This window comes from Monodelphis domestica, chromosome 5 (genome assembly GCF_027887165.1).
Source record: "Monodelphis domestica isolate mMonDom1 chromosome 5, mMonDom1.pri, whole genome shotgun sequence".
Lineage (NCBI taxonomy): Eukaryota > Metazoa > Chordata > Mammalia > Didelphimorphia > Didelphidae > Monodelphis > Monodelphis domestica.
The window spans coordinates 20,775,234-20,847,322 of record NC_077231.1 but is presented as its reverse complement, the minus strand read 5'-3'; the positions used below and the strand labels follow the sequence as shown (position 1 = coordinate 20,847,322).

The window sequence follows — 72,089 nt, the reverse complement described above, 5'->3', positions numbered from 1 at the left end:
TGGAATTTCTTTGGGAAGAATTTTTGACATTGATGATCATTATTAGGTTTTTTTAATACAGTTTCTTTTTTTTTTTTTAAAAGAGATTCAGTACCTATCAATATAATTTAGAGTTAGATAAAATGTAGTTATAATGATTCCTGGAGAATATGATTTCTAAAGAATATTTCAGTCATTCAAAATGTAGCCTTAACTTTCTAAATGTCTTCTTTTCATTTTATGGAAGAATTTTTGACATTATGTATCATTAACAGGTAGACTTGGAACACCCCGGGTTTTTTTGAAGGGAGAAGAGTGTTACTAGCAATATAATTACAACCCTCAAAGCCAGATTTACTGTCTCCTCATTCATACATTCGCCACAGTGCCTTGATATGGCTCCTGGTTGTCCAGGATAATCCTGAAGAATCATATAATTAAAAATTCCTAAGCCACTGATTAAAGATTATGTATTATATCTAAAGGAAAAATGAAATTTAAAGTGTATGCTTAGAGGCATGAAAGATGACAAGCAATCATTTACTCTCGTTTTTCTGTTTCCCTTCCTTATGATTTTGTTCTTTTAAAAGATCTTTTTTTTTTACTTTAGTTTGGTTTTTGGCTGCTTCATCCCCATTTCAAATGTTTCTTTCTATGATCTCTCACCTTTTCTAATATAAAATGATGTGCTTAAAGTGGGCAGTAATTTTTTGAGGACACTATTATTAGATTGAAATAGCAAAAACTGATTGAAAATAAACTGAGAAGGAAAAATTTTTAAGAGTTTTATTAATCAACTAATTTAATTTTCAAATGGAAACTAATTTCTTTTATTTAAAATTCTTGTGTACCTTATTCTACTGGTATTTGTTTTTCCAGCTCATTAAATTTCTGAATGATTAATCTTTGCTCTCCAAGGAAAGAGAATGAGATTATTTGGTGAAGTGTGGGAGAGCTGAACCCCTCAGGACACAGCTTAATCCAATAAAAGTAAACTCAGAGCTAAGGTTGTCATGACATTCTTAATAACAAAAACAATTATATCATTTCCCATTTATTTTAGTGTACTTCATGCATGTAGAGAGGCAATCCATTTGTCTGGTGAGCTTGGATTTGGATCATTATACTCTAATACTTCAATAACTTCAGTATTTTACAGAGATGAATAATTTCTTCCAATGGTGCTCAAAGCTCTCCAAGTCTTTTCGTGCTATGTCTTCCACTCCTAAGCAACTCTTGTCCATCTCTTCCCATGAATTCTCCTTAGAGATCCCAGCCCCAAGTGGTGTAAGGCTGGCTTCCTGTAAGCCTAAATTTGAATTTCATTCAAACAAGACTGTCCAATCATCACTCTTCTCTTCTGGTCAAAACTTCTCAGTAAAGATAATCATCCAGGTCTTATCACTGCACATTTCTTCTCTGAGATAAATATGGCATTTCTTGGATTTTAAATATGTACTTTAGAAGCCAAAGTAAGAGCTGGATTTATTTTAGCCTGACTTCCCTAACCATATAGGCTAATTAAGAAAGTCCCCTTATCTAGGGGGAAGTATGTTTGTAAAAGACAGAAATGATTAGTTGGACTGACAACTCTTCAAACCCCTGTATATACCATATTTGTCCCGTTCATAATTGATATACTCAAGGAGATGGGGTTCTGCTTGCCATAGACTGATAAGGTAAGTAAAGGGAGTGGACCTATGATTTCTAGGGGTGGCCAAATACCAGGTAATTAAATGTTCTCAAGCAATACAAGTTGTTGCCTTAAAGAACTGCTTACAGCACTGGGAGATTATGACCTTCCTATAATTATACAGCCAATGTCTGTCAGATTTAAACTATATCTTTTGGGTTCTGAGATGACTCCATGAAATTGGATGCAGAGAGAGACAGAGAGACAGACAGAGACAGACAGAGAGAGAGACTCCAGTGGCTTCTTTTATTTATTTCCTTATGAGACTCCACAAATCTAACTCTTCTGGACCATTATGAAGCTGACTTTATTCTGCCTAGAGTTAATTTAATGGATTGTGGTTATGTTTGGCTTCATTTCCTAGAACAAAACTAAGAGTGGGACACAAAGGTAGTGTTAGATTATTTCATTGTGGTTTCCATGTTCTTAATAAAGCTTGTAGTTAGATTAGAGGTTAACTTGATTGTGGTTCTGTTCCTTAATTCCTGTCACAATGCCTACTTTAATTGACATAGTATTTTAGAAAGAAAGAATATATCACATAAGTGAAATTCCAACATCATTGAAACTTCTCATATAAAACAAACAAAAATTTGTCAAGCATCTCCCTCTAATGTATCTATCTTTTTTAGTAGATGAAATAATCTCATTCTTGATGATTTGTAGTTCTAATCATATACATAAAAGTGTTTAGTGACTTGCTTAGAAGCTGTTGAGGCTTATCCCTACACTAAATGGTCCCACAAAGGTATATTGTTTTGGTTTTTTTTTTTTCCGTGTGCCTTTCCTCTCCTCATTCTTTCAATAGTTTGTACTCTCATTTATTAATTTCTCCCTGCAACTGGTATATTTTTGCAGCTTTTAAGCAGTTGCTTATTTTACATAGAGTTGTTTGACAGAAGACCTACTACGATGATACCCCTGTCCCATCAACTATATTGATTTGAGAAAACCTGGTTAAGAAGCTCATGGCAGTGTTTCACTTCTGTGTTCATTTTGTGATGTAAATTGTTGAAATTAATAGAATTATTGACAGCTAAAGAATTATTTTGTTAAAAAATTTTAATTTGATCTGGAAATTAAAAAAAATACTATGTTGTCTTGGATATTTAAATATTTTTTATTCACACAATCACATATTTTTATTATGAGCAGAAAAGTAAAAATTAGCAGTTGCTCTATCACCATTGCTTTGCTTCAATAATTTCTAATGATAAATGTATCCCAGTTTAGTCTCATAAAGGATCTGATTTTAGTAGAATTACAACAAAATACTATAGTGAATTAGCATAATGGTACTTCTAGCCACTGTAATATGAGAAGACCATTGCACCAAAGAATGTTTTGCAGATGAGTACAGATAATTTTTGGTGCTTATTTCAGTGTAAGGCACATAGTAGATGCTTAATAAATGATTGTTGATTTGATTAAATGGAATTTGATCTCAAAATGTTGGAGACCTCAGAAAAATATGGGCAGAAGTTGTAGGGAAGTCAAATTCTAGAATTCTAGTTAGAAGAAGAATGAGCTTTTGAAATGAGGTATCTAAAATGTATACTCTGTTTTATGCAACAAAAAGTCTTCAGTTAGAGACTGCAGAAGCTGGATGTCCCACTGTTTGGGATGCTATTGGCAAATTGCACTACATGGGATCAAACCTTCTGTCAAGTCTATGATTCTGTGATTCCAGGGATGTCCTGAATCCTTGCCGTGAAGGTTAGGTTATTTTAATCTTTTCTTTCTTTAAAAGCAATGACTCTATCCCAGATCCATGATTGCTCTAATGCACCAGGAGCACATTTTATGTGGAGTAGACTTTATTATGTGGAATAGAATGTAAGCAGGTGATTTTACCAATGAAGTTACCAGAGGGTTGTGAGTCCTCCATAAAGGAAGGCTGTGGGAGAAGCCTAATGATGCACCCTCCAGTCCTCCAATCATGGGGGTGAGGCAATTAAGGCTGAGCTGAAGATGGGTAGCATCCGAGCTTTGGGCAGATTTGACTTCAATCTCCACTGAGGCAACATGGCTGCACATAGATCCAGAATGGGTTAGTATCCAAAGGATACAAAGTTATAGACAAAGAATTTACCCAGGTGGGAGCAGTAAAACAAGACTGAAAGGTGTGTGTGTGGGGAATTCTATAGACATAATTGTTAAATAGAGTAAGATGATGAAGAAGAAACAGATTTTGTTTTTTAAATAGTGAAAGAAAGCCACGGCTCAGTTTATGTAAATTCTTTTGGTAATTGTCCAAGAAATTCCCAGGCTAGACAACATTTAGGAATAAAAGCAATTAGGAAGATGCGGAATGTTTTTCCTCTGATCTGGGGATGCTCTTACCTCAGGATGGTGGCTCTGATTGTTTTCTGAGACTTTACATTGAGGATTACAAAAACCCAAGGAAAATTAATCTGCCAACTAAAACTACTCTTTTGACCAATTTTGCATCTCATAACTTGCACTTGATAACTGTGCAAACAAGAAAAATAAACTTTTTTCTTTCATTCCCCTTGCTTATGTTGGCCAGTCATTTTCCTCATTCTGGTACCTGGGTTTTGGATAGTTTTACCAAAGCCCATCTAAGGCAAGTGATTTAACCTAAAGTCACAGTGGTTCTAAGTAGCCCAGCTGAGATTTGGACCCAATATCATTCCAGTTCTAACACTATCCAATGTACCACACTGCCTCAATGAAAAGTGGTAAGAGGGATAAAAGAATAAAATTTTTTTGACCTTGGGACATCTCTTGTTGCCCATTATAAATATGCCATTTAAAATTCAGGTGAAGAAAAATTTGGAAAAGTCTAAGAACTTAGATGTGGAGAGAGAGAGAGAGAGAGCAGAGAATACCAGTACTTATGCCCTATTGTATTTTTTTTAGGATACTTGTTATATATAGGAATCAAGGAGAGAAGAATTGAATCTACTCAGAGAAATTCTATTGAAAAACAAAGAATAACAATGTTTTCCCAAGTTTTCCTTGATGAAGAGATCATTATGACCTTTAGTACAACCAGTTAAATCCATTTAAATTTAAATATTTAATTATTTGATAAATTAAAATATACAAAATAATTAAATGCAAGTGTAGTTCACTTAGCAAGACATGTAGATCTAATAAAAAATTAAGGAATTCATTTTACTGAATTAAAGTCAAACTTTCCCATGGACTTAGAGCATAATTAGAGGGAGATTATTTCAGGGGGGAAATGGAAGCATTACACAAAATATACAATTTTGCTTGATATCCAAAAGCTGATCATTTCAGACAGGTAACAACAAAAATTCTCCTTGCCTATAAGATAACAGTAAAACAATCTGCTCCATGTAGGGAGGCTATTCCCATGTGAGGATTTATCTCCAAAAGTTTCCAGTGTTTCTAGTGAGTTTTTACAATGAGTAGAAAAAAGTTTACATTAAATGTTGCAGCATGATGTACACTCCAGGTGACTGCCACAGAGCAGGAGCATGCTACTCTTAGACATAAGATCCTCCCCCCCACCTTAACTTGTATAACCGTAGGCAATCCACTTAATGTATCTAGTCCTAGATTTACTCTTTCAAATGAAGGCTAATCTCTAAATTAGATATATAAATATGCATTTATATATCTTATATATGTATACAAATTTAATAAATTTTTACATTTATTTAATTTTTATTCAAATATATTTTATTTTCTGAATTATAATTTTCAACAAATGTTTTCCAAAATTATAAGATTCAAACTGTCTCTCTCCCTTCCCTGATTCAGAGATGTTAAGAATTTTAATCTGGGCCATGCATGCATTATCATGCAAAACTCACTTCCATTTTGGTCACTGTTGTAAGGGCACACTTATATAAAACCGAAACCCCAACATAAAACTGTAAATGCACAGATGGGAAAGATCATTTGCTCTGATCTGCATCAGATTCCATCCTCCATCTCTGGAGGTGGAGAGCATTCCCTGTCATAAGTCCTTCAGAATGTCCCAGATTCTTGCATTGCTGAGAGTAGCCAAATCTTTCATAGTTGTTCATCATACAATATTGCTGTTACTACGTACAATGTTCCCTTTTATATATTGGTTGATGGAAAGTTTATATAAAGTGAGTGCAACAGTTTTGTTGCCTAACAATAGGTTGGGCACAAAAAAGGATATCTAAAGCAAATTCAATTCGTCTCTTTTCTTTAGTTTTAATGTGATCAGAGGTGATGACACTGGTAAACCAACCTTTAATTTATTATTCTTAATTTATAATACATTTTATTGTCATTTTTATATTATAATAATTTTCATTCAGTATCTCTCCTACTACTACTCCCAGAAAGCTAACCTATATAACAAATATTTTGAAGAAAAAAGGAGAGAAAAGAAAGGGAGAAATCATCATAATTGATCCAACTATCAAAAATTTAGGAAGTATATACCATGTCTAACATTTGTAGAGCTTTCACTTCTGCAATGGTGTGGGATGGGATGAAAAGATCTTATTCTTTTAAATTTTACAGTATTCACTTTTAGCTTCTTTTATTTTTTATTATTTTTATTCTTTCCTTTTACATCTTTGTAGTCATTATGTGCATTATTTTCTTGGCTCTGCTTTCTTGACTCAGTAGCAGTTGATGCAAATCTTTCCTTGCTTCCCTATATTCCTCAAACTCAGCATTTTCTCCGGCACATTCCTATGCCATAATTTGTTTAGCCATTTCCAATTTTTTATTATTATAAAAGTGCCACTATAACTAGTCTGCAGTATATGTAGATTTTCTTCCTATCAGTGACCTTTGTGGACTTAATAATTTTAATAAAATCTCTGGATCAAAAGTAACACAGATATTTTGTTATGATTTCACCTTTTTTTTTATTCAGTATAGTCTTTATTTGAACTTCTTCTCCCTTTAATCAAATTTGGAAAAAAGTTTATAAAGTATATAAGTTTTTTCAAAGAACTAGCTTTTACTTTTATTTATCATTTCTATACTTGTTTTTGTTTCCAGAATGTCTATTTGTCCTCTATCATTCTGTGTGTGTGTGTGCTTTTGTGTGGATGTTAAATCACCTTTTATACTGAATTTAAGCTTATTTGTATGTTGATTTTATAATTTTCATTTTTTAACTTTTATTCTTTTTCATATAATTTTCTTTTTTTTTTAGAATACTTTTCCATGGTTACATGATTCATGTACTCTCCCTCCCTTCATCCCTCCCCCTTCCCTGAGCTGGCAAGCAATGCCACTGGTTATGGTTATATATATATATATATATATATATATATATATATATATATATATATATATATATATATATAAAACTCAAAACCAATTTCTATATTATTGATTTTTGTAATAGAGCAATCTTTTAAAAACTATAACCCCAAACCATATACACATATAACCAAGGAATAAATGATATGTTTTTCTTCTGCATTTCTATTCCCTTAACTCTTTTTCTAGATGTGGATCACATTCTTTCTCATAAATTACACAGGATTGTTTTTGATCATTGCATTGCTATTAGTAGCAGAGTCTATTACATTTTATCATCCCACAATGCTTCAATTTTTGTGTAAAATGTTCTCCTGGTTCTGCTCATTCCACTCTGCATCAGCTCATGGAGGTTTTCCAGTTCATATAGAAATCAGGATCATAATTTCTACTCCTGTTTTCTTTTACTTTAGATGATGCATAATAAATTCTGCTCCAGTCTTTCACCTTTACTCTGTGTCAGTTACTCTGCCTCAAATGTGTTCCTTGTAAACAACATATAGTAGGATTCTGGTTTTTAATCCACTCTACTATCCACTTCCATTTTATGGGTAAGTTGATCCCATTCACATTCAGCATTGTGATGCAATACACAGTTGCCCTCCATATTATTTTCCCCTTTTGATCCTTCTCTCTTCCTTTTTACTCTCTTCCTCCTCAGCAGTGTTTTGATTTTTACTACCACCCCCACTTTCCCATCCCTCCAATTACCTCCCTCTTCTATTTTCTTATTCCTCTTTTATTTCTCTATAGGATAAGATAGAATTCTATACCCCACTGAGTATACTTGGTTTACCCTCTCTGAGCCCTTTACAATGAGAGTAAGTTTAAGCATTGCTCAATCACCACACTTATCCTTCCCTCTCTACAATAATTTTTCATACCTTTTTATGTTATATAATTTACCACATTCTATCTGTCCCTTCCCTTTTCTCTCAGTGCAATCCTCTTTTTCACACCTTGATTTTTTTCCCCATCATATCATCTTAATCAGATTACTTCCCCACCCTCTTTCTAAGTACATTCCTTCAATCTGTTCTACTTTCATGGGGTGTGGGGGGAGGGATGGATATTCAATAAGATAGAAGATTTCCAAGCATTTCTGAGGAATAAGCCATATCTAAACAAAAAAATTTAAAGTCTAAACATGAGACCCAAAAGAAGCTTAAAAAAGTAAATGAGAAAGCAAAAATTTAATGGGTCCCATTAAGGTAAAAAATGTTTGTATTTCTACATAGAAAGAGCCTTTCTAATTTTTAAATGCATATTCAGTTAAAAATCTATTTTGCTCATTTATATTTTTTTTAGGGATATGACTTTCCCCTGAGAACTGGTATAGTTGTATCATCATTATCATTTTCTTTCATGTTGTGGAGAGAAATTATAAGGCATGCAAAAGAACAAGAAGCAAGACATGAAGCTGGAGATTGATCAGCTGTCAATCAAAGGAAAATTCCATGTGGAATGTGACTGGAAAACAGTTGAAGGCAAGAGCCAACTGCTTTACTGTTTTTATGGGCTTTGGGAGGCTGGTGGTGACTTTGGAGGAAGAAGCTGGGTTTATCTCTGGGACTTGGAATAATCAGGTTGAAGGTGGCTTGGCTGATTTGAAGGCAGAAGAAGAAGGACAATAGTCCATATATCTCTCTCTGAATTTCTGTTTCATGGTAGTGACTAAATTGCCATTTCTCTCAATATGTTCCAACCTAAGGCTCCATCCTCCATCTTGTCCTCTTTTCCCTGATAAACCCTTACTTGAGATAAAGAAGAGAAAAGAGTATTTCCTTTGAAACATCATAGCTCACTCTGAGTGACTTAGAAGGAGGCTGAAGAAGAAGGGGGAAGGGGAAACTGAAGGGAAGAAGAGGGGAGGGAGATTGGAAGAGGGAGGAAGAGAGATATAAAAGGGAGGAGGGTAGTCAAAAGAAAGATAGCTGCCTGATCTAGTAGTTATTTAGTATCCATCAAATATACCCACCAATATAATCTATTGCAATATAATTATTGTTTATATTTATATATAGTCTTATATAGACTTAGAGTCATAAGTCATAAGTCATAAGATTTCATTGTTAAGCTTCCACTTGTGTCTGAAACATCCTTTTTTTTTTGCTTCCTGAACTGATTACTATTATTGTTACATTATGGTCTATAAGAATATATTGACTATTTCTTATATATATAAGAAATATAAGATATATGTTAAATATAAGAAAATATGTAAGATTTATATATATATATATATATATATATGAAATGGCAAAAAATAGACCATAATGTAACAATAATAGTAATCAGTTCAGGAAGCCAATAAAAAAATAAATATATGTTTGCAATATCTCTGTCCCTTAAGATATCTTTGAATTTCTGTTGTGTAGATCCTTGAAGATAGGATTGATTTCCAAACCAAATTTTAATCCAAACAAAGCCAAAAATGTGTTTAAATACTCTTTTTAAGCAAATCTCTGGGTATAAGGATCTGAAAACAAAAAGAAAAATGTCTTTTCTCAAGGAGTTTCATGTTACTGAAGGAATACTATAAATTAATAAATATTCATATATATATATATATATAACATGATAATTGGTGGAGGAAGGAGTAAATACAAGTAACAACTAAGTTTGTGAAATAAGAACTAACTTAATTTTACATTTGCTTGTCTCTTCCTTCCTTCAGACAAGCAGTTAATCAATTAAGCATGGAAGAAAACATTAATTAAGCAACCATTAGCTTGGTGGTAGAAATACAAAAGCAAAAGAACTACAAAATAACATAAAATGACGAAATAAAAGAAGCTGCTCTAAGAGTGTTTAAATTCTAACAGAATAGACATAAAGAAAAAAAACAAATACATAATAATCATGTAAGTTGATACTGAAAGGTTGGCAGTAAAAGCCAAAAGAATCAAGAAGGGTCTCATTGTAGAAGGAGGCATTTGACCTGAATCTGGGATGAAACCAAGGATTTTAAGAGTCAGAAGTAAAGGAGAAGAGACTCAGTTGGTAGAAAGTTATGGAGATAGAAGGTTATAGTTTCATAGGATTATGGATCAGAATTGATCATATTGTAGAACTCATCCATCCCAACCCCCTTCAACTCACAGTTTAATAGACTTTAAGAGATTTCTCTCATAGGTTGTAAGCAGTAAAGATGAGATTCAAAAACAGATCCTTTGATTTCAAACCTAGGACTCTTTCGATCCATTAGGCAGTTTGGACTGTTTTGTGTGAGAAGGGAAAGCAGAGTAATAGGTCTGGGGAGTAACATTATATATAAGAATCCTAGAAAGGTAGCAAGCGATCATTTGTAAAGAAAGTTTGATGTCAAGCACAGGTAATTGAGAGTTACTGGAATCTACTGGATAGGATGTTCAAAGAGGCTTTTGCAAGAATGCAGAAGTCTTTGACTAAGGTGATGGCTGTGTGAGTAGTGAGGAAGGACATATGCAAAAGACAGAAATAACAGAATTGAGCCATTTTTTAAATAACTGGAATGAGAGATAGTAATTAATCATACATAATGCTAAAGTTTAGAGTCAGAGTGATTAAATGATTATGGCATCCTTACTTGTAATAGAGAGTTTTAGAAGAGGAGTGTTTTAAGAAGGAAAGATGAAGAGTTCTCTATTGGATGTATTGTGTTATTGAACATTGAGTTAAAAATATGCAATAGGCAGATAATATTAGAAAGAAGGACTACCAACGTGAAAATGATCTATAGAGATATAACTAAAATGATAGGGAGTAATTGTAGATCACCAACTGACAGAGTATAAAGAGAAGGAAAAGAAGAGCAGGAAGAAGTAGGATCATGTCTTCAGATGCACCATTCATGAGTGTGACCCTTATGAGGATCTGGTAAACCAAACTAAAATGAATTATCAGATAGGATGGAACCAAGAAAAGGCAGGGTACAAAAATCCAGAGAGAAGAAGTTATTCAGAAGGGCATGTGGTCAACATTGTTAAATGCTGCTAATAAAAGCTACTGATTGAAAATTCAAACTGCCCATTTATGAACGAATATGTGTTCTAATAAAATAACCTATTTTTACAATGTATTAACAAATATGGGAGAAGAAAGAGTTTGAACTTTGTTTTTTCTCACATGAGGAGATAAAAAAAGACACAAAAATAATCTCATTCCAGCACAACAAAAATAAAAACCCATACTTATGAATGAATTGTACTTTCGGGGGAGAAAATAAATTAACTAAACAATTACAGATTATGTATTGTGTAAAACAATTTTGGAAAAATCCATGCCATCCAGGTAGTTCTTGCCTAATTGACCATTTTTATGACTCCTTACATAGAAATAGAAGTGACTGAAGGATAGTTATCAATAATTTACCCCAGAATTTTTCCTTGTTTGCATATTTGAAAATATACTCTGTTCCCAATAAAGCAGCTTTGGGGCCTTTTGATCTTTGATGCATTGTATATTTATTTTGGACTAAGTGTATATATACAGATTGATTGCAAACTGCCCAGAAAAAAATTGGTATATTAAGTTTCAGGCATGAAACCAAGTGTCTTTATTTAGGTGTGTCACACCATCATTACATGTCATGAACCTTCACAATGGATGCTTATAAATAATTGTACAGAATGTCCTTCTTGGAAATATGAAGAGAACCACCTATTTTCTCTTGACAAACATAGGCTTGATTCAAATGAGGTACTTTCCCCTTATTTTATAGCTATTAATAGAACTATCTCAAATTATTTTTGTGGATTGATTTTCAAGTATTTATAGATAAGATATCAATACTTATCTTTCTGTTTTCCAGTCACAAATATATCTTTCCATCATGTGGTCTATATCTTTGGTCTTCCTAGTGCAGTAGTTAAATAATTGAATATGTCCTGCAACATAGAGACTCACTATGTTGAGCATGTATGATATAATTATTGAGTTGTAAACATGTGATCCGAATAAGCTACTGTTCAGGAATACAGTCCCTAATTCCAGGTTATTAAATTCTAATAGGCATAGACAGTGGTGGTATGAGAGAAGTCTTTTGATTTAGGAAATTACAATGGTGGTATGTAGAGTATAATGGAGTAAAAATGAAGATCAAAGAATGGTTTCATGATGATTTTTGCACAAAAAGAAAAAAAAATCTACAGGATTTTTTCAGGTACTGAACTTTATTTTTTAACCATGTAACGAGAGAAGTCAACATTAAGTTAAATGGACTTTAAAAAAAAAGAAAGAAAAATTGAGCATAAATAGCCCACCATGCCCTCAGCAATGCAAGGATCCAGGACAACTCCAAGGGCCTCATGAAGAAAAGGGAAATCTGTCACCACTGAAGGAATGGAATTAATGGAATCCAAATGCAAATGGAAGCATACCATTCTTCTCTTTATTTCCTTCATGAATTTTTCTCTAGTACAAGCAATATGGTATCTAACACACACACAAACACATAGTCTCTAGTATACTCTTTGACAACATGACTATATGAAACTATATATTACATGATAGCACATGCACATCTATATCATTTTACCTCCTACCTGCTCTATCAGGTTCAAGGCAGAATTAGGAGGGAGGGAGAAAACCTAGAACTGTGTCAGAAAAAGATTATTAAAATTGTAACTATATGTAATCTGGAAAATCACATAAAAAGTTAAAAAGTTAAAAAAAAAAACCTTAACCTTCTCTTTTTTGGAGAGATGAGGAATGACAGTGACTCCTGGGATTGGAGGCACAGGGTCACAAGGTAATTGATAAGCCTCAAGTTCACATTCTAGATTTAGAGACTGTTGTGTGTGTGTGTGTGTGTATGTGTGTGTATATATATATATATATATATATATATACATATATATATTTGTTATTTAAATATTAAATTAATTTTCTCCCTCGTTTACCTCCCTCCAGTAGAGAAAATATCATTTGGGGAAAAAAAAATATATATATATATATATGTTTGTTGTGACAGAGGCTCGCACTAAAGAAAATTGCCAGGCTGAAGAGTATGTGAAATTGAGTATGTGAAATTGATCACCTCAATGGGGGAGGGGCCCCAGGAGTTAGGAATCCTGAGGAGGAGAAGACTCTGGCTGGAGGAGAGAGCAGCGAGGCTCTCAGTAGGGAGAGGTGGAGAAAGACTTTCTCCTGAGGGTTAACCGCTTTTCTCAGGGACTGAACATCTTTCCCCCCAACATTTCCCAATTGAAGGGACTTCTGAAGAGAAACCTGAGCAGACTTTACCTCAGCTTCTGTTGCCCAGGGGTAAGTCAACTTGACTTTTTCTCAGGGGACTCAAGCTGCCAAAGCCTGAGTTCCCCAAACTCAAGGAGGGAAGGAAAGGGGTTTAGATAGAGACAGGGACCCCCTTTTCCCACTTTCCTTTTCCCATTCTTCCCTGTCCATTATTCCTTTCGTATTACCTGATTGAGTTGACATTAAAAGTTATCTGTTCTCCAAGCTGAGTGTGAGTGAACAGATCAAAGGGAGACCCTTTTTGGGGGGGGGCAAGAGGGACAAGAGGGAATCTGGGAGAGTGCCTTTAGCTAAGGAGGGAAGGAAGAAGGGGGAAAATCTTCAAACCCCCTCTCCTCTCTCTAAGCCAACCCTTAACATCAGGTGTCTCCCCTGAACCCTGCTTTGAGAAGGGAGAGGTCTCCTCTCTTTCCCCCCTCAATACTGAAAATCTTAATCTTTTTTAATACAGTGTGTGTGTGTGTGTGTGTGTGTGTGTGTGTGTGTGCGTACTTCTTATTTCTATTCATTAGTTCTTTCTCTGGAGGTGGACATGTTCAAGTCATTCTTCAAACAATGTGTTCTCTTGGTTCTACTTGTTTCACTCTTCATAATTTCACGTAGTTTTTTTCATTCCCCCCCCTCCCACAATTAAGTTGTTCATCATTTCCTGTAGCACTGTAGTATTCCATAACAATCATACAGCACAAATCATTTAGCCATTCCCTAATTGATGGACATTCCTACAATTTCCAGTTCTTTACCATTACAAATGAAGCTTCTATAGATATTTTAGAACATATACATTATCTTCTGTTTTGCCTGATCACTTTAGGAAACAAACCCAATAGTGTTTTTTTCTGTGATAAAAGTACACACATATGCATTTTGAGCATAATTCCAGATTGTTATTCAAAATAGTTGGATAAATTCATGTTTCAACTAACAGTTTCTATTTTTCCAAATATTCTCTAATATTTGTCATTTTTGCCTTTTTATCATTTTAGTCAATGTGATAGGCAAGGGACGATATCTCAATTTATTTTTATTTTTATTTCTCTAATAGTAATTTAGAGTATTTTTCATATAGCTATATATGTCTTTGAGGGTTTCATCCAAAAACCAATTGCTCATAACTTTTTGGCCATTTATCAATTAGGGAATGGCTCTTATTCTTATATATTTGACAAGTTTCTCTCTGAATTTTAGATATAAAACTCTATCTGAGAAACTACAAATTTTTTTCTAATCAATATTTGATTTTAGAAAGTGGGAGATTGGATGAAGAAGCATCATAACTAAGAAATATTTTATAATTTTCTAAAGTTTTAATTCTGGTGTTGATCTAAACAAAGACACTGATAAAGCTGGGTGGTACAGTGGATAGATATAATGGAGTCAAGAAGATCCAAATTAAAAACTGATCTCAGACATTTACTAGCTATGTGACCATGGGCAAGTCACTTAACCCTTTTTAATTCAGTTTCTTCGTTTGTAAAATAAGCTAAAGAAGGTAAGTAGCTAATGATCTCAGTATCTCTGCCAAAATCCCCAAAAGTGGTCATGAAGAAACAAACCACTGAACTTCAACAACAAAATAAGATAAAAATGATGCTCAGTTGGAATAATCTTTTTTAATTTAATTGTGTCAAATAAATCCCTTTTAAAGGCCTCTGTCATTTTTGTTGATGGAGTTGTGGCAGTCAATCATGCTAGGGTTTGCCTATGCAACAGGGATATGCCAATGAATCTAATCAATTGCTCAGATGACTTATTTTAAAGAATACATCTAGAAGATTGGGGTAGGTTACATATAGACAATTAATGAAATCTAACTTTCTAGGAAAGAAAGAAGGACTGACTTACATATTTGAACCTTTTTTTCCATTGTACATTTCTCCAATGTGCTGATTGATAATTTAGCACAGTAATATAATGGTTAGAACAGAGAAAGGGATCAGAGAAGGCTATGCCAATTAAATGAGGAATGATTATTTTTTTTGCAATCAAATGATTTGGAAAGAAAACAATAAGCTAAATTAAGGCATAAAAGTGCAAAGATAGATATTAAAGGATAATATGCCCTTTAAGGAAATTAGTATAAACAGTATGCTGGATTAGAAACAGAAAAACATGGGTTCAAATCCTATCTGATATTTACTAGCTTTAACCCATTTCTATCCTTTGGCTTGTGGAAAAGAAAACTAAACCAAGTTCTGGACTTTCTGCCACTGAGTTGGAATCAATAGCCTTTGGAGTGTTAGAGAGAGAAGATATTAACAAGACTGACAGCTGGTGGGGGAAGGGGAAACTAGGAGTGGAAGTTGGTCTTGTGACTAGCACTTCCTTCCTGGCCCTGGAAGTGGAAGGAGCTCTCTTCCAGTATCTGGATAGAAGTGCCTCTATTTTCCTGATTTTCCCAACTGTGTGCTCTCTCTGGATTCCTGTGATTGTGTCAATGTAAAAAGGACTTAAGGGAAGCAGTTTGAACTGTAAGGCCAGTCTTGCGGGGTGTCAGCCCGAAGAGACAAGCCCAACCAGCTCTGTAAGTCAGAACTTTTCTCCATCTTGCTGTCTACTGCTAAGACTTTGAACTTAAGAACAGATTAGCATAGACAGCAATAATGAAACCCTCCAACAGCCTGTGAGGCCTGGCCTTAGCTCTAAAGCTGAGAGAGACTCAAGCCTCATCTAAGGAATCCTTTTTCCCTCTTCCCTGATGCCTTCCCAATACAACTTGTTATTAAAAGTTATCTTTATTTGAATATCGCAGTCAGATAAGAGGGCTAACATTTCAGGGGGCATAGAGGGAGTTGAACCCCAGGACAGCCATTCAACTATAAACTGTTCTTATTGGACCCCTGCTGAGTGACCTTGGACTGGGGGGAGGCTAGTCCCTCAGGAGGGTCTGTGCTTACCTGTTCTGGAGTATCTTCCACATCAATCCATAGAGAAGACATCTGCTCAGGTTATCATAAGTGACCCATTTCTCAGGAACCCCATTTTTTTAAGAATAACCTCTCAACAGGGGGCATCTCTCTCCATTTACCTCACCGGCAACCATATTCCCTCTCTCCCTTCAGCTCCTCCATTCCCTGTACAAAACCTCCAGTATCCCCTGTTCCTCAATCCCATGCATTTTCCCCTATAAATATTACAGGTTGTATCTCAAACCTATGACACTCCTCAGAAAAGTGGTTCTGGGGGTAGCTGGGTTGTACAGTGGACAGAGAACCAGGCTTGGAGTCTGAATGACCTGGATTCAAATGTGACCTCAGACCCTTCCTAGCTGGGTGACTGTGGGCAAGTCACAACCCCAATTACCTAGCCCTTGTAGCCCTTCTCTCATAGGATGGATACTAAGACAGAAGTAAGAGTTAAAAAAAAAAAGAAAAAAATTCGTGATTTAAACTGATGAAGGAAACTAATAATCCAGGAGTTGCCTACACTAACAGAATCACAAATTCTTTATATACTATTATCTATGTACTTGTTTGAGCACTTGAACTAAAAATTATAAATAGCACTTGCATATTTTAGATATTCAATGGACATTTGTGAATCAATGAGTAGTAATAATAATTCCCAATTACAAAACATTTAGTGATTCATAATACATTTTTCTAACAGAAACCTCATCAGACGAATTTTGCACACATGATTATTTCCATTTGATTTCCATTTTGGATTCCTCAAAATGTTTAGTGTCTTATCCAATTGATAAGTGTCAGATTTTGTATTTCAAACCAAGATTTTCCAAGCTCAAGACTAGGATTCTTTCCACTACATTGAAAGATTTAATAAAGGAAAAATGATAAATGAATTAAAATATTTTAAAAGAAGGGGGAAAAGCTCAATGATACACCAGTTCATGACCTGTGCTGCTTCTACCACTCTGAGTTGACATCTTCATATTATAACAAATAAATGAATCTATAGGGCTTTTGAGATATCACATAATCTGTTCATTATTCAAGGACATTGTGTCATGAAACCAACTAGTATTTGAAATATGGAAAATGAGATCAAGTTAATATATTAGTGATAACATAATTCTCCAGATGAGAGATATGATGCACTTATGACTTCATAAAATTGAAGATAAGACTGTTAGAAGCAGTGTAGTAAATGTCAAAAGTTGCTATTAAACAAAGGCTGCCCTTTATGGGTATAATAAGATGGAGGGGGGGAATGGGGGATGTAGCAACAAGCTTATTTTCATCTCTAGGATATTGTCATACAATCCCTAATTTTGTTTTTCATGAGAGTCTGTTAAGATACTTATATTTTTTTCTCCTTACATACAAGACTTAAGAGGAAAGAATTTGTAATGTCAACTATAGATATTGGCCCATAAATAAAAACCAGAAAAAAATAATTATAGGTAGTTTGGAAAGGGCACACCAATTGATTTTTCCTTTTTTGTGTGTGTTTTGTCTCTGAAATATGAATAGACACAAAGTATAGAATTAAATATAAACTCTTTATTGTTGAATATAAAGTCTCTTTAAAAAAAAAACCTCTATATTCATCCAGATGATTTTACAAATGTTACAATTTAGGAAAATGCCAAACATATGAAATCATTAGAAAATTAATGTGCTTCTAGATCGTGTGAATAACAAGATTGCAGAATTTAGACATTTTCTTCAAACTCTCCAACCTCTCCAAAACAGAAATTGTAGCCAAAGATAAGGTAAATGTAGCTGTTTCCATGATCTAGGCAATCCAGAATCCAAAAGGCAGTTTAAAAAAAAGGAATTGATGCTCACTTATCCTGACCTCATTCAATGTCCTTCTCTCCCCCAGAGTACCATGCCACCAACAGCCAAGCCACACTAGCAGACCAAAGGACATAACAGAAGTTTACACCTTTATCTGCCCCTGCCTCATTATTTCCATTCCATTAGTGACCTCTGTTCTGGAAGTTTGTTAGGACCTTCACAGCCAGACTGGTCACAGCCCTTCAAGAATAAAACCCTGGTGGGGGCTGCAACACAAAATCACCAACTTTGTAAAGTACTAAACTTCTAGTTCTGGGGAAAATAGGCTCTGAACTGCTGGTGCTGCTGGACCAGAGAAGTAAGGGTCAGAAGGAGTGAGACTTGTTACCAATGCAGGACCTTCTAAGAGAAAAAGCAGAGCATCCTTTTGGAGAGAGCTTTCAATCACCCAAAAGTCCGCTGGGGCAAAGACCAAAGCTAATGAATCATGAATTCCCCAAGTTGGGAGAAAGCTGAGATGCTCTGATACCTAACCCTTAAGGAAACCATAATTAGAGGGGAAGAAGTTAGGAAGTCTGTAATAAGAAAAAATAAGGGGAGAGATGAATTCAAGTCCTGAAGATATCATGAAGAAATCTCAGACTATGAGCATAAACAAATTAATCAACAGAAAAAAAAAGTTTTAACAAAAGGAAATATAGCCTCCTGACCTAATAAATTATTTCAGATATCTATGAATAAATATTGTAAAATGGAAGAAAATGATGCAATGCTAGGTAAGACAAAGAACCTCCCATGGGATTTAGAGAGAAAATGTAACTACAAAAGCCACTCTTGAGTACTTTAAAAGAGAAATTAGAATTAGGAGAGCAGAATTTATGTCCTGTACAACAAAACTAATATGAAGAATAAAAAAGCTGACAGCTGCAATGACACGCCTCAGCAAAGAAAAAATAGTGAGACTTATAGGGAACACAAATACACAAAGGTGAACAACAACAAAGAAGAATAGAAAAAAGGAAGCATTTAAAAATATGCATAGTATACAAGAACATAAGAATCTCAAAGATAGAATACACTGAAATGAGTCTTCAATATGTTTTCTAGCAAAAACATGGCCGGAAAAAGAAAAAAAAAACCCTTAAAAATATAATGAAGGAAATAAGAGAATGATCAGAACTTCTGAACATAAAACATGAAATTGTCATTGAAGGGATTCAAAGATTATTTCCCAAAAAAGCAAAAACAAAAAAATGAGTGCTGCTAAGTCCAAAACAAGTGGGGTTAGATTGAACAATTCAGCTCAGAAACAGTTTTGTAAGTCATCAAGAGAAAGACTATCAAATACAAAAGGAAGGACATTAAAAAACCACAAAACTATTCCATGTCCACTAGAAAAAAGCCTCAATAGATTTACGTTATGTGCTTCAGACAAAATTCTCCCTTTATTAACTTTGATGCAGCAGAAAAGCAAGAAAAAACCTAATAATTCTTTCCCATGATATTAAATTCCTTAAATCATCTATATCTTTGATCTATTTCCTGCAAATCTTCTCTTCTATATGTTAAACATTCATCTTTTATTCATCCTGTGTTGATTGGAGGAAATGAATGGAGGGAAGAGGTGTAAGAAAATAGGAAAACTACCCGTTTGAAACAGATGGTTCTGAGCATCCTTACCATTCCCTTCCTATCCTTTGAAGGCCAGTTGTCAATGTTTTCCATGATTGTGATTTCCAGTACCAAACATAGTATTCACATATGGGATGCCTTGAGAGACATTTGTTTTTCATCTAACATGTTCTTTCTTAGCGAAGGAAACACCCAATTGTTACATCCCTCTGCATTTCCATTTCCTCCTCTATTTGTTCAGAGCTTTTGCCCTTTAGTTTTCTATCCCCATAGTTTATCTCTACCACTAAGTATTATGCAACTGGTTCTTGTGCCCTGTGACTTCTACACACATTTCTGGTTCTCTTTGTTAGTAATGCACTTTCCTGGCTTCATAAAGATAAATCTTTGTTCCCATTTACTAGAACCAAGGAATACTTGGGGTGAGCCCCCTACGAAATAATTTTCTTCATAGTCCAGAGTTCTGGGGCCTTGGTTTTTAGCTGGAAGTGATCACAACATTGGAATCTGTTGTTGCCCATATTGTTGTTCTTATTATATTTGTACTGATTTGTGTTGTTGTTGTTGTTGTGAGACCTTTTGCCATTCTTTTGATCTATTTGGGCTTTTAGGGAACAAAATCTCACTACATGGCCAATCCTCCCACATAGGAAGCACCTTTTCGGGGTAGGTTGTTTATTTTGCTGGAACTGAGGTCTAGGTTGCCTATAGGTTTTGAAAGAGGCTAAGTTTTTCACCTCCTCAATTTCCTTCTGTTTTTATGGTGTCACTTGCCTCTTTCAGTTTCTCTTTGAGGTCTTTGATTTGGTCATCTCTTTCTCAGTGTTGTTCTCAAGTCAAATAAATATGATGCCGGTTTCCTCAGGTCTTCTAGGGCCATCAACTCGAATTTGGGACAAAACTGTTTGAAACATTGTCTGAGTGGGGGTGTTTAGCCTTTGAGGAATTGCCTCCTCACATGCTGGAGTGCTTGCCAGCTCTGCTATGGGAAATCTAGGACAGTTTTGGCCTCCTCCATGAGGCAATCCAGGAAGAGAGATGGATGCTCATTTAATTCCTGGCACAGGTGTTCAAATTTGCCCCAAGAATTTGGATGGGGGTGGGAGTGGGGGTGGGCAAATGTTTTTATTGCCTCAAGCAAATCATCTCTAGTCTTATGGAGGTAGGTCAGCTTATGGACAATTGGACAATTCCAAGTCTGAATGACTAAGGGCCAGTTGGTAAGATTTGGGTCCAGCTTTCTCTTGTTAATAAATTGGAATTTTTTCTCCTGGTGTAAGTAGTTCACCCCCAAAGAAGCTTTATATCTTGGAAACTGGGCTCATAAAGCCTTATTGCCCATTTCAGCTCCTTTATGGACTTAGATGGTACCATATAAAACTTGGGCATTCTTGTCCTTAGACCTTCCAGATCCCCTGCAGAGAAAGGCTTGTGAATTTTTTGGTGTAGGATCCCAGAGACTTGGCTTCATTTTGCATAGTCCTGGATTGGGAGAATATTTTATACACACACTGCACCCTCTGTGGCTTTCATGTCTGTATTAGTCTCTTTGGATAAAATCTGGTTTTCTGTGCATGTCGCAGTAGTTGTGTTTTGCATATTGTCATTATCAGTTTCAGCTGTTTTTGGGTTTGTTGGTTTCAGTCCATTGTATAATTGTTTTATCTCAGGTAAAGCCAAAACTATTTTTAGGTCATCGGTATTTAATTAGTTTGTTTGCCCCTTATCTCGTTCAGCATTTTCTTTAGGTGTGTAAGCAGATGCCATAGGGAGATCACTGTCCCATCGGCTTCAGGGAAGAATGACCACAGGTACCCTGCTTCTCCTTTGATCCAGTCCCAGAACTGAAGAAATGGTAGCAGTGGCCAGAGATACTCTGGAATGACATTCCATATTGTGCCATACACCCAGAAGAACATCTGCTGTAGCATAGCCAAGTAAGCTATCACAACTACAATTCTGAGGTCCAGGAGCCTCTTTGGAAAAAAAAAAAAACCAACTCAAGGAAAAACTCTGCAATAGTTTTAAGGTCTGTCACTTTAAGAAGCCCCACCCCTGGGAATGAGCAGGTGTGGTTTACAGACTTGTCCTGTGAGGGCCTCTGTAGTTCAAGATGGCTACCCGCAACTCTAACTGCCAGCGACAGAGACAGAAGATTCAGCCAGCTTCTTTCCTTTCCTGACTCAGCCAACTGTAATACGGAGGTGCTTTGAATAAAAATAAAGTTTTGCTCACGGATAGATGGTGAGTACAAGGAGTTTAAAGTGAGTATCTGGAGCAGGAACAGTGAATGAGAGCCACAGCCTGATTAAAGCTAGCTTCCATTTCTCTCTCCTCCTTGAAGGAAGCGGTTGTCAGTGTTAGCACCAAATTCCTTGAGGAAATGGCTGGAGGAGAATTGAAGACAAACTTCCCCCATCCACCAAACCTGTGGATGCCCTCAGTGCCTCTCCCTCAAAGAGGACCCCTTGCCTCAGAGAGGGTGGTCTCGGGACACTCTTTGTGTTATTTGACTCTTGTTCTATATTGCATACCCTTTCAAACTATATTAAAAGGCTTGACAGCAAATATCAATAATATGGAAATAGGTCTCGACTAATGTCACCTGTAAAACCCAGTGGAATTGTGCCTCAGTTATGAGAGGGGGTTAGGAGGAGGGAAGGAAAGTGCATGATTTTTGTAATCCTGGAAAAATGCTCTAAATTAATCAATTAAATAATTTTTTTTAAATAAAAAAAGGCTTGACAAGAATCTGACTGCTTTATGAAGAGTTTAATACAGGATCTCAGGTAAACTGGGTAAAGGAAAGAGAGGATAGGTTGCCCTGTTGTTTCCTGAATGGTCTTTGGCCTGAATGGCGTGAAAATTTGCTCATTCAGATTTCACCAACTCCTCCCAGCTAAAATTATAAGGGGTAAAAATTAGGGTTGGACTGAATATATTTTTAGTTGGTTGCCAGGGATTTAAATTCTAAATCCCAATGAAATACTCAAGTCACAATGGAATTTTATGATGGTTTTATTTTCAGTAGAAGAAAGAAATTAAGAAATGAGAGAGAGGAAAAAGGGAAGGATAGCTGCCTCAGGCTGGTCTGAACCAGGCAGGAGTTCTGAGGTCTCAACAAAGGGATGGATTTCTCCAGAGGCTGCTGCCTCCAGAAAAGCCAAGGAAGGGGAGTCAGCCTACTCACTCACTACGTGACTGCCTAAGGGAAGCAATCTGAGGTCTCCCTCTTGGGCTCCTTCATGATGGAGTTCCATGGCCAAGTCCCTCTCATAGGAAGTGATGTGAAATATAAAGGCAGTTCTGTCACTTCCTGTGTTTTACATGTACCAAAAGTGGCTTAAACTTGGCTTTGGATGGCCCAGGGGGTCAGACAGTTGTTTCTGATTTGTCACTTGCTGGCACAGCCAGGTCATAGACCAATCTCCTCCACACTTAACCCTTAAGTAGGGGTTGTATATGTTCCTGGTGGAAAAAATTCTAAAGACTAAGCAGGGTGGAGTAAATATAAAAATCACATATTAATGTATATATGTATTTGGCCCAAGAAACTGTAAAAGGAATAGGTGCAGGAAGGCAGGAAAGGGCAAGATAGCTGGACTCTCCTTTCTATGAGTCCACAGCCTGGCCCCCTCCCCCTTGGGGTCTAATATATCTTCTCCTTAGATTAGAGGTGGTTGGAGATGTTTGATTGAAGAAAGATCTTTAGGAAACTTGAAAGTAGAACAGGATTCTCCCCACCCTCAGAAATAGGTCTCCTCAGGTCAAGGACTCAGCTCAAAAAGTCCCCAGAAGCTCCTTAGAACTCTCCCAGGTTCATTTCCTTCCCAGAATCCTCTGCTCTCTTTCCAATTGACACAGACTCTGCTTCAGCCCTGATGTTAGGGTTCCAAAAAATCCTTCCCTGCACTCATCCTTATGCAATCAAGAAATTTTCTTTCCCAATGCAGATAACATTACTACTCTGCCACTTAGAGTCTTAGAAAGAAGGCTGGGGCTTTGAAAAGTTAAATGATTTGCCAAGTCTTATAGATATATACTGGCACCAGGATTTGAACTTCTAAGACCAGTTTTTGTTTTATTTTATTTCTCCTATATTAGGATGTCTTTCTTGCCTTCAAGGCAGGTTTTCAAACAAAGGCAGGATAACAGTTCATCAAATATGTTGAAAAGGGTATTTTTATTCAACAAATTTACATCAAAATTCTCTGAGGTGTCTTCTAATTTTGTGATTATGTGATTCTGAAAAATAGGGCTTGATACAGAGAAACCATGGTATCCCCATGTTTTGGAACACAATGCTGTAATTAGACTAGTGTAAGATAGCATTGGCTATTTTGGTGGCTATGCCACAATGTAGTCTCATACTGTGTTTGTAATCAGACAAAATCTCTAACTCTTATTCATGGACACTTCTGTCTAACAAATTATATCCAACCTTGAACTTCTACAATTATGTTCTTAGTGCAAGCACATGGTTTTACATTTATTAATACTAAATTTTATCTTATTTTGTTTAGTCCATCTTTCCCATCTTCTGAGACCTTTTTGGATCTTAATTCAATTCAGTAAACATTTATTAAGTACCTATTATGTTCCAGGAACTATGCTAAGTGCTGCAGGTACAAGTAAGGGGAAAAAAAGCCAATCCTTGTCTTTAAGAAGCTTACTATTAATGGGGGAAGACAATGTACAAAAGAAGCTGAAAAACTATGGCAGAAGCAGGTTAACAGGGGATAGATATCTGGCATAGGTCATGATTCTCTATTGTATCAAAATCAAACAGAGTGCTTTGGAAAATGGAGTGTAACCTGGAAAGTTGAGTCTTCTATAGGGAATGCTTTGGGAGAAGTGTAATGCTCTATCCCCCAGAGCCAACTGAGGGAACTTAGAAGGTGTTGAGTATCAAAAGTTGAGTCAAATCATCAGGGTAATAAGATTTTTACATGATAAACTTATCCTAAGGCAAGCATGATGTTCCCTGGAATTAAAACCAAGGGAAGCAGCTGATGGAAAATGGAAAGTAGTAACAGGTTTGCTTATATCCCCCACAAGTCCATATTATCTGCAAAATCAAATACATTTCTATGACATTAGTAAAATATTTAAAAAAAAATATTGAACAAAACAGTGCCAAAAAGTTCCCTAGGACATTTTCCCTAAATACCTCCAGGTTAACAGAATTTCATTAATCACTACTCCATGGGGACATTCATTTAATCAATTCTACTGAATGAATGATGAAATACACTTTTAATTATTTGACATCCCTTCATCTTGTGTTCAATGATATTATAAGGAATATACCAAATCCCTCTTTAGAATCCAAGTACATAGATGGTTTATTTACTAGCCTAGCACTTCTATCCATAATCAAACAAACCAAGAAATGACCAGATTAATAAGTGAGCAAAATAAAAAATTAATAAGCAAACATTTTAGACCAATAAAGAACTAGTTTTAATTTTAAATAGAAATGATCAAAACCTTTAGAGAAAAAAAAAGTATCTTAGATTTCATAAAATGGGCCAATCAAGAAATAACCAGATGTACAACCTACATTTAAAGAATGTTGATTTCTAAGAGGTAAGAGAAATAATAGCTAGAATAACATTTCTTAAAATTCTACAAAGAAAGTTCTCCCCACAGAGATGAGATGTCCTTAAAGTTGAAGAACCAAATAATTCTGGAAAAGTTTGGAAGAACACAAATGATTCTGATAAAGAAGGAAAGATGGGACTACCTAAAGAAACCAATATGGTTGCAGAGGGGAAGTCAATTGCCAATTAGCTGCTTAAGAAGTTATTAAAATAATTTAACAAATATTTATTAAGTCCCCAAAATGTCAGAAGATATGCTAGATATTGAGAATATTGAGTCTGTATCCTCAAAGAATTTTCCTTCTATTGGATGAAGGGCAAAATGGAAGGCTGGATAGATAAAGGAGAAGAAATAAAAGACTTGTGTAAGAGTACTAAAATATAATGTCTAAATAACAAATTCAGCATATTAACTTGGTTAAGTAATGAATATTATAGACAAAAAAAGATATTTCATCTATGTTGGATGGGATGAGCATAATAGAAAGAATAAAAAAGAGAAGCATCATTCCTTGAAAACTGTATTTCTAGAATATTTATTCTAATTTCTTTTTGCCTAGCTTATTCATAAGCAGAATTATTGGGGCTACAATCACACCAGATGAGTATTGATGATAGATAAAGCATTTATTAAGCATTTTCTAGTTGCCAAATATCAGGAATATGAAAAAAAAAGAAGTCACCACTGTAAAAAGGAATTCTTTATTTATTTTTTAAAATTTAATGGGGGACCTGGAGGTCCTCTTACCATAGAGATGTATGGGGTGACAGGAAGTAGGAACCATAGAGACAGGAAGGAGAAACCATTGAGAAAGGAAGCTTAAGTTAGGAAAAAGTTATAAAAGCTGTCAGTTGCTGACAGTTAGGGCTGTCAGTTGCTGACAGTTAGGACTGTCAGTTGCTGGGAAGTTGGCTGCTGGGAGTGATCTGGGTTGGTGGTTGGCATTTAGTTGCTGGGATATAAAAGCATGCCTGAACTTACTGAGAGGGTTTTTTGACTTTAACCATTAAGAGAGCTTTTTGACCTTTTCTGGGTTTGGAGGTGGCTTTGTTGACAGACCTAATTGGGGTTGGCGTAAACACTGCTTGGGTTGGTTTTGATTTGGCTGGATTGGGTTGGAACTTTGTGGGGTGGTTGTTAGTTATGGGTAGATATAGGCAGTTTTAGATACTAATTATAGATAGTTATATGATAACTAGATAGACATTAGGAAATTTTCTTTCTCTACCTCTTTTCTGTATTTCCTTTACTATATTCATATTACTATCCCTATTTTAATTAAACTAAATTGTTAATTGTTAAAAGCTACCAGAAATTTTCTTTTCTCTGGCTTAAAGGGATAATATTAATTTACAACTCTACTATATTTTCATTAAGACTTAAATTATTAAAAGCTGCTCTCTTATTTTGTCAAATCTCTTATTTTAATCCTTATGCCACATACATTCCAATTTAAGAGATAAAACATGACAGGGATATTGGAAAGAAGAAGAAAAGAGGTGGAAAATCAAAGAATAACCACATTCAGTACCTCCACTATTTGGGGGGTAAAGCAGGCCACTGTGGGTGATGGAACAAGAAGTTAAGATAAAAGTAGAGAGAATTTCACAAGCATTGGTACATTATAAAATTTTATAATATCTACAAATATATTATTATGACTTTCTTCATTTGGGTACTTTCAAAGAGTATACTGAAGCCATATAAATGGGATTTAAGTGTCAGCAGACTATTAAACTGCTATCTAGAAGAGATTCATTAGCATTTGAAATAATTGGAAAAGCATTTTTATGTAGGTGAAAGCAGGAATTTTCAATGCCCTTCTAGATTTCTATCCTCTAACAGTCACCCTTCATGTGGATGACAACATGCATGACCATAAAAACTCTTGAATAGTAGGGAATTTTTTAAATTACAAAATAAGCTATTGGAGTATGGAAACTTGCTAAATGATTTGGCAATTCTCAGGATCAAATAAAGATTTAAAAATGAGTAACCATAACAACACTATGTAAAATCCATCTGTACTTTGCAACCCTTAACTTGGTAGACTTGAAGTTTCAAGGGTTTTTCCTCTTTCCATCCCTCAATATATTTTAGACCGTGAATAAGATACACAGCTTTAGAATGACACTTTAAGCACTTATATAAATCACTCATTAGAAAAGGAAAAGTTAAATGTGATGCTAGGCAGATGGGTGGAAGCAGAGAGAAGAATGACACAAGGGGCATTTTCTCTGCATCCCTACCATATGGAAGCAAGGGTGCCAATAATACTTATTTATATTGAAATTTGGAATAAAAGTTTAAGTAGAAGAGTGGAAATGAGACAAGTGGGTATGAAAAGGGTTGCTCTTGTATTTTTAATGGTTCACATTCTCTGTCTGTCTGTATCTGTCTGTCTATGTATCATACCAAACTTATCATAACATTTTGATACAAAGATTTTTTCCCCTATTCAACCACTTCTCTTCTAATCCTATATCTATTCATTTCTATGTAGAAGCTTTTCAGTTTCAAGTAATGAGTCATTTATTTTATCTTTTGTAATTGCTTCTGTCTCCTGTTTGGGTAGGACTATATCTTATCCATAGTTATGAGAAATGCATGATCTGTTTCTCTTCTATATTATGGTATGACCTTTTAACATTAATATCATGTATCTACTTAGAATATAATGTGGCAAGGGCAGCTGGGTAGCAGAGTGAATTGAGAGTCAGGCCTAGAGATGGAAGGTCCTAGGTTCAAATCTGGCCTCAGACACTTCCCAGCTGTGTGACCCTGCGCAAGTCACTTAACCCCCATTGCCTAGCCCTTACCACTCTTCTGCCTTGGATCCATTACACACACACACACACACACACACACACACACACACACACACACACACAAAATAAAATAAAAGTAAAAAATAAAATATAAAAAAAATAAAATAAAAAAATAGAATATGTTGTGGCATGTGTTGATTCAGTTCTAACTTCTGCTAAATTTCTTTCCAATTTCCCTAGAAGTTTTTTTTTTTTTAAATCCAAAAGGGAGTTTATCTCTAGATAACATATTCTCCATTTTATCAAATGATCCAGTGGTCATTAATTTCTACTGTTTCTGAATCTCCATTTTTCAGTCTATTTAGTTGATGTATTTATTCTTTAACCACTATCACATACTTTTAATAACTCTTGTTTTATTATATCTTTTAATGTCTCAAAGCGCTGTTACTGCTTTGGCCTTAATTCTTTTCATTATTCCACTTGATATTTGTACTTTATTTTTGTTTTTTTTCAAACATTTTAAAAATTAGTTTTTCATGCTCTATAAAGTATATCCTTAGTATTTTGATTGGAATACCAAATCAAGTGTAAATTAATTTTTATGATTTGGGCTTTCATTAGTATATCCTATCCATGAGCACTGAATATTCCTACCACTATTTAGGTTGTTCTTTGTTTCTTTAAGGAATGATAAAATTGAATCTATACAAGGATTTTGTATGCTTTTGGTGGTTGATCTCTACTTTATGTATTTTTTATCTATTTGGAGTGGGATTTTCCTTTCCATTATTGTTTCTTATGTTTTTTATTGTTATATAGAAATGTTATTGATTTTTGAGGATTCAAACCTAAGGCTTTTCTGAAACTGTTCTTCTTTAATATCTTTATAGTTTTTTGGTTTTTTTTTTGTGGTTTTCCAAGTAAACCATTATATGGGCAAGCAGTGATAGTTTTATCTGATCTTTACCTGTCATTATTCCTTTAATTCCTTTCTCTTGTCTTATTGCTCTTGCTAGCATTTCCAGAACTATATCAAATAACATATCTAGAAATTACAAATAATATATCATATAAAACTAATATATCAAATTATTGAGAAGAGTGGCCATTCTTGGGCTTTTTGAAGACCGTATGTGGCCATTCTGATAGGTTGTTTGACTTCAAAAGGCAGCTGCCAAGAGAAATGTTTTCTGTTTGTGTTTGTGTTGTCATTCTTTGTGGAAAGCACATATATGTGTGTTAGTATATGTTTGAGTAAAGCAACATGTTTCCTCTCCCCAGTTTTTCCCTACAAAAAGTAGGAAAAGGGGTGCTGGGGTATACATGAGAGCTGCAAATAGCAATATGTTTAATCAAAGTCAGGATAATTGCTTTGGACCAATTAGTAGAGGAATGTTCTTCATATATTAAATGTTTATAACTTAATTTTGGGATAATTATTGGTTTTTTAAAGCTTTCAGAAGCTTAAGAATTTATGTTCTATTTTTGTCTATATTGCATTTCTAATGTGTTTCCTTTGTTGGAGGTTTTTCTAGTTTAAATGTTAGCCACTAATATTTGAAATTGTATCGACTGTTGATTCTCCAACAGTGGAGAATATAGGACTTGTGATCTTTATATCTTAATATCCCAAAGGAAAGATCCAGGATTCTTGGCTATATTTTATTTTTTTCCTTGTAGCTTTTAGTGTGGCAAATGTGGATCATATTGTGTATGGTACTGTTGATTTTTTAATGATAGCAGTAGTGTGATGCAGTATGTAATGCATTTTTATCCTAGGGATGAACTCTTCTTTTGATTTGAATGCTTTCATTTCATTTCAGAATTTTAAGCTATTATTTATTCTGCTGAGAGAACTGTAATATTTATTGGGAAAGGAAGGAAGTTCTAGTCACAAGACCCAACTGCCACTCCCAGTTGCCCCTTCCCTCACAAACTGTCAGTCTTGTTTCCTTTCCACAGAACATAAGAATTTTACATGTGTGCATATATATGTATATGTGTATATATATATATATATATTTTTTTAAAGTTTGGTTGAAATGTCTTAAATCTATACCAGAAGATGATTTCAAAAAAGTCACTTAATTAATGAAATTTTGATAAATTGGAATCTAAAAGCAGGGGATTATCCCTTCAAAGAACTGACAATTGTAATCCCTTATAAAGTACTTGAAATATTTAAGCTGTGTAAAGAGTAAAGCTGAATAAAAGAGAATTATAAGATAACTCTAAAATACTTGTTCTTAAAGCATTTAGGTTTTTTGATTTGTATACTGAGTAAAAATGTTCAATTTTATATTATAGCTAAAATAGTAACTTCTCTTAAATCTAGGTTCTTTTAGAGTATAGAATAAGAGAATACTGCCAGTATTCCTTTGAAAATTAAGGTTTTTACAGTAATTTTGATTTTTAATTGCACAAAAGGCAAAGTGAAATTTATTTATGATAATAAAAATCTAACATAGTAAAAGACTCAGAAGGACCAATTAGATTTTTTAAATTTTGAGAGCACATATTGCATTTTGTGCTGCTATATATATATCCTTCATTTTGTTTTGTTATTCACCCACCAGAAGCTATCTATATAAAACTATCTATATAAATCATTTATTGTTCAATGTGCACAGGTGATTATAGTCAGCACCTTTTCATTTTAAGAGAAATTAGAATAATTGTTTTTGTTAAAACTACTTGATCTTTTGGATATATTAACAAATATAACATAACAAATAAACATAATTGGAGGGTTACAATAATTTGCTTGAACTAGCATTTGGAATTTGTTTTACTAAATAGGGAGTCCATTTACAGATATATATATTTTTTATGATTGATTGGCTTTATTATTTTTTATTTTTAGTTTTTAAAACATTATTTTATTTGGTAATTTTCATACATTATTCATTGGAAACAGATAATTTTTTTTTCTTACCCCCTTAACCCCCCCTCCCCCAACCACTCCCCTAGTAGAAGCACGATTTGTCTGGGTATCACATGTGTCCTTGCTCTGAACCCATTTCCTTGTTGCTGGTATTTGCATTAGGGTGCTCATTTAGCGTCTGTCCTCAGACATGTCCCCTCAACCTCTGTAGTCAAACACTTGCTTTTCCTTGGTGTTTTTACTCCCTCAGTTTGTCCTCTGCTTGAGGATAGTTTTTTTTTTTTTTTTGTAGATCCCTGCAGATTGTTCAGGGACATTGTAAAGCCATTAATGGAGAAGTCCATTACGTTCTCTTGAACCATAATGTGTCAGTCTCTATGTACAATGTTCTCCTGGTTCTGCTCCTCTCGCCCTGCATCACTTCCTGGAGGTTGTTCCAGTCTCCATGGAACTCCTCCACTTTATTATTCCTTTGAGCACAATAGTATTCCATCACCAACATATACCATAATTTTTTCAGCCATTCTCCAATTGAAGGGCATCCCCTCATTTTCCAATTTTTGGCCACCACAAATAGTGCAGCTTTGAATATTCTTGTACAAGTCTCTTTCCTTATTATCTCTTTGGGGTACAAACCCAGCAGTGCTATGGCTGGATCAAAAGGCAGACAGTCTTTTATCGCCCTTTGGGCATAGTTCCAAATTGCCCTCCAGAATGGTTGGATCAATTCACAACTCCACCAGCAATGCATTAATGTCCCAACTTTGCCACATCCCCTCCAGCATTCATTACTTTCCTTTGCTGTCATGTTGACCAATCTGCTAGGTGTGAGGTGATACCTCAGAGTTGTTTTGATTTGCATCTCTCTGATTATAAGAGATTTAGAACACTTTTTCATGTGCTTATTAATAGTTTTGATTTCTTTATCTGAAAACTGCCTATTCATGTCCTTTGCCCATTTATCAATTGGAGAAAGACTTGATTTTTTGTACAACTGGTTTAGCTCATTATAAATTTGAGTAATTAGACCTTCGTCAGAGGCTTTTGTTATGAAGATTGTTTCCCAATTTGTTGCTTTCCTTCTAATTTTAGTTACATTGGTTTTCTTTGTACAAAATCTTTTTAATTTGATGTAGTCAAAATTATTTATTTTGCATTTTGTGACTCTTTCTAAGTCTTGCTTGGTTTTAAAATCTTTCCCTTCCCAAAGGTCTGACATGTATACTATTCTGTGTTCACCTAATTTACTTAGAGTTTCCTTCTTTATGTTGAAGTCATTCACCCATTCTGAATTTATCTTGGTGTAGGGTATAAGGTGTTGACCTAAAGCTAATCTTTTCCACACTGTCCTCCAATTTTCTCAGCAGTTTTTATGAAATAATGGATTTTTGTCCCAAAAGCTGGGATCTTTGGGTTTGTCAAAGACTGTCATACTGAGGTAATTTACCCCAAGTCTATTTCACTGATCCTCCTTTCTGTCTCTTAGCCAGTACCAAATTGTTTTGATGACCGCTGCTTTGTAATATAGTTTGGGATCTGGGACTGCAAGGCCACCTTCTTTTGTATTTTTTTCATTATTTCCCTGGATATCCTTGATCCTTTATTCTTCCAAATGAACTTTGTTATGGTTTTCTCTAATTCAGTAAAATAGTTTTTTTGGTTGTTCAATGGGTATGGCACTAAATAGATAGATAAGTTTGGGTAGGATGGTCATTTTTACTATGTTAGCTCATCCCACCCATGAGCAATTAATGTTTTTCCAATTGTTTAGATCTAGTATTAATTGTGTGGAGGGTGTTTTGTAGTTGTGTTCATATAGTTCCTGTGTTTGTCTTGGCAGATAGATTCCTAAGTATTTTATATTGTCTCGGGTGACTTTAAATGGAATTTCTCTTTCTAATTCTCGCTGCTGAGCTGTGTTAGAGATATATAGAAATGCTGATGACTTATGTGGGTTTATTTTGTATCCTGCAACTTTGCTAAAGTTGTTGATTATTTCGATTAGCTTTTTTGGTTGATTCCCTGGGATTCTTTAAGTAAATCATCATATCATCCGCAAAGAGTGACAGCTTGGTCTCCTCATTGCCAATTTTAATACCTTCAATTTCTTTTTCTTCTCTTATTGCTACTGCTAGTGTTTCTAGTACAATATTAAATAATAAAGGTGATTATGGGCATCCTTGTTGGACTCCTGATCTTATTGGGAAGTCTTTGAGATTTTCCCCATTGCAGATGATGATTGCTGATGGTTTTAGGTATATACTGTTTATTATTTTTAGGAAAGGCCTTTTATTCCTATACTTTCTAGTGTTTTCAGTAGGAATGGGTGTTGTATTTTGTCAAAGGCTTTTTCTGCATCTATTGAGATAATCATGTGGTTTTTGTCAGTTTGCTTGTTTATATGGTTAATTATGTGAATGGTTTTCCTAATATTGAACCATCCTTGCATTCCTGGTATGAACCCTACCTGATCATAGTAGATAACCCTTGTGATGACTTGCTGGAGTCTTTTTGCTAGTATCCTATTTAAGATTTTTGCATTTATATTCATTAGGGAGATTGGCCTATAGTTTTCTTTCTCTGTTTTTAACCTGACTGGCTTTGGGATCAGTACCATGTTTGTGTGGTAAAAAGAATTTGGTAGCACCCCTTCTTGCCTTATTCTGTCATATAGTTTGTATAGTATTGGGGTTAGCTGTTCTTTGAATGTTTGATAGAATTCATTTGTGAATCTGTCTGGACCTGGGGATTTTTTCTTAGGGAGTTCTTTGATGGCGTGTTCAATTTCTTTTTCTGATATGGGGTTGTTTAGGTAATTTATTTCTTCTTCTTTTAGTCTAGGCAATTTATATTTTTGTAAGTATTCATCCATATCACTTAGATTGCCATATATTTTTGCCATTAATTGGGCATAGTAGTTTTTAATGATTGCCTTGATTTCCTCTTCATTAGTGGTGAGGTCTTCCTTTTCATCTTGGATACTGTCAATTTGGTTTTTTTCTTTCCTTTTTTTAATTAGACTGACTAGTACTTTGTCTATTTTATTTATTTTTTCAAAGTACCAGCTTTTAGTCTTATTTATTAAATCAATAGTTCTTTCACTTTCAATTTTATTAATTTCTCCTTTGAGTTTTAGGATCTCTAAATTAGTCTTCATCTGAGGATTTTTAATTTGTTTGCTTTCTAATTTTTTAATTGCTATGCCCAATTCATTGACCTCTGCCCTTCTTAATTTGTTAATATATGAACTCAAAGATATAAATTTCCCCCTGAGTACTGCTTTCTCTGTGTCCCATAGGTTTTGAAAGGATGTCTCATCATTTTCATTTTCTTCAATGAAGTTATTAATTGTTTCCATGATTTGTTCTTTAACTAACTGGTTTTGGAAAATTGTATTGTTAATTTCCAATTAATTTTCGATTTACCTCTCCATGTTCCATTACTAATTATTATTTTTATTGCATTATGGTCAAGAAGGTTGTATTTATTATTTCTGCCCTTTTGCCCTTGTTTGCAATGGTTTTGTGCCCTAATACATGGTCAATTTTTGTGAATGTACCATGTGCTGCTGAAAAGAAAGTTTATTCCTTTTTGTCCCTACTTATTTTTCTCCATATGTCTACTAACTCTAATTTTTCTTTTTCTTTTTTTTTCTTTTTTTTCTTTTTTCTTTTTTAATATATTTTATTTGATCATTTCCAAGCATTATTCGTTAAAGACATAGATCATTTTCTTTTCCTCCCCCCCACCCCCCATAGCCGACGCGTAAGTCCACTGGGCATTAGATGTTTTCTTGATTTGAACCCATTGCTTTGTTGATAGTATTTGCATTAGAGTGTTCATTTAGAGTCTATCCTCTGTCATGTCCCCTCAACCTCTGTATTCAGGCAGTTGCTTTTTCTCGGTGTTTCCACTCCCATAGTTTATCCTTTGCTTATGAATGGTGTTTTTTTCTCCTGGATCCCTGCAAGTTGTTCAGGGACATTACACCGCCACTAATGGAGAAGTCCATTACGTTCGATTATACCACAGTGTATTAGTCTCTGTGTACAATGTTCTCCTGGTTCTGCTCCTCTCGCTCTGCATCACTTCCTGGAGGTTGTTCCAGTCTCCATGGAACTTCTCCACTTTATTATTCTTTTTAGCACAATAGTGCTCCATCACCAACATATACCACAGTTTGTTCAGCCATTCCCCAATTGATGGGCATCCCCTCGTTTTCCAGTTTTTGGCCACCACAAAGAGTGCAGCTATGAATATTTTTGTACAAGTCTTTGTGTCCATTATCTCTTTGGGGTACAGACCCAGCAGTGCTATGGCTGGATCAAAGGGTAGATATTCTTTTGTCGCCCTTTGGGCATAGTTCCAAATTGCCCTCCAGAATGGTTAGATCAATTCACAACTCCACCAGCAATGAATTAATGTCCCTACTTTGCCACATCCCCTCCAGCATTCATTACTTTCCTTTGCTGTAATGTTAGCCAATCTGCTAGGTGTGAGGTGATACCTCAGAGTTGTTTTGATTTGCATCTCTCTGATTATAAGAGATGTAGAGCACTTCTTCATGTGCTTGTTAATAGTTTTGATTTCTTTATCTGAGAACTGCCTATCCATTTCCCTTGCCCATTTATCAATTGGAGAATGGCTTGATTTTTTGTACAATTGATTTAGCTCATTATAAATATGAGTAATTAAACCTTTGTCAGAGGTTTCTATGAAGATTTTTTCCCAATTTGTTGTTTCCCTTCTGATTTTAGTTATATTGGTTTTGTTTGTACAAAAGCTTTTTAGTTTGATGTAGTCAAAATTATTTATTTTACATTTTGTGATTCTTTCTATGTCTTGCTTGGTTTTAAAGCCTTTCCCCTCCCAAAGGTCTGACATGTATACTATTCTGTGTTTACCCAATTTACTTATGGTTTCCTTCTTTATGTTTAAGTCACTCACCCATTTTGAATTTATCTTGGTGTAGGGTGTGAGGTGTTGATCTATTCCTAGTCTCTCCCACACTGTCTTCCAATTTTCCCAGCAGTTTTTATCGAATAGTGGATTTTTGTCCCAAAAGCTGGGATCTTTGGGTTTATCGTATACTGTCATACTGAGGTCGCTTTCCCCCAGTCTATTCCACTGATCTTCCTTTCTGTTTCTTAGCCAGTACCAAATTGTTTTGATGACTGCTGCTTTGTAATATAGTTTTAGGTCAGGGACTGCAAGGCCCCCATCGTATGTGTTTTTTTTCATTATTTCCCTGGATATCCTTGATCTTTTGTTCTTCCAAATGAACTTTGTTATGGTGTTTTCTAAATCAGTGAAGAAGTATTTTGGTAGTTAAATGGGTATGGCACTAAATAGATAAAAAAGTTTGCATAGGATGGTCATTTTTATTATATTGGCTCGTCCTATCCATGAGCAGTTAATGTTTTTCCATTTGTTCAGGTCTAGTTTTAGTTGTGTGGCGAGTGTTTTGTAGTTGTGTTCATATAGTTCCTGTGTTTGTCTTGGCAGATAGATTCTAGGTTTTTTATTTTGTCTAAGGTGATTTTGAATGGGATTTCTCTTTCTAGTTCTTGCTGCTGAGCTGTGTTGGAGATATATAGAAAAGCTGATGATTTATGTGGGTTTATTTTGTATCCTGCAACTTTGCTAAAGTTGTTGATTATTTCAATTAGCTTTTTGGTTGAATCTCTAGGATTCTTTAAGTAGACCATCATGTCATCTGCAAAGAGTGATAACTTGGTCTCCTCCTTGCCTATTTTGATGCCTTCAATTCCTTTATCTTCTCTAATTGCTACTGCTAGTGTTTCTAGTACAATGTCAAATAGTAGAGGTGATTATGGGCATCCTTGTTTCACTCCTGATCTTATTGGGAATGCATCTAGTTTATCCCCATTGCAGATGATATTAGCTGTTGGTTTTAGATATATACTGTTTATTATTTTTAGGAATGACCCTTCTATTCCTATGCTTTCTAGTGTTTTTAATAGGAATGGGTGTTGTATTTTATCAAAGGCTTTTTCTGCATCTATTGAGATAATCATGTGGTTCTTGCTAGTTTGCTTGTTGATGTGGTCAATTATGTGGATGGTTTTCCTAATGTTGAACCAGCCCTGCATCCCTGGTATGAATCCTACTTGATCATGGTGAATGATCCTTCTGATCACTTGCTGGAGTCTTTTTGCTAGTATCCTATTTAAGATTTTTGCATCTATATTCATTAGGGAGATTGGCCTATAGTTTTCTTTCTCTGTTTTTGACCTGCCTGGTTTTGGAATCAGTACCATGTTTGTGTCGTAAAAGGAGTTTGGTAGAACTCCGTCTTTGCTTATTATGTCAAATAGTTTGTATAGTATTGGGATTAACTGTTCTCTGAATGTTTGATAGAATTCACAGGTGAATCCATCAGGCCCTGGGGATTTTTTCTTAGGAAGTTCTTTGATGGCTTGATGGATTTCAATTTCTGATATGGGATTATTTAAGAATTCTATTTCCTCTTCTGTTAGTCTAGGCAGTTTGTATTTTTGTATATATTCATCCATTTCTCCTAAATTGGTGTATTTATTGCCATATAATTGGGCAAAGTAATTTCTAATGATTGCCTTAATTTCCTCCTCATTGGAGGTGCTGTCCCCCTTTTCATCTTTAATGCTGTGAATTTGCTTTTCTTCCTTCCTTTTTTTAATTAGATTGACCAGTACTTTGTCTATTTTGTTTGTTTTTTCAAAGTACCAGCTTCTTGTCTCATTTATTAAATCAATAGTTCTATCACTTTCGATTTTATTAATTTCTCCCTTAATTTTTAGGATTTCTAATTTGGTTTTCTGCTGGGGGTTTTTAATTTGATTGCTTTCGAGTTTTTTCAATTGCATTTCCAATTGATTGATCTCTGCTCTCCCTTGTTTGTTAATATAAGCTTTCAGGGATATGAATTTGCCTCTGATTACCGCTTTGGCTGCATCCCAAAAGGTTTGAAAGGATGTTTCGCCATTGTCATTTTCCTTGATGAAATTATTAATTGTTTCTATGATTTCTTCTTTAACTAAACGGTTTTGGAGTATCATATTGTTTAATTTCCAATTGGTTTTAGATTTGGTTTTCCATGTACCATTACTAATCATTATTTTTATTGCCTTGTGATCTGAGAAGGCTGCATTCATTATTTCTGCTTTTTTGCATTTGTGTGCTATGTTTCTGTGACCTAATGTATGGTCAATTTTTTTGAATGTGCCATGTGGTGCTGAGAAGAAGGTGTATTCCTTTTTATCCCTATTTATTTTTCTCCATATGTCTATTAATTCTAATTTTTCTAAGATTTCATTCACTTCTTTTACCTTTTTCTTATTTATTTTTTGATTTGATTTATCTAAATTTGATAATGGTTGGTTTAAGTCTCCCACTAGTATGGTTTTATTGTCTATTTCTTCCTTCAATTCGCCTAGTTTCTCCATTAGAAATTTGGGTGCTATATTATTTGGTGCATACATGTTGATTAATGATATTTCCTCGTTGTCTAGAGTCCCTTTTAACAAAATATAATTATCTTCCCTATCCCTTTTGATCAGGTCTATTTTTGCATTGGCTTTATCAGATATCATGATTACCACTCCTGCCTTCTTTCTATCAGTTGAGGCCCAGAAGGTCTTACTCCATCCTTTAATTCTGACCTTGTGGGTGTCAACCCGCCTCATGTGTGTTTCTTGAAGACAACATATGGTAGGGTTTTGGATTCTAATCCACTCTGCTATTCGCTTGCGTTTTATGGGTGAGTTCATTCCATTCACATTCAGAGTTATGATTACTAGCTGTGTATTTCCCAACATTTTGATTCTACTCCTGGTCCTGCCTTTTCTTCTTTCACTATTTCCTTCTACACCACTGTTTGTTTATAATCAGTCCCCCTAGTTCCCACCCTTATTTTACTTCCCTTTCTACGCCCCTCCCTTCTTATTCCCCCCCTTATTTTCCCCTGTAGTCTTTTCAAAATCCCTCCCCCCACCCTCTTCCTCTCTTGTACTGCTTCCCTCCCCACCAGTCCGTTTTTTACCCTTCTACTCCCCTATAGGGTGCAAATCTATTCTCTTCCCCAATGGATTGAATTGTTCTTCCCTCTTTGGATCAGTTTCAATGCATGTAAGAGTTGAGTATTTCCTATCTCCAACCTCTTTACCCTTCCAGTGTACTGATGTTCTCCCCTCTCCCGCCCTGAGCTTCTTTGTGACATATAAATTTACCCCCATTTGTTTCTTTTCCCTTTTCTTTTAATCATAACCTCTTTTTTTAGCTCTAGTTGTGTATATATATATATATATATATATATATATATATACATATACATGTATATGTATTTATGCTTGCATATATCTATATACCTATTTATGTCTTGTCCTTTCATCATTTACAGATATTTTTGAAAGTCTAGCTATTTTACTTGTTGCTAATGAAATTAGATAGGCTTCTGAGTTGTGCCTACACTCTAACAAAATAACTCTTAGTGTTGTAATTTCAAGTGCTCTATTTTGGTTTAAAGGTGATCTTAAGATTATCCTTTAACCATTCTATTAAGTATTTGTGTTTTGTGGGAATCCTCATAAATTCTGCTTTTCTGAAAAGAAAAGACCACCTATTGCTGCCTAATTTTTTGAGATCCTATTATAATTTTCCAGAGTGAATTATTATGTAGAAATAGATTTTTATTTTTAGGGATTATTAAACCCTGACAAGTGCCTTTGTTGTGGTGGATTGACTTCATCTCTTCCTCTTTAAGTCTGGATGATTGATTTTATTCAGCTTCCATCTTTGAGTATCATTTTTTTTCTGATGGATGGAGAATTCTCATAGGCTGTTGTTGGAAAGGATTTTTCCACCTGTGAATTCCCTAGTGACATCCTATACCTACCAAACCCAGTCCTTGAGTGTGGTAGAAGGTATTAAAATTTGTTGATGCTAAAATTACTAGATTCTTATTGATTTTCTTTTTGTTTTGTTGCAGAAAGCTCAATTAGAACCTCTGGAGTTCTAACTATTCTATCCCAGTCATTTCTTAGGGATCGAAATCCCCATAGAAGGTCACCCTCCAGCTAGAACCTAAAGACATTCACAGAAGACACCTGTTCAAAGACCCTTTACAGACTCCTAATATGGCCATTTCCCTCCTTTTCATTTATTTATTAGATTTCTTCCAACACTTGTTCCAAAGCCAGCCAAAGAAAGAATTTGGCCTTACTGTTTTCTTCTGAGAATTCTAAGTGATACCTGATGAATGAGGTCCCTTTTTAAGATTGGCAATTGGATGCAAAAGTCCTAAATAAAAGACTGGCTTGGGGGCTACATTATGTCACAACGATCATACATTGTGGCTAAACAGAATTTATACCAGGAATTTAGGGATGGTTTAATATAAGGAAAACTATCAATATAATTGCCAACATCAATAACTAAAGTAATGAAGACCATATTAGCATATCAGTAGATGTAGAAAAAGCCTTTGACATGACATAATACTCATTCCTAATAAAAAGAGATGTAAATTATTTTTTTCTTAAAATAATATCTACCTAAAATCCTAAGCAAGTATTATTTGCAATGGAGAGAAGCTAAAAGACTTCCCAAAGATCAGGAGTTAAGCAAGAATTCCTATTATCAATAATATTATTTAACATAGTGTCAGAAATGCTAGCAATAGCAATAAGAGAAGAAAAAAGAAATTAAATGAATTGGAATGGACAAAGAGGTAATGCAACTATCTCTTTGCAGAACACATGATTGCCTATGTGGAAGTTCCTAAAGATTCAACTGAAAAAGTTAGTTGGAACTATCAATAATTTTATCAAAGAAGCAGGATAAACCCATTTAAATCATCAACATTTTCATATACTACCAACAAAGTTCTAAAAGAAGAGATAGAAAGAGATATTTCATTTAAAATAATCACAGATGAGAATAAAAATCCTGTGAATTTGCCTGCCAAAAACAAACCTAGGAACTGCATGAACATAATTATAAAAGAATTTTCAGAAATAAAGTCAGATGTAAAAAATTAGAGAAATCTTCATTTTCATGGATGGCTGGGACAATATAATTAAAATGTCAACCTCACCTAAAGTAATCTACTTATTCAATATCATTCCAATTAAATTATCAAAATAAATTTTAGTTAAAATAATAATTCATTTAGAAAAACAAAAGATCTAGAAGATAAAAAGAATTAAAAAAGTAAAGGAAGAGAGTCTAATAGTATCAGACTTTAAATTGTGTTATAAAGCAGCAAAACAATCTGGTATAGGTTAATATATAGTAAAGGGGATCAGTAGAAAAAAATAGACACCTGACAAACAGCAATAAAAGATTATATACTAAGTTTGAATTGGACAAGAATAGATCTAGGTATTGGAGATAAGAAATCAAAGACATATATTGGTATGTAAAAAATTGCTCTGAATCACTACTGATTTGAGAAATGCAAACCAAAGTAATTCTGAGTTATTCTCTCACCACCATAAAGATGGTTAAGATGACAAATGTTGGTGGGGATGTGGAAAAATGGGGACACTAATACACTGTTAGTAGAGCTGTGAACTGATCTCGACCATTAAGGAGAGTAATTTGCAGTTACACCCAGAGAATTATAAAACCATATATCACAGTAGAATGGGTCTGTTTTTCAAAATTAGGGAAAAAGGAATAGTATCCATATGTTCCAACATTTTTATTTATAACAGCTCTCTTTGTGGTGGCAAAGGATCATAAATTGTGGGAGTAGGATACTTGTGGATAGGATTTATTATGAAGATATGTAGATATGAAGGAAAATTAAGTTAAATATATAAGAGATGTGTGATTTCATTTATGTATATTATTTTTCTTTGTATGTTTTTTTTAAAATTTTGAATAAAAAAGAAAGACTGGTAATTGCTGTAACCTGAGAAATAGAAAAGATAGAAAAGGAAAACTAGTCTTCACAGATAACTAAAGTAGAAGAGTTTCAATTCTATTATGCTTACTTTATTGTGGGATTTAATATATATAATTCTGGAGATTTGCAACATTTTGTGCAGAGTGCTTTTCTAAGTTCATGTACACTATCACTTATTCATTTTCTATGTAGAACTCTAAAATGTAATTTATTTCTCAATCTGATGTCAAGAGAATGTAGGAAAGAATAGTGGAGCCTGATATATTTTTTTTTAAATTTGATAACGGTTGTATCAATATGAGACAGTTATATTTAATCCTAAACAATTGTAGAAAATTATCATTTGAGGTTAAAATTTATGAGAATGTAATTGAAAGGAATACTAAGGAACAAATTGGTCTATGATATCTGTAACCCCAGTGGGATATTTTCTGGGAGCTACAGGTGTAATTCTGTCTCTGGAGAAAGCTAAGGGAGTGCTCAGCTGGATTATCTAGAATGAAACTTCACTTTTACAACTGGCAGGTTCTATACATTAATATGTAAGCCATTAATTATTTATCCACATTAGGGGATCTCTTCTCCTCCCTTAATTTTTGTTTCTCTTTTCTCCTGGTATGCCAAGTTTTCTATAATCATGAACGTTAATACAGTTGCAGGTAGGCTGATGCTGAAACATAGAAACTGAAGTAAGAGGTATATAGAATTTTAGTAATTTAAACAATCATGTGGATGAATGATGTCATCAACTTGGTACTCATTTTGAGGTGTTTAAGGTGTTTCTAAGATTATGAGAATAATTGGAAAATGTTGCAATAATTAGTAAAACCAAAATATAAGTCTATTCAGTAGAGATTTACTGAGATTAATTTTGGTTAATTAAGTTATAAGTAGAATATATGGTCTTTTTATCTTAAAAAGATTGCCAATCACTTTGATGTGATATTTACTTGGAATTAATGCAAAGTGATCCAAAAAATTAAAAATAATAGTTAATGTGAATGAAATGTCCAATCCATTTGAACAAGTTAAAGGATTTTGTTTTTAGATTCTCATTATCTCATTCTCTAGAAGGGGAATATGAGACTATTGAATTAGTGTTTCAATTCTCCACAAAGGGAAGTGAAAAGTTTGAAATTAAATTTTAATTTGTGGATTAAATTTTATAATTGTTTTAAAACTGAAATTTTCATGGAATTACTCTTAACATTTAAATTTATCAATGGTGCTCTAATGTGTGCCTGAGCAAGCATTTTTAAAAATATAATTAGGGTTTTTATAATAGGATGCTCATCAGATTTATTTAATATTATCTGATATTTTCTTTTGGTTTATTTCTTTCCACAAAGAGTGACTGTTTTCAATGCCAGGTTTACAAACCTTGATAATCCTGTGTGGAAAGCCAACTATATTTTCTTAGCAAGTATGGTACATATATTTCTACCAGCTACAAGTAGAAATGTGATAAGATGTTAGAAACTGGATGACAAGGTTATTTTTCACTATTATTCTAAACACAAATATCAAATAATTTTAGAACCATAAAAACATTTCAGTCAATTCAAATTACTGAATGTCTGCTGTGGCTGACAGCATAAATTAGTCCTATATGTGCTTATGAGCAAATATCCAGAATCAATCAGTTCCTATTTGAAAAATTGGTTATAAACTTACCATGGTATTTTTTTCCATCCATGAAACTGTTCAAGAACCTGTAAAGGGAACTTCTTACAAAAGGAGAAGGCTACCAACATTTACCTCAGACCACCAGGACTTGAAGGACATGGTAGATTATGGAAAATGGACAGCACTTTTTTAATTTTGTAAAATATTGCAAGATTTTTCCGAAGCAGAATTGTGTGTCTTCTGACTGTTGAGTGTGCCTCTGCCAATGGGGAGCATTCACAGAAGCTAATTAATTGTCTATGTGTGACCCTTTTTCCTCCTTCCCATTTTTGGTTAACAAAAGAGCCACTCTTAAGCCCTCCTGGACAGATTCCTTTTGTTCCTTATGATGGTCAATGGATGAATTGTTATGACCATTTTGGAAGAGAAATCCAGAAGGAGGAAATGCTATGATTTTATGAAACTACAAAGTTGACCCTCATCCCTGACAACCAGAATGCCCATTACTGACCCTTGTCCAAGACTGAACCGTAGGACTCATCACTCTTCACCAATAAAAATATTAATCTGGAGAACCTCCTCCTCCCTCCAAAGTAAGGCTTCTTTCCTTTCCCTCTCTTTTCAGTTGCTCCCCACTCCTCATCCATTTCTGAAACCAAAGAGGTCACCTTTCACTCATTGCTAGCCCTTTATTTTACCCCCATCCATCATTCACTTTTCTATCCCCTGCTTCCATATTGTATTGAAATCCCCAGAAGAAGCATTCATAATCGTATGCCACCATTTTGTAAACTTATGAAGGGTGAAATGAGCAGAATAAAAAAAAAAACATATAGAAACAAGAATATTGGCTGAAGAATAACGTGTTTGTGACCACTTCCAGAGAAAGAACTGACAAAAATAAATAAGCAAGATATAGTTTGTATATACATATATCTTTTTTGTCAAGTGATGCTTTCTCTAATGGAGCAAGGGAGAGAGAGAGAGGAAGTTACCTGGGTATTTTAATGTAACAAATTAATTTTATTTAAATTAAAAAAAATAAACATTGATAGGCAGAATCTTGCTAGGTTCTGTCCATCAGCCTCTTCACTGTTACCTTAATCAGATTCTTAGCTTCACAATCTGCCTTCTTATTTAGCCTTAAAAATAAATATCTTACAAGGAGTTGTATTGCCCCTGTGTTGCTATTACTCTGCATTTATTCATTCCTCTATTCTGCTGTTTGGGATATCTGAGAAACAAATGATCTCTTCCATTCTGGTTTTCTTCCTAGAGTATTGTACTCTTCTTTATTATTTAATGTCCATTTTTCTCCCGTTTGGTTAAGGTCAGATTTACAGAACCCTGGCCTATATCTGGAGCTTCAATGCCCTTCAGTATACATTATTCTCTCTCTCTCTCTCTCTCTCTCTCTCTCTCTCTCTCTCTCTCTCTCTCTCTCTCTCTCTCTCTCTCTTTTTCTTTAAATTTACCCATGATGTTGCATTTATTTGGTAGTGTTAAGGTCCAGGATTTCACCCACCACCATGGAAGACCACGGACAATGTAATCAGACACGGAAAAGGCCCTTTATTGAAAAAAAAAACACGGATACACGCATCAGTGGAAACCTCTGCCATCAGAGTTCCAAGTTGCTTCTGACAGGCTGGGGTTTAAATACTTTTTCATGAATAACCTTTGTTGGAAAGTTGCTTTTTGCACCTGGGGTCTCAGTGCTGAAGTTTATCAGGGACCTTGGACAGGCCCCAGCACAAGCCTGAAGCTTATATGTCTGTGGGGCCTTGGCATTTTTCCTGGCTGAATTTCTCAGGGCAACTTTCAACTTAGATCTCCCTCAGTAGCTAAATATAAGGGCATGTAAAAGTCACTGTCAGCTTAGTGGTAGGCATTAAAGATCTAGTAACATCTCATGAAGGAAATCTTGTTTCTATTGCCTATTAGAAGGCTACTTCATTAAGATGTTCTTTGTAGCAAACTTGAAGGCTAGGGAGCAGAACCAAAAGCAATTGATTAAATTAAAGAAATATATGTCTTGATATAAAATAACATTCCTAAGACTTTGAGCAGTCCAGAAATGGGATAACATCTTGGGATATATTAAGATTCTCTACAATTGAATTTTGAGCAAGAAACTATGACCATTTGACAAGGATTTTGTAGATGGAATTTTCTTGATGAAATGTGAGCTGGACTAGGCAATCTCTCCTTGATGTCGTTTCTGAGTTTTCAGTATAGAGATCTTTCTTTCCTATGCTGATTGAGACATTATCTATGTAGTGTTATGTAGAGAGGGAAGAGAGAGAGAGAGAGAGAAAGAGAGAGAGAGAGAGAGAGAGAGAGAGAGAGAGAAAGAGAAAGAGAGAGAGAGAGAGAAAGAGAGAGAGAGAGAGAGAGAGAGAGAGAGAGAGAGAGAGAGTGAGAGTGAGAGTGACATTGAATTGATAATTAAATATGCTTCTTTGGATTCAATTTTCTTCTCTATGAAGATGATTCCCATATCTATATCTAGGACTACTTTCTCTCCTGACTTAGTTATACATATCCAATTGCTCCTCAGACATCTTCAAACTCAATATGTCCAAAACTGAATTCATCCTTATGCCCAACACTCACCACTTACAAACTTTTCAATTATTGTCAAAGATACCACGTAGTCATTCTTAATACCTAATTTCACAAATCCCATCCAGTGCTATATTGTATTTCTACCAATACAACATGTAGGTAATTGATCCATTCCTCTCTCTACACTCATATATCCACATACTTACTTCATGTCCTTATCCTCTTTTGTATGACTTATTACAACAGTGTTTAACTCATGTTTTCCTGCATTGTGTTTCATTCCCCTCTTAATTCACCCTCAACTCAGTTGGTAATATGATTGTTTTTAACTATAACTCTGATCAAATTATTGCCCCCATTCAAGACTTCCTATAGCTTCCTTTTACCTCCTTGATCAAGTATAAAGTCTTTTGTTTAATGTTTAAAGATCTTCATAATCTAGACCTTTCCTAACTTTACAGTTTTCTTATACTTCTTCCCTTCAAATATGCTATGATCAAGCTACATAAGCCAATTGGTTGTTTCTTGAAACTGAGACTCTATCTGCCATCTTGTTGCCTTTTCTCTGACTCCTCCCTATGCTTAAAGCGTTTCCCACTTTGGTCACCCTCTCCCCACTCTCCATCCACAATTTCTTTCTTGTTATTGCCTTCCATTTGGTCTGTATACATCTCTTAAGTATCTGCATGTTATTTCCCCCATTAGAATGAATACTCAATGAAGGGACTTCTCATTTGTTCATCTTGATATTTGTTTGTTCTTTTCTTCTTTTAATTTCCAGCACTCATTGCAGTGCTGGATACATAGTAGGCATTTAACAAATACTTGATCCCTGGCTATGAAAATCATGATTTTGTGATTTTATTTTAGGTCCTAAAAGTTATTTTATGACTATTGTGAAGATGCTGGATTATTGGGAAAAGGACAGTTTATGAATAATTGAACATGAAAATATACTAGATATTGGGGAAGGCTTAATTCAGGGTTGGATAATAATGATAGTACCTTTTATATCAATAATGTACAGTGAAGTCATAGTTGAACAACTCCCTCTACCAAAGCAAAAGTTTATTCTAAGAAACTTACAGTCCTAAGAATTGCCTGCAGCAGAAGTTGTGGTCAGGTGATTTTTTTTCAGTGTTATTTACCCAGAAAAACATAGAACTGCCAAAGCATTTACAAATAACACATCTTTAATCAGGACAAGAGAGACAATACCCTTATGGCCATCACACAAAGTCATGTGCACACACACCACCACATCAAACTAAGCTCTGAGACTAGTAACAATTTCTCCAAGAAAATGCACCACAAGTGGGAATTTCCATCAAATTGAAGAACTTGGGGTCCTATATACATTAGGGAGTATAGTAAAGGCAGGACAACTCTTTGGCTAGATGGACCCTGGGGAAGGAGGATTCTGGCCAGTGGCTGGAACGTTCACCTGGGAGAAGCCTAGATACAATGTAAGAAACTAGGAAGACAAAAAGGTACCTAAAAGCCAAGCACATCTGCTAATCCTGTATAAGGTAATCAAAGTGGGCTTGAGAGTTTACGGTACAGTCTGGGACAAAAAAGGTCAGCAGAAGGGTTTCTTGAGGATAGGCTATCTGGGACAAGAGTCAGTGTGGAATTTCATAAAACCAGGTTGTCAGGGTAATAAAACCTGTGGATGTCAGAGGGGAAACTAGGCATCAGATTATTCTGACAGTGAAGCTAACTCTCTAATTCTGTTGTTCCTCATAAACCTTATGGTAAACCATGAGGTTAATTTTATTCATACTTTTTTTTTACTTTAGTAGCTCCTGAATGATTCCGTCAAAAGAGATACTCCACCAACAACAACCCCAAACTTTCTATAATTTTTTATTAGTGGTGTTCAAGAGGTTCTACTGCCACAACATTGACCAAGCCTTGGTTATTCCAGGTTGCTAGACAATGGATCTAAAATGATGCATAGTCAGTTTTTTTTCCCCTCTCACTGTGATAGAATCTCTTACAGCTTGTTTTCTGTTAACAGAGTCTCTGAGAACCAGGGGTCACTTCCTTCCTAAGATGAGACATCAGGGGTGAAAGTTAGTAGAAGAAATATAAATATTGTATTAAACTGAAAAATATAAATTAATAAGCAGTTCAATAAAAACAGCAAGGGTGGTTTATAATTCAATAGCAATGGATTATGGGGGTCTAACAACATTTTTAATAACTGTCAGCTCACTAAAGATATTTTAAACTATTTTCAATTTTGTTTCTTGGATTAATTAATGTCTTCTCTCCTCCATACCCCTCCCCCAATCAATACTAAGTATCTAATTTCATGGGGTTTAAACCATCAATCAAGTTTATCTATCATTAAGTAGCTTCTGAATACAAAGAGAGCTAGTCCATTTTATTAATAGGTCAGGTTTTGCAAACTAGCTTCAACAGATATATCATACCCCCAAGCAAATATTGTTAAAGGTATCTATGTTTTCTACAAACTTAGCTCAGAGCCTTAACTGGATAAGGTTTATATTATAATGAACTGAAGTTTGTCTTCCATTTTTGCATATAACCAGTAAAAAATTATTTCATTTGAGCACTGGGCCAATTTGCACCAGCTATTACCCCAAACTACAAATTCAAAGCTTCACACACAGGAGACTCTTTAATGTATTTCCTTGCAAAGGATTCCTTGAACATCTGGTTCCCTAAACTCAGAGGTAAATCCCTTGAATTATTCCCTGTTCACTTTAGGGTTTTTTCCTTCTTTCTTTACACACACAGGAAAAGTATTAAGAAACAGCTGGAAATGATGGTAGCAGAGAGAACCAAAGTAACTAAAGATGAAAAAGACTCATTAAAGGAACTGCTTTTCATTCCCTTACCACTGTAAGGACTGCAACTAATAAAGAGCAAAAAGCAGAAAGAAGAGAGATGAGTGAGCCACAATGAATGCTTACCCAAAACCCAATCAGTTGGTGAACTTTTCAAGATGGGGCACTATGGAAATGAAAACTTTTCTCAAGCAGGATGATTGACAGAAGAGACTTTAGGGATCTGAGCAGCCCCTTGAGATCAGATCAATGAGTTTTGTAATTAAGGTTTTCAAGACTTTTACTTTTTTTTTTTAAAAGTGTCAACTGGATTTTCTGCAAGTTTTAAGTTTGCTTGTGCCCCTTGAGAACTCAAGTACCAGACACACCTGTTTTCCACTGAACTATAGACCTTTAAGTGTTTGGGAACCCCAGTCTGGGTGGGATTAGTAGACATAGTCAAATGTTGAGTACCCTTATTTTTTAGCTTCTCCCATTGTATTAAAGTTCTCTCTCAGGAAACCCAGCTCTTGGCTTGACCCTTTCCTTTTGTATTCATTGTAGTTTGACCTCTCCCTGGTACCCCAGCTGCTGACCACAACCTCTTTGCAGCTTGCTTGCAGCTTGTCTATGCATGCTTGTTTTATCAAGTTCTCCAGCGGGTATAACAGACCCCAAGTTCTGCCACTCTTTGCTTTTTGTAGAATCATCTTGGGGGTGCTGCATTTTCCCAAAGATACGGACTCCAGAGCTCCAGGGTGTTGACTCTGTGTAGTTTGTGGCACTTGGCTATTGGACCTCTCTGTTTCCTGATGCTGTTAAGGTCTGGAATTTCACCCACCACCAAGGAAGACCTGTGGACAATGCAATCAGGCAAAGAAAGGGCCATTTATTACGGAACTGGTACGCGCACCAGTGGGAACCTCTGTCATCCGAGTTCTGAGTTCCCTCCTAAAGATTCAGTCTTAAATACTTTTCAGCATGAATAGCCCCCCTCCCTTCCTCCTTCCAGTCCGTTATCTGTTGCATGCCCTTGTTGGAAAGTTGCTGGGTCTTTTTGCACCTGGGACCTTGGTCCTGACAAGTTTATCTGTCTGTAGTGGGGACCTTGGTTAGGTCCGAAGTTTATCTGTCTGTAGCTGAGGCCTTGGCATTTTTCCTGGCTGAATTTCTCAAGGCTTGGGCAATTTTCAACTCAGATCTCCCTCAATGCAAGACTTGGTTTTTCTGACTACTTTAATAGTTCTGTGTTTTTCCCAGGTTAACATCCAAATGGGGGCAGGAAAAGAGGAAATAAGCATTTATTTTCTACAATGTTCCAGGAACTGTGCTGGATGCTTTCCAAAGATAAGCATACCTCAGAGATATTATGGGTTGTGTTCTAGACCACCACAATAAAACAAATAGAGAAATAAGATGAGTCACATGAAGTTTTGGTTTTCAGTTGTCAACCTGAAAAAACAGAACCACCAAAGCAGGTACAAAAGAACAATACTTAATCAGGACAAGGGAGACAGTGTTCTTGTGGTCATAGCATAGCCATACACACACATACACCACACAGAGCCACCCAGCTTGAAGATTCTGGGAACTCTGGGAACAAGAATGGGAATTTCCACTGAAATAAAGAACTTGGGATTCAATTTATTCCTTATGCAGAATAACCAAAGAGAAACCATCGACTGATTAAAGGGGAACTTGGGGAAGAGGTTGTATGGAGTACCTGGAAGAGGCTTAAATATAATAAAAGAAACTAAGAAGACAAAAGAGTAAAAAAGACTTGACTACCTCCACCGCTCCTGTCCAGTGTGTTCAACAAGTGCATGCTTGATGGCCTGTTCAGTCTAGGACAAGGATCAGTCAGGGACTTTCTTGAAGGCAAGTTCCAAGGGGTCAAGGGTAAATTTAGGGTTTGATAAAATAAGATTGTCACAGGACATTTAAAATTATATTTAAACTATACCGTACCTTGGTAAGTATGCAAATGCCAACAAAAACCAAAAACAATGTACAATATTTTAATTTAAAATTCTTTTTTTCTTTTTTCCTCATTTTTCAAATAATAAAAACTGGCTAATTTCTGTATCTAATGGGATCCTCCACTTAGAAGAGGAGTTCCTGTATACCTGCCCTTTGTGTTAAGATACATTAATACATTAAAAGATCCTTTGCTTCTTCCTCTGTTTCTACTCTCTTTCTCTCACTCAATTCAACTCAGGTCAGACACTTGGGAAGACTGGTTGACAGAACCAATATATAGTGTTGATTCTAGGAAAGATGGTAAAGGTTAAAAAACATACTTTATAGCTAAGAAAATACTGTCAAGCAAGTCATAATCTTTTTGCTGGTGTGCCATCTTGCCATCATGTTGATGGCTGCTGATGGATCAAGATGGAAGTTGCTGAAGGTCTTGGTGACTGGCAATTTCTGAAAAATAATACAGTTATAAAATTTGCCATATTGACTGACTTTTCCTTTAACTTGAACATGTATTGACTAATGAACTGACCTAATATCAATCTTCTTGTGTCTCTGGGAATAAAGAGGCCCAAAGAGAGGGAAGGTCTGGTGAGTGCAACAATCAGAACACATATTTATTGATTAGTTTCACCATCTTATATGGGCTTTCTGTATCCCCCAAAGAATTTGAATAGCAACATCAAAGATCATTGATCACAGATTTATATACATATATATGTATATGTGCATATATACATATATATGTTAATCTGTAGACATTAATATATATGTATTAATGTTGCATTAATATAATATAGATATAATAATAGGAAGTGTGATATATTTTCAGAATTACCAAAAATGTGACACAGAGACACAATGCCAGGACATGTTGCTCAAAAACATGGTGCCCATAAACTTGCTGGATGCACAATTACCCCAGACTTTTCATTTGTAAATAAGATAGTATCTGCAAAGTATAATAAGCTGAAGTACAATAAAAGTCAATATTCTACATCATCCTTATAATAATGCTGTTTAGTGGGTACTATTATTTTGTAGTTGAAGAAAGTAAGGCAGAGAGAGGATAAACCCAAGATCACACAGTTAAAAAATGTTTGAGGCAGAATTTGAAATCAGGTCTCCCTCAGTACTACCTAACTAGTCTAGTAAATCTGTTATCTACAAACTTCTGGAACAGACCATGTTGACTTCCTGAGTACTGACTTATTCTGAATTTCTTTCTAAACTAATAATACTCTCACTTGTTCAGATAGATCAGACATACAATTCCTGATAAAAATATTTCCTTTTTTACCATCTTGAACTTGCCTATATTTTAGACCCAATAGAGTGTTTTAGCAGTATAGCTATCCCTTCCACATCACTGCTTTCCCCATTGTAGCTCTGATTCACAGACCAGAAAAAAATTAATTTAATTTCCTCAAAACCCTCTGTTTAAAAAGTAGAGCAAGACTTCCATTCTTCCTTCACAAACCCACATACTCAAGCTTTATGGACTTTAGATCAAAGCCCCTTTCTTCTGAATTCAAATCCAACATACCTTCCCACCTGCTCTGACTTGCTTAAGTCAAACAAACATTCTGTTGGTATCACTTCAATTGCTAATTGGTAACTGAATGAAAACCATTGAGATGGAAACCATTTGATAATTTTAAACAAAAACCCAATTTTGGTAAGTTTAAATGCTGAAACCATTTTTACCCTTAAACCTCATAGGATGGAAAGTTAGATAAGGATAGAATGTAGTCTTCTTGAGACTGTGCTGCTAAAAAACAACAACCCTGTTTTACAAAACTGATCTGTGGCTTTTCTTTACAGACTAAAATTTTACTGTCCAACAAAATTAAAATTAGGATGTTATTTTCTAAACACACACTTACACATGATCACAATTTTGAAATAAAATACCAATAAATAACTTTAATAGAGAAATTTAAGCATTACTTCCTTCTGGCTAGCAGACAAGGAAAGGAGATTTATCAGGACTTCTTAACTCTCCCTATTTACCTCAAAACAGAAGATAATTAATAGGTTGTTCTACAATTTGAAAAAAACCCTTAGTTTTAAAAGTGTAAGACTTTTGAAAATCCCCAAAGTAGGGGTGTCTCATCAGTTGTCTTTCTGTTCAGAATCAACCCTCTTCTTCCCAACAGCAAAGGAGAAAGGCAGATCTGATCAATGAACTAATAGCTTCCTGGTTTCCTGTTTTGTTTTTTTTTAATCTTCTCTTCCTGGATTTCTCAGCAGGCCCTTGCCTTAAACTCCAAGCAAAGAGTAGAGTTTGGAGAACTGGGAGTCTAGTGAGAGGAAAAAACTAAAAGGTAAGGAGTTTCTGTCCATATTATGCCCTTTTTCCTGCAAAATATGTCCAATTGCCAATTGGGGTTAGAATTTATGGGATCAAAAAGCCAATTTCCTCATTATTTTCTTGATGTTGTGAAGTGGGGCACTTCACAAAGGGAGTCCAAACATCCAGAATTTCAATTATTGGAACTGTGATTTATTAATAAAAAACGAATAAAAAAAATCTACCAGCTGGGACAGACTTTCCTAGTGGTAGCTGTCCTGGACTGACATTAGGAAACTGTTTATATAGGTTTATAGGATACAAAGTTATTTTCTTTTACATGTAGGTTCTTAATCATTAACAAACCTCATCACTGACATAGGAATGTGGGATCAGTGATGAGGAGACAATCCTCAGATTTATGTGGGGACTGTTATTTAGAGATTGTTTATTTTCACATGCAGGCACCTAACCCTAGTTAGCCATATGTTATCTTGCTTCCATCCTGACCTGAAATTCCTTTGTTTCCTATCCTTTCTAATTCTCATCTCCAAGCTAAGTAGAGCCTGTTCTGCTGTCTGAATAAGCAGCTCGACCTCCTGTGAGAGATGGAAGCTAGGTCTGTTCCCTAAAAATGCTGGCAGGAATTTTTCTACTTCAATTTTATTGTCCTCCCCTTTTTGGACTACTTCATTCCCTCTTGTTCATGAGTCAAACCCTTGACTCATCAGACAGAGGAGAATAATGTGATCTTAAGGCCAAAAGCTTAATAGCCTGAAGACACTGTCGGATATAGGTCATAAGACAGTTGATCAGGCCTATCAAGAGGCCCACTATTACTAATATGAGTGGTCCTCTAAGGCTGTTATAAGGTAGTAAGCCAAGGAGACCAAGAGAAAAGACTAGAATACCAGTTCCTGGATTGAGTATTAATCTGTTCCCTCTCTTGTATCCTTCCCTGAAGCAGGGCTAGAGATTCCTGTATACCCCAGGATGATTAACATAGAAACAACAGGATTCTCCCAATGACACACAGAGCTCCTCCCCTGCTTAAAGAAAAGGAGATCGAGTCCCCACCTATTTTGGAGAACCATTTCTGGCAGAGAGGACAGTGATTTTTCCAGGAAATTAATAGATGTTTCTAATTCACTAAGGTCCAAATCAATCTGTTGAGAGAGAGACTAGAAATTGTGGATTCCCTGAGCCAGGGCAGCAGTACTTAGGGCTGCAGTTCCCCCTATACCCAGCCCTCCTAGGACTGGGATGAGAATTGGCACTCTATGGCGTCTGATAAGGCCTATCAGGTATTCACTGGTCTGCATCCCTTCAAGGTGCTTTCTACCTCTTTCCCCTGAATAATAGTAAACCTGGGGAATAATATGAACCAGGATGCAAATTACAGGGTCACCTACAGCATCCGTTGTTCTTAAGGTATGAGGAGATAAACAAGGTGTGAGACCTGTGGTAGAGGCTTTGGAAAAGGTACATGTTCCAAGATGGGCTTTCCAGTACCAATTCTCACAAGAGTCAACATTATATGCTGTAACAATGCTGACACAGTGGGGAGCAAGAAATGAATGACTTATATCTGCCCCAGACTCCATAAAACAAGTGTCATTGCCTTTCAAGTCCCCTAAGGTAAGAATTGGCTCATGTCCCCGCTTACATTGGACTTTGGCCTCAACCTCAGTGATTGCAGCAATATACAAAGCATAGATGGTTCCAAAACCAGCTTAAATTTTGTCTGAGATGTGAAACAACAGAACCAGGGGCAGGCTCTGGAGAAGGCATCATTTGATTCCTTGGATCTCTGATCCAATCCCTTGTGGTAGTTGGAAACTGCATACTTTCCAAGTCCACACTCAGAAACATCCCCAAAAGGGATAAGGTTTTGAGACTCCTTCGCAGGCTCTGGATTAGCAAAAGCTGCCCATGAATGATTTGGTTACAACCCCAGCCATTTAGCTATATGCCGCAAGCCTAGAGATCTCTCCCCTACTCAAGCACACATACAAGTACACATTCACAGCATCCCTCTCCGAAGTCCTTATCTCCTGGTCCTGGGGCTCAAGATCTCGCTGGGGGTCTCCAACTGAAGTGGAGGCACTTCACAAAGTGAGTCGAAACAGTCAGAATGTTGGGTTGGAGGTGCTCCTCAAGGGGTGAATAGTCCCCAAAACAGAGCAGGGCTTCCCCCAGGACCACACACCCTTCCCCCAGCGTGTCCCCTGGGTTTTCTAATTCTAACCAGGAGCCTCTCACCACCCCAAATTCCAACTGGGGGGCCTCTAACCACCCTGAATCCCAACTGGGGGCTTCTAGCCACCCCAAATTCCAACCGGGGGCCTCTAACCACTCCTAACTCTAACTGTGGGGCCTCTAAACACCCTAAATTCCAATTGGGGGACCTCTAACCACCCCAAATTTCAATCAAGGGGCCTCTAACCACCCCAAAGTTGACTAAAATTAACTGGCTAGAATACCCTGCTTAAGGGAGTTGAGTCTGATGGATCCTTCCCATGACCCATCCAAGGGAGAGGGAGTCGGGGATTCTTAGGTGGAGGTAACCAAGAGGGGTGTCACAGTCTTTGTCCACACGCTTTCCAGGATTTCTGACCTATCCATTCACAGGAAATAGGAACTGTGTACTTTCCAGATCCACACTCAGAAATAGGTGGGTGGATCTCCTGAAAGAGTTCTGCTTGGCAATAGGCTTTCCTGATCAACCCTCAGGCCAGTGACCAGTGGTCAGCCAATTAGTCATATGTCAATGACTCGGGAGACCTTACCCCCTCACTCTCACACAACATTCTCTGCACATTCATTCATCACCTCCAGAGGCTACTCACTGGACCCTACTGTCCTCCACTGAGATGTGACATGTTCTGGATCCCGTCGTCTAGCCTTGCCCCAGTGACAGGGGTCCCCTCCCTCTGTTGGTCATACTCTGTTTCCTTCGTGGGATCCCGGAATGAGTCCCCATATGAAGTGCCTGGCTAATCAATCCCAAGGGTGAAACAATGACCAACAATGTAACACACAGGAGGGAGTTTATTAAACAAACTGCAGTTTGGGCTCAGCACTCTAAAAATGGCTGGAGTCCTGAGTCTGGGGCTTGCAGGCTTTTTATATTAGAGTGGTAGGGGGAGTGCACAGGAATTCCTGGGGTGGGGGGAGTGAACAGAAACTTGACAGGAACTCCTGGGGCTGGGGTCTTATCAGTTCCTAGCATATGTCACGAGGGGGAGGAACTTCTGGGATTGGGGTCTATCGTCTCCTGGCATATGTCAGGATGTGATGATTTGCCTGCAGGATTTCTATGGAAATTTTCAGGGAAGGGAGAAAATAGGTTCCAGGGCTGGTCCTTCAAATAGACACAGAAAACGCTTTTGACAAAATACAGCACTCATTCCTATTGAAAACACTAGAAAGTATAGGAATAGAAGGGTCTTTCCTAAAAATAATAAACAGAATTTATCGAAAACCATCAGTCAACATCATCTGCAATGGGGATAAACTAGATGCATTCCCAATAAGATCAGGAGTGAATCAAGGATGCCCATTATCACTGCTATTACTTAACATTGTACTAGAAACACTAGCTGTAGCAATTAGAGAAGAAAAAGAAGTTGAAGATATTAAAATTGGCAATGAGGAGAACAAGCTATCACTCTTTGAAGATGATATGATGGTCTACTTAAAGAATCCCAGAGAATCAACTAAAAAGCTAGTGGAAATTATCAACAACTTTTGCAAGGTTTCAGGATACAAAATAAACCCAAAAAAGTCATCAGAATTTTTATATATCTCCAACACATCTCAGCAGCAAAATCTAGAAAGAGAAATTCCATTTAAAATCACCCTAAACAATATAAAATACTTAGGAATCTATCTGCTGAGACAAACACAGGAACTACATGAACACAACTACAAAACGCTTTCCACACAATTAAAACAATTGGAAAAACATTAACTGCTCATGGGTAGGATGAGCTAACATAATAAAAATGACCATCCTACCCAAACTTATTTACTTATTTAGTGCCATACCCAACAAACTAAGAAAAAATCTTTTTTACTGAATTAGAAAAAAACTATAACAAAGTTCATTTGGAAGAACAAAAGCTCAAAGATATCCAGGGAAATAATGAAAGAAAAATGCAAAGGAAGGGGGCCTTGCAGTACCAGATCTCAAACTATACTATAAAACAGTGGTCATTAAAACAATATGGCTAAGAGACAGAAAGGAGGATCAGTGGAATAGACTTGGGGTAAGTGACCTCAGCAAGACAGTCTATGATAAGCCCAAAGATCCAAGCTTTTGGGACAAAAATCCAGTATTTGATAAGAACTGCTGGGAAAATTGGAAGACATTGTGGGAGAGGTTTGGATCAACATCTCACACCCTACACCAAGATAAACTCAGAATGGATGAATGACATGAACATAAAGAAAGAAGCTATAAGTAAATTATGTGAATGCAGAATAGTATACATGTCAGACCTTTGGGAAGGGAAAGATTTTAAAACCAAGCAAGACTTAGAAAAAAATCACAAAATGTAAAATAAATAATTTTGATTACATCAAATCAAAAAGTTTTTGTAAAAACAAAACCAATGTAACTAAAATTAGAAGGAAAACAACAAATTGGGAAACAATCTTCATAACAAAAACCTGTGACAAAGGTCTAATTACTCAAATTTACAAAGAGCTAAATCAATTGTACAAAAAATCAAGCCATTCTCCAATTGATAAATGTGTAAGGGACATGAATAGGCAATTTTTAGTCAAAGAAATCAAAACTATTAATAAGCACATGAAAAAGTATTCTAAATGCTTTATAATCAGAGTGATGCAAATCAAAACAAGGTTTCACCTCACACCTAGCAGATTGGCTAACATGACAGCAAGGGAAAGTAATGAATGCTAGAGGGGATGTGGCAAAGTCTGGATATTAATTCATTACTGGTGGAGTTGTGAATTGATCCAAACATTCTAGAGGGCAATTTCAAAATATTCACAAAGGGTGCTAAAAGACTGTCTGTCCTTTGAGCCAGCCATATCTGCTGGGTTTGTACCCCAATAAGAGAATAAGGAAAATACATGTACAAGAATATTCATACCTGCACTCTTTGTGGTGGCAAAAAATTGGAAAATGAGGGGATGCCCTTCAGTTGGGGAATGGCTGAATAATTTGTGGTATATGTTGGTGATGGAATACTATTGTGCTCAAAGAAATAATAAGGTGGAGGAATTCCATGGGGACTGGAACAACCTCCAGGAAGTGATGCAGAGTTAACCAGGAGAACATTGTACACAGAGACTGATACACTGTGGTACAATCAAATATAATGGACTTCTCCATTAGTAGCAATCCAGTGATCATGAACAACCTGGAGGGATCTAGGAGAAAGAACACTATCTACATTCAGAGGAAAAACTGTGGGAGTAAAAACACCAAAGAAAAACAACTGCTTGATAACATGGGTTGAGGGGGATATGATTGGGGATCTAGACCCTAAAGGAACATCCTAGTGCAAACATCAACAACATGGAAATAGGTTCTGATCAAGGACACATGTAATACCCAGTGTAATTGCACTTTGGCTACTGGAAGGGTAGGGGGAGGGGAGGGAGGAATAGAATATAATGTTTGTAACCTAGGAATAATGTTTGAAATTGACCAAATAAAAAAATAAATTCATAAAATTAAAAAAAATAAAAGATGGATTATTGATCTATACCAGGAATTCTCTTCAGTGTTATAGTCACATATTAAGATAATGGAAAAATAAAAGTAAGAAAATCTATTGGCCATATAAGTAGAGACAAACGCCTCAAAGTTAACACCATTTTTCTTCCCTATTTCTATTAAAAAACAATAATTAAGGAAAATCATTGCTACCAGAAAGGAAATGATAAATTAAATTATATAGATCCAATAATTAAACTATTTCAATTAAATTTTACATCTTCTTGAAACCTAGTCGTTTTTGTTAGCTATTTTAAGGCTAATTATGGTGATAAGCCAAATAAAGCATATTTTAGAATGATCACAATCTATTATTTAATGGTATAATGGAATTATTATGTCATGATTTAGTGAATAGCTGGTTTTTCAATGTACTATAAAATCACTTTTTTCTTCTGCTAGTGAAAGAATTATCTCCAAATTGTCAACTGAACATCTGTGAGAAAAAAATGGCTGAACTCAATCTGCTTTACATGTTGCATACATTTAATTTTATCACAAAAATATCAAATTAGATTCGTCACATGGACATATAAGAATCACTTAACATTGTGAATTAGCATTTTGTTGATTCAATTATAAATTTCAAAATATTTTATTGAGAAGAACTACTTGGAAAATATATTTATGCCTTTGTATATGATAATCCCCTAATTTCTGGTGCTCTAAAATGAACACATTCTTGGTACTTCAAACTTTCATATTTTTTCAGCTTTTATCATAGATTCATTTCTTCCCAGCAATATATTGTACATTGCTCATACATTTGTTCTGGATGGGGTTAAACATTTAACTAAATGGTCTACTTGATTGGTTCTTTTTTTTCATTCAAATGACAAATATTCTCAGTCACGCAATTCACTTCAGTTATTTTTTTTTTCATTTAGTTTAACTGACTGAAAAACACTATTTTGAACTCAATCTTAGATAGCAATGTCAAGAATCCAAAGGTTTCGTGGATCTGTGATCTTTTCTGTGCAAATGGATTTTCTCCTTAGTGGTTCAGACTTCAGCATATCCATGCAGTCTGTGCAAAGTTTAATAGGTGCTCTCTAATCAACTTTCTGTAGGGATTTACCAAACATCCTGGGTTCTTTAGGATCTTTTTTACATTTTTTTTTGGAAAGCAATATGACACACAGGTCATCTATTAATTATCCCACACCCTTTTCATATGATAGACCTACTTTTTTGTATTATTTTGCCTGATGTTACTCTTTTCTGCTGAATTAGAAGAATTGAAATCAGAATTCATTTCTGCTATCACTTTCTCTTTATTGTAATGCCATGACCCATAAATAACTGACTTATATTATTGCTTTGGTTAGAGGTAAGATTTGATTCAATGAAAGGATCCAGGACAGAAGATCATAAATTAATCTTTCACATGGCTATTGTTTTGGCAGTAATGAACTGTGACTAGCCTTAAGTAATAGGAAAAAATAAATTGTACTTGCTGTATACATTTATATTTATGAACAGTTGCTTGTGGGTATAGTTATATGGATATATATGTATATACATATGCATTTGTGTCATATATCATATGTGTATTTATATGCACTTTAGTTTATGTAGACAATGGAGATATAGGTTTAGACACAGATTGCCCATCTGCTGCATGCCTTAAAATGTCTTTCCGAACCCCAGCCTTGTATTACACTCACCACACTTGTCTTCTAGCCTATTCACAATGTGCTGAAAAGAGCTGGAGAAAATCAGGAAACTCTGCTGACTGGATCTGCTACAAATCCAGGTTATGGAGGCTCCCAATGCAGTGAGATAGTCCTTTTTTACGTCCCTTATCAACTCTCTCTCCCACTCACCACAGGAACTTTTCCAAATCTTTTCATTCCTCCTAAACCTCCCTTATATGACTCCCTCCCTTCTACCCTCCCAGCTGATGATCTTGACTCAATCTTGACTGAAAAACTGAGATTCTTTGCCAAGAACTCCCTCTTCTCTCCTCCTTATCTCACATCACTCAGATGCCTTCTGCTATTATCCCTTCTTAGACCCTTTGCACGAAGTGATCTTTCTTGCCATGCCAAACCCCTTTACCTTCACAAGCAATTCTATTCCATCCTATCTTTCCCAGCAGATTGTTTCTTTTATCTCAAGTCTCTGTCTTTTAGTTGCTTTCATGCTACTTACAAAAAATGCCTATATTTGCTTATCAAAAGATTTTGTTCCACTGATTGTTTTTTATTAACTTTTTGTTATTAAAAAATAAAAAAAGATAATATTTTAAAATAAATAGTTGTAGTATAAAAATAAACATAAAATACCATTGTTTTGTCAATAAGCCAAAAATAAAATAAAACCAAGAATGGGAAAAAAAATGAATGTATTACCTGAAAAAATTGGCTGCTAACACAGGGAAAATGATTAACTTGAGGGACAGATTGAATGTTCAGCTGATACCTCTACCATAACAAGAGATCAGGATCAACTACCCATTGTAGTTATTGGAAAGAGTGGTCACATTAAGGAGATCACAGTTATATTAGAGTACATTAGTACTCTTTCTTAACCTCTGCCTCAGTCTTCTAATCTATTTTTGTAACTATGGTTGGCTAGTAAATATTTAACTGATTTTCAAATATTTTAAACAAATTCTCTAAATACTGGTTGAGAAAATAATTATGACTTCAAGAATTGTTTAAACATTATTTGACCTTAGTAATATTTACATTCTGCTGAAGTCCTATGCTAAATCCTCTTCACGGAGTTACACGGAGCTATGACAACTTTTAACAAGCTCTATCTGACAGGTCTTGAATCCAAGTCAGAAAGGATTTAACTAAAGATCTATGTATATGTGTATGTATATATATATATGTCTTTATGCACAAACATTTATATATACATACACACATACATATGTTTTTACAAGACATTGGCACTTTGAGCCTTTAGTTAGAAATTCATAAAATGATGTTAATCATTTTTGCATTACTTTTGTTCCTATTTTTCAAATGTTGCCTTTATATTTTTTCTTCTTATCTTTTCCAGTGTCAAATAAATGTACTCCCTTAATCAGTCTATTTATCATTTTTCTTCTTAAAAGTCTAAATAATGCTAGTAATAGCTTACATTCTATGGGTTCCTTTCTTAAGTTTGCAAATGTTTTAAAGTTAGAAGTGAACAAAAGGGTCAGTGAAAGTAATCCACATTTGAGTCTTTTCTACAATAGGAAGAATAAAACAGCATGAAACAATGGGAAAACTATAAGAATTAGAGTTAGGTTTGAATTTGGGTTCTATCTTACTACCTATGTGACCCTGGACATTATCTGAGCTGAGGTTTCTTTATATGTAAAATAAAGGATTGAATTAGCTGGCCTCCAAGTCTCTTCCAACTCTATGACTATGATTCTATGAAAAGTTTAATAAATAATAAATATGATTTAACATTTTAGGGATTTTCCTTTATGAAATACCTTCAAGAACAATTTCCTCTTTTAATCTTCAGAGGGATATATTATGGATGACATATTTATTATAAGTGAAAATAGTGATACTCAGAGGTGTTAAGTGAAAATTCGAAAAAAGAAATAGAGAAATATAGAAAAATAGAGGCAGGATTTGAACCCAGGCTTTGGGGTGTTAGATATAGTACTATTTCCATGGCATTCAATATCTCTCAAGTATTTTAATCGACTTTACAAAACCAGCAATTCTGGTGCCTCTTATAAATACTAGAACATACACTCAGGACAAAAAACAAACAAGAAAAAGACAGTTTTAAAGGCAAATTTAGTTGTGGGATTTAGGTCACTCTTATGAAAATCATAAACTGGGGATGAAATGATTAGTGGAGGATGATGCTGAGATTCCTTGAGACTCTGAATTGGGATGCTATCACCAAGGACCAGGAGGCATATCAGGAGTCATCTCAAAAGGGACCCAATTGGGATTTGCATTGGGAAGCTAGGGATTTATAAGGGATAATAGAATCAAAGATTTTGAATGAGAGAGTTTCTTTAAAAGATAGTCTAATTCCAACATTTCCAAGATGAGGAAAAGTATACCCAAGAGAAGTAAGAGATTCACTCAAGGTGAGATCATGAATTCAAATCTATATCATTTAACTCTAAATTCAACTTCAGATTTGGTAACTTTCCACTAGAGTATTATTGTCTATCTGACAAAGCTGTACAATTGCTATGAGAATCCTCTAAATTTCAGTGTTATAACTCAAAATATTGGACATTCTTTTTTTCTTTAGTTCTAGCCAAGTTATTCCCTTGATACAATGTCTTCTACCTCCATCCTCTACTTGCACTCAGGCTCAGACACCATCTCTATCCCAAATTGCATTTGGGTATGGTTATGCCATTTTACCCATATCCCAGTGTCTTATACTTTCATTGTTTAATTCCTAAATACCACATACTCTATTTTATTACTGAGCCTTGTTAATAATTCATGAGATAATCCTCTTGGCAATCTTGTACATTTTCCTGAATACTTATTGCGAAATTATTTATTTTTTCCCTCTGGGGGAATTCTTACTTTAAATGGATCCACTTTTAAATAGACTTCAATCAACATAAGTTACCCACTTTAGTTTTACAAAGCTTATGAGTGATATCAAATGTTACAAAAAAGATTCTACTTCCAATACATTGGAAAAACAGATATAACTAGTATGTATACATTATTCTATTTATTTAAAAAAAAGAAGGCAAATGTACTTAAATTTTTTTTCACTAATGCTTGGCTCATTGGAAATCAAATTTCAATTATGAAAAAATTGAAGATCAATCACAACTCACTTCAAAAATTTACTCAACATTTATTAAGCACTTAGTATATGTAGAAAAACAGGTTAAATGTTGGGGAAGATATTATGCAACATTTAAAAAAGCCATCATTCTTGCTCTAAGGAGTTTCAATCTATTCTCACCATTTAACAATTAATTAAAGGAATTCATCAAAGAGTCATTACATGCCAGGCACTATTCTGAGTGCAGAGAACCCAAAGCAAAAAAGCAAAAACAGCCCTACTCCCCTTCAATTCCTCCTTTTCAATTGCTCACCAGTCATTTTTACTTTAATGGCTTTCTGTCACTTGAAATTCCACATTTTTTAAACATAATAAACAAATATTTCTCTGTAGTCCATGTTTCTATATTTTAGGACATCTTTGGCATTTTAATTTCCCGTAAGCCCTAGCATCTAACCATTTCCTCCCAATTATCCCTTTATTTTATTTTTAATATTGCTAACATCTATTCCCATCACCCAACAAAAATAAAAAGATCTTATTACCTTGTGCTTAGACTATTTATTCCCATAGCTCTCATAACTGATATCTCTACCTCTACCTCATACATCTTCTTACTCCTACCCATCCTATATATTACTTCTCAATTACTTATTCAATACCTCTATTATATTATTATGCATATTCTCTCCAATGTTATATCTATCATTTAGGGTTATTGTAAGAATAAAATGAGATAATATTCATAAGTTGTGTCGCAAGACTTGGCTTAAGAAATTAAATGAGAATCTTGGAGTTTTGTGGAAGTCATATATGACCCAGAAATAGTTTAGAAACTTGGAAATGCATTTGTATGTAAAATATATGCATTATGTCAACATACTCTATCTTTCAAATCCATAAATATACATAATGTCTTTTTTAAAGTTAAAATAAGTAAAAAGTTAAAGTCTGCAAAAAAAAAACCAAAGCCAGCAGACTTTAACTTTACAAAGTCTAGAAATTATTTATTTATATATATACACATATATATGTGTTTATGCATACATATATATCTATATACATATTTATATCTTGGCATTTCATCCTATATCATTTGTCACTGTTCCCTCTAAGTATAATTCTTCTAGCTGCCCAGGTGATAATAACATATTTTAATATTTACCAATGGCCTCTTTTCCTATAGGGATATATATCATTTTAACTTCTTGGGTCTCTTTTAAAAAGTTTTTTTTGTGTGTGTGTTTTTTTTGTTGTTTTTTCCCCCTCTTTCTTAATTATCTTTTGATCATTCTCTTGTGTTCTATGCTTGGGCATCAGATTTTCTGTTAAGGTCTGGTTTTTTCTTTACAAATGCTTGGAATTCTTCTATTTTGTTGAATGACCACACTTTACCCTGTAAGAATATGGTCAGTTTTGCTCGGTAGTTGATTCTTGGTTGTAGACCTAGTTCCCTTGCTTTTTGGAATATCATATTCCATGCCTTTTGGTCCTTCAATGTAGATACAGCCAGATCCTGTTTTTCCATGGTATCTAAATGATTTCTTCTTAACAGCTTGTAATATTTTTTTCCTTTGTCTGCTCCTTTTTGAATTTGGCTATAACATTCCTGGATGTTGTCAGTTGGGGATTAATAAGTACAGGAGGTGATCTATGGATTTTTTGCAATCTCCACTTTTCCTTCTTGTTCTAGAATATTGGGGCCATTTTCTTGAATAATTTCCTATAGTATGCTGTCCAGGCTTTTTCTTTTGTCCTGGTCTTCCAGTAGAGCAATGATTCTTAAGTTGTCTCTCCTGGAATGATTTTCTAAATCTTCTGTTTTGTGAATGAGATGCTTCATATTTTCCTCAATTTTTTCCTTCTTTTGGTTTTGTTTTATAGTGTCCTGCTGCCTTGTGTGAAGACTTATGTGAAGTGATACAAAGTGAAGTAAGCAGAATTGGGAGAACATTATACACATTAACAACAATAATGTATGAAGAACAGCTGTGGATGATGACTATTATCAGCAATGCAGAAATCTAAGAAAACTCCAAATTACTCGTGACTAAAAAAACTATCTACCACCATTAAAACTGGCAGAGTCTGAAAGCAGATAGAATCTTACCATTTAAACGTTATTTCATTCATGATTTTTTAATTGAATAAACAATATGTGTCTTCTTTCACATGGCAACAAAAAACACATGAAAGTATGCATTGCATGTTAAAACCTACATCATATTGCTTGTCATCTTGGGGAGGGGGATGAGAGTAAAGAGGGAGACAACACGGATCACAAAAATTCAAAAAACAGTTATTAAAAATTATATCCTGCATAATTGGGAAAATATGATAAAATTGATAAGCAGGAATACTAGGGTGATCCAATGTAATGTCTTTTTTTCAGTTTTCAATTTTCCTATGAAAAGTTAGAAATGACAAAGGAGACTATCTATGATTATGATAGGGCAGAAAATGCCTGGGTTTAAGATGCAGCTGTGTAGCTCCAAAGAGTTCAGATATGTATATCTTACCTTTTCTAGAGAATGTTTATTCTGTATGGAATGGCTCAGTGTAAAATAACTGGACTATTCATTATTGCCAAGGATATAGAGGAAGAGAGAGTTTATAAATAACTCTAAAATTATATCAGAAAATCTAAATTAAGACCTTATGAATTAAATCAACATATAATTTGATATGTTGTGATTTCAAAGAAATATAGGTATAAAATAAGAAAAATATATTCAAAATATGAATCAGGAATAAACAATGAGGGAATCCAGTAATTTTTAAATTAAACATAAATCTAATACTTATTTATCACAAATATTTTCTCTAAGGAATAAATGAGTAGAATGTATTAAATAACATTATTCTTCCTTATAAAATATATGAAATGAAATTGTTTATATTTTAGTAGACAGGGAAGGATCTATGCTGAAAAGAGTAATTCTTGAGTTAATCATATATAGAAATAATCAATTTGTGAAAATCAGCATTAGTTAAAATATTGATGAAAGAATAAAAATTAGAAGAAATAAAAGATAAGATGTGCAGTGGAAACAACTCAAATCCTGACCTTTTCAAAAATTAGTTATTGATAAAAATGGGATATGGAAAAAAGGAATGATACTATAACTAATTGCAATAATATTAGATAGCAATAAGAGGTCTAAATGAGTCCATAAAGCACCTTGGTTATCCAACACTTGATTAACTTTTGATGCTTCAAGTATTTTCTATTAGATTTGGGAGCTTGTGTCCAATTCACATTTGTCTTTGAGGATTTGCTTGTAACTGGTTTGACTTCATTGACTTCTTCTGAGTTTGTGTCTTGATCTTTCCTTTCACCATAGAAGTTTTTGTGGTCTTGTTCTTTTTTTTCATTTTCCCACAATTTAAAAATTTGAAACTATATTAATGTTGGAGTGTTTCCAACATCAAGCATAGCGGGGTCCTCTTTTTCAAGATTCAGGCTTTTCACACTGCTGTTTTCACAGCTATTTCTAGGATGGGGGAGGTTAGAAGTTTTTTTTTCCTTTAAATAATATTTTTTTTTATCATTTCCAAGCATTATTCATTAGAGAAAAAGATCATTTTCTTCCCTCCACCCCATAGCCGACGCATGATTCCACTGGGTATCACATGTGTTCTTGATTCGAAGCCATTGCCATGTTGTTAGTATTTGCATTAAAGTGTTCATTCAGAGTCTCTCCTCTGACATGTCCCCTCAACCGCTGTAGTCAGGCAGTTGCTTTTCCTCGATGTTTCTACTCCCACAGTTTGTCCTCTGATTATGGATAGTGTTTTTCTCCTAGATCCCTGCAGATTGTTCAGGGACATTACACCTCCACTAATGGAGAAGTCCATTATATTCGATTATACCACAGTATATTAGTCTCTGTGTACAATGTTCTCCTGGTTCTGCTTCTCTCGCTCTGCATCACTTCCTGGAGGTTGTTCCAGTCTCCATGGAATTCCTCCACTTTATTATTCCTTTTTGCACAATAGTACTCCATCACCAACAGATAAAATTTGTTCAGCCATTCCCCAATTGATGGGCATTCCCTCATTTTCGAATTTTTGGCCACCACAAAGAGTGCAGCTATGAATATTTTGTACAAGTCTTTTTGTCCATTATCTCTTTGGGGTACAAACCCAGCAGTGCTATGGCTGGATCAAAGGGCAGACAGCCTTTTATCGCCCTTTGGGCATAGTTCCAAATTGCCCTCCAGAATGGTTGGATCAATTCACAACTCCACCAGCAATGAATTAATGTCCCTACTTTGCCACATCCCCTCCAGCATTCACTGCTTTCCTCTGCTGTCATGTTAGCCAATCTGCTAGATGTGAGGTGGTACCTCAGAGTTGTTTTGATTTGCATCTCTCTGATTATAAGAGATTTAGAACACTTTTTCATGTGCTTATTAATAGTTTTGATTTCTTTATCTGAAAACTGCCTATTGATGTCCCTTGCCCATTTATCAATTGGAGAATGGCTTGATTTTTTGTACAATTGATTTAGCTCTTTATAAATTTGAGTAATTAAACCTTTGTCAGAGGTTTCTATGAAGATTTTTTCCCAATTTGTTGTTTCCCTTCTGATTTTAGTTACATTGGTTTTGTTTGTACAAAAGCTTTTTAATTTGATGTAGTCAAAATTATTTATTTTACATTTTGTGTTTCTTTCTATGTCTTGCTTGTTTTAAAGTCTTTCCCCTCCCAAAGGTCTGACATGTATACTATTCTGTGTTTACCCAATTAACTTATGGTTTCCTTCTTTATGTTTAAATCATTCACCCATTTTGAATTTATCTTGGTGTAGGGTGTGAGGTGTTGATCAATTCCTAATCTCTCCCACACTGTCTTCCAATTTTCCCAGCAGTTTTTATGGAATAGTGGTTTTTTGTCCCAAAAGCTGGGATCTTTGTGTTTATCGTATACTATCTTGCTGAGGTCTTTTGCCCCCAGTCTGTTCCACTGATCCTCCTTTCTTTCTCTTAGCCAGTACCAAATTGTTTTGATGACCGCTGCTTTGTAATATAGTTTGAGGTCTGGCACTGCAAGGCCCCCATCATTTGTGTTTTTTTCATTATTTCTCTGGATATCCTTGATCCTTTGTTATTCCAAATGAACTTTGTTATGGTTTTTTCTAAATCAGAAAAGAAATTTTTTTGGAGTTCAATGGGTATGGCACTAAATAGATAGATAAGTTTGGGTAGGATGTTTCTTTTTATTATATTGGCTCGTCCTATCCATGAGCAGTTAATGTTTTTCCAGTTGCTCAAGTCTAGTTTTAGTTGTGTGGAAAGTGTTTTGTAGTTGTGTTCATATAGTTCCTGTGTTTGTCTCGGGAGATAGATTCCTAGGTATTTTATTTTGTCTAATGTGATTTTGAATGGGATTTCTCTTTCTAGTTTTTGCTGCTGAGCTGTGTTGGAGATATATAGAAATGCTGATGACTTATGCGGGTTTATTTTGTATCCTGCAACTTTGCTAAAGTTGTTGATTATTTCAATTAGCTTTTTGGTTGAATCTCTAGGATTCTTTAAGTAGACCATCATGTCTAGATGCAATATCTTGGTCTCCTCCTTGCCTATTTTGATGCCTTCAATTTTTTTTTTGTCTCTAATTGCTACTGCTAGTGTTTCTAGTAAAGAGCAATATCTTGGTCTCCTCCTTGCCTATTTTGATGCCTTCAATTTTTTTTTGTCTCTAATTGCTACTGCTAGTGTTTCTAGTACAATGTCAAATAGTAGAGGTGATAATGGGCATCCTTGTTTCACTCCTGGTCTTATTGGGAATGCATCTAGTTTATCGCCATTGCAGATGATATTAGCTGATGGTTTTAGATATATACTGTTTATTATTTTTAGGAATGACCCTTCTATTCCTATGCTTTCTAGTGTTTTTAATAGGAATGGATGTTATATTTTATCAAAGGCTTTTTCTGCATCTATTGAGATAACCATGTGGTTCTTCTTGGTTTGCTTGTTGATGTGGTCAATTATGTGGATGGTTTTCCTAATATTGAACTAGCCCTGCATCCCTGGTATAAATCCTACTTGATCATGGTGGATGACCCTTCTGATCACTTGCTGAAGTCTTTTTGCTAGTATCCTATTTAAGATTTTTGTATCTATATTCATTAGGGAGATTGGTCTATAATTTTATTTTTCCGTTTTAGACCTACCTGGTTTTGGAATCAGTACCATGTTTGTGTCATAAAAGGAGTTTGGTGGAACTCCCTCTTTGCTTATTATGTCAAATAGTTTGTATAGTATTGGGATTAACTGTTCTCTGAATGTTTGATAGAATTCACTGGTGAATCCATCAGGCCCTGGGGATTTTTTCTTAGGATGTTCTTTGATGGCCTGTTGGATTTCATTTTCTGATATGGGATTATTTAAGAGTTCTATTTCTTCTTCTGTTAGTCTAGGCAGTTTGTAGTTTTGTATATATTCATCCATATCACCTAAATTGGTGTATTTATTGCCATATAATTGGGCAAATTAATTTTTAATCATTGCCTTAATTTCCTCTTCATCGGAGGTGATGTCCCCCTTTTCATCTTTGATGCTGTTAATTTGCTTTTCTTCCTTCCTTTTTTTAATTAGTTAATTAATTAAAAAATGCTCTTTTACATGCACGTTGTCTTCCAGTTGTCTGATTCTGACCTTTAAAGCCTGGTTTTCCTTTTCAGTTTGGTCAATCTGGTTTTGTAGATGTGTGAATTTCTTTTGCATTATTTCCCACTTTTCCTCCCAGAAGGCTTCCATCTTTTTGATCATTTCCAATTCAAATTCTTCATGGGTTTGTGGAGAGTTTCCATTTTCCTTGGAAGGTTTTGGAGCATTTGCTTGTGTTTCCTCTTCTATCTCCTCTGTATTTTGTATTTTTGCTCCATAAAATGTGTCCAAAGTTTTCCCCTTCTTCTTGTTTTTCTTGGAGTTTTGGGGATTTTCTGTACTGTTTGCCATCTCTATCTGAGTGGGGAGGTCTAGCTTTTTTTATCTCTGTCTGGTGTTCAGAGGCTTTAGCCCCAGGCGAATTGTCCATTTGTGGGTGTTACTGCTCTCATTTTCCTCCCGATGCTTCTTCGTTGCCTTACTTCCACCCTCTGAGCCTGGCTTGGCACTGTCTGAGATGTGTCTCAGAGCCTTTGTGGGCCAGAAGGGCCTGCACTCTGAGAGGGGAGGGACCGTGGCTTCCCAGAGCCCCAAGGGCTCCTGATAGGATTAACTTCAGCTGGGTTGGACTGAGTGTGTCTTAAAACAGGGATTTTTCTCTGAGACTTGGACGGAAGGATCCAGCCAGGGGGCTACAGGCTCCCCTCTGTCTCTCTCTGTTTCCCTGCTGTCTGGGTGCCCCTGTAACTGGCTCAGGTTATTTTCAGGATGCGGCCTTCAGAATAGCTGGCCCTGAGGTCCTTTTGCTAGCTCTTAGGTTCCTGCTGCTGCCTCGGACTCAGCGCTCTGGGTTGGGGGGAATGGGTCCTGGGACTTTCCTTCTGCCTACCCCTTAGACCCGAGTGATCTCGGGTTCTGGCTTTTGGGGGGGCTGTGCCTTTTGATCCAGATCCAGGAGGAGGGTTCCTGGGATCTATCCTGTTGTTTGTTTTGAATTTCGATGTCCTAGGAGCATACAGTTTGAGATCGGTTAGGAAGGGTTTCTGGAGATCTGAACTTTAGCTCTCTCTAACCCACCATCTTGACCGGAAGTCAGGTTAGAAGTTTTTAGTGTTTTTGAATTGTATGATCTATGGATCCCTTGTCATTACAATAGGTACTACTCTTCAGGACTCATTTTTTTCCTTTAGGACAAGAAATCATAGTATTACTCAGGGTGTCTGATCACTTGGGGATAGAAGAAAGAGTGCTCCTCAGGGCTTCCACTACCTTTTCACTAAAAGTGCTCTTCTTCACTCTTGAACTCTGACATGGAACTGGGTATAGGCAATGGACTTACAAACAGCATTTGGTCTTCATCTAGTGCTAACACAGGGGTATCTTATAATCTGTAATGTGTTGCTAAGTCCCTTTACTGTTTCTAGCTTGAGAGCTCCCAAAGCTGCTGCTTCTTCTGTCACCACCATCAAGTACCACCACTTGAGTGTAGTCCATGTGGGCTGTGGTCTTGATTCCTCCTCCATGTCACAGATATCTTTTCTGACCTTTTATTTTATCTTGAGCTTGAGGAATGTCTCATTTTGAACTTTTTGGCGACGCTACAATTTCAGAATTCAAGTTAATTAAAATTGTTTGCAGGGAAATGTTGGAAGAACTCAGCTGATTGGATTTCTATTCTGAAAATTTGGCTCCTCCTCCAGAAGTCCCCTCTGATTTACTTTTTATAACAAAGAAATGTGGCTTCCAAAGTCAAAACTAATTTAAAATATAAAGTCATTTGATTATTATGGAGACTGTGAAGGATTATGAGCAGTAGTAATTAAAAGAGAGAAACTGAAGGCTAAATCCATTTTTAGGAATATATGTTATGAGAGATAACTCAACAAAGTAAACAAATAAGATATTTGAGAATTAAAATGATAGAAAGATGACAACAGAACAATGGAAATGAACTGCAAATATTTTTATAGTATGAAAAAACATCAATTATAATAGAGTTGGACTAGCTATGGAGAAGGGAGAAATGATACAAAAGAAAATAAAAGATAGGAAAACCAACTGAGTT

General features: G+C 35.3%; 1 long non-coding RNA gene across 2 annotated transcripts; it reads left to right on the top strand.

The window, feature by feature from the left end:
* The first annotated feature begins 21,584 nt into the window (after positions 1-21,584).
* LOC130454305 (uncharacterized) lies at positions 21,585-66,163 on the top strand. Of its 2 annotated transcripts, XR_008911972.1 has the most exons (3): positions 21,585-21,741; positions 52,882-52,958; positions 65,292-66,163. It is a non-coding gene; the product is annotated as an uncharacterized LOC130454305 (long non-coding RNA). The 2 variants fall into 2 exon arrangements; XR_008911971.1 differs by lacking the exons at positions 52,882-52,958; positions 65,292-66,163 and adding an exon at positions 48,626-50,831.
* Positions 66,164-72,089: the final 5,926 nt, after the last annotated feature.